The sequence below is a fragment of the Mytilus trossulus genome, chromosome 13, assembly GCF_036588685.1.
Source record: "Mytilus trossulus isolate FHL-02 chromosome 13, PNRI_Mtr1.1.1.hap1, whole genome shotgun sequence".
NCBI classification, from domain to species: domain Eukaryota; kingdom Metazoa; phylum Mollusca; class Bivalvia; order Mytilida; family Mytilidae; genus Mytilus; species Mytilus trossulus.
Genome location: NC_086385.1, coordinates 52358642 through 52430730, shown reverse-complemented (window position 1 = coordinate 52430730; position 72089 = coordinate 52358642). Strand labels below are relative to the sequence as shown.

General features: G+C 31.1%; 2 protein-coding genes across 2 annotated transcripts in view; both read right to left on the bottom strand.

The window, feature by feature from the left end:
• Nucleotides 1-6027, bottom strand: part of LOC134694463 (microfibril-associated glycoprotein 4-like) — an 8520-nt gene extending 2493 nt beyond the window's left edge. The window contains exons 1-4 of the mRNA XM_063555475.1: nt 5893-6027; nt 3212-3302; nt 2729-2911; nt 1308-1432 (exon numbers count right to left, since the gene is read on the bottom strand). Coding sequence (XP_063411545.1) covers nt 1308-1432; nt 2729-2911; nt 3212-3302; nt 5893-6027 — 534 coding nt within the window. The remainder of the gene's footprint in view (nt 1-1307; nt 1433-2728; nt 2912-3211; nt 3303-5892) is intronic.
• Nucleotides 6028-25153: 19126 nt separating this feature from the next.
• Nucleotides 25154-35065, bottom strand: LOC134694462 (microfibril-associated glycoprotein 4-like). Its single transcript, XM_063555474.1, has 7 exons — nt 34931-35065; nt 32257-32347; nt 31778-31960; nt 30360-30484; nt 27316-27412; nt 26652-26816; nt 25154-25416 (listed from the first exon to the last, which is right to left on the bottom strand). The coding sequence occupies exons 1-7, from the start codon at nt 35063-35065 to the stop codon at nt 25154-25156; spliced, it is 1059 nt and encodes a 352-aa protein (XP_063411544.1).
• Between the last annotated feature and the right edge of the window lie 37024 nt (nt 35066-72089).

The following is a 72089-nucleotide window of genomic DNA, read 5'->3' as shown; positions in this document are numbered from 1 at the left end:
CTTTCGATGAATAGTAAAATGCACACTTAATAGATATAGGAAGATGTGGTGTGAGTGATGTTTTTTTGGGCATGAGTAATTTATTTATATATTACAGGATTGATCGTTTATATAAATATACAGTGTAAATTTCCGTTGTTTAACGCAAGTGTACTTTTTAAATAAATAAATTGAATGAAAACTACGGTTCCTTATTTGTGCATTGTGATTAAAGTTCGTATGTATCATTACTTTCATTTTTTTACAACTCTGTCTTGTATTGTTCTGGTCGTACTCTTGCAAATAGCAATTTCATGACTGTTTCATGTGTTTCCATCAGTTTAACATAGTACTATAACATGGTTAGGTTAGAAATTAATGGTAAACCCTAGTTTCTAGTGTTTTAAAATGTCTAATCTAACAGTTTAAATTTATTGCAGTGTTGCGATTTATATATTATTTGTTTCTGTCTATGAAGACATAAAAAATGTGGTGCACACTGAATAACGCGCGTAGCGGGTTATTTTAAGTGTGCACCACATTTTTATATGACAAAATTATATCTATGGGCTGATAAACAAAACGACGTCAACCAATCAGAAGACACGTAACATCCAAAATCGAATTATTTGATAATAATTATAATAATAATAATAATAATAATAATAATAATAATAATAATAATGATAATAATAATAATAATAATAAAAATAATAATAATAATAATAATAATAATAATAATAATAATAATAATAATAATAATAATAATAATAATAATGACAAAAATGGATAATGATTATGATTATAAAAATAATTTTGATTTTGGTGACAATTTGAAATCTCCCGAATCACATGAACTTAAAACGAAATATGATCTATCCATGCGTGGACAATCCACAAATTATCTATTTCACGTATAATGCATTCAGTACTGTAACACGCTTTAAAAGTCAAATCAAAAGACGAATACAAATGAAGTAAACTTGCTGAAACGGATCACTGGAAGATATGTAGGATAAACAATATTTGTCATTAATAAGGGAGATAGTGCAACGCCAAGAAATATGTATCGACATAGCCATGAATATGAATATGTACATGTATGTAGAAATTATATTAAGTTTGATTTTAATTTTCTGATAACAAAACCAATAAGACTACCAATACAGCAGGTCTTTAAACCCAGACAAAGATTATTCCACTACATCAACCAACGGAACAAATGATGAAACATCTATTTCTGACTTGGTAAGGCGTGCTCAGGACATATATTAGTTTTCAAATGTTCTTGAACATAGGGAAAAGTATATAATTTTAACTACACTTACAGTCCATCCAAATCCGGCTGTGTCCATATCACAGTACACATCAAACTGTTGATCTTCTAGAGAAATTGTGTATACACCTGAGCCACATTCATGTGGTATGTCACTGCAGTCACGTGGTAGAATATCTGTTAAAAATTACACTTTTTATTTTTATACATTTCTCATACTTACTTATTTGTAATTGCATTTTTATTTCCTTTACTCTTTTTATTTTAAGACATAAAACTATTAGTCCAATTTCTAAATTGAAGCTCTTCTGTTGATTTTCTTATTAATACTTTTCAAAATTTGTCTATTTTTTTAAATTATTTTTGAATAAAATTTTTTAATTTTCATATACTGAGTTGTAATTTTCACGGTTTTTATTTTGATTCTATTGAAACTTTAAAAAATAGATTTTTTTTATTTTTTTTTTTTTATTATAAATATATATGCACTTGTATCATTGTTTTTATGCATTGTAAAGCACTTAGAATAAATATTTATTTAGATAAACGCTATATACATGATATCAGCACTGTAAATAATAATAATAATTAAAAATGTAAACAAAACAGGATTTTTTTGTCAACACTTTATTCTCTCTGCAATTCGTTTAGTGTTTGTAAAAGACAATACAACAATTCTATGGGTCATTTTTTAGATTGATTGATTGGTGTATTGATGTTTAACTACTTCGTCAAAACTATTTGCTATTTCATGGCTGTCAGTTGTTATTGGTAGAAAAGGCTGGAGTACCCGGAGTGAACAATCGACAGTCGGCAGGGAAACTTACAATCCTAGTAAATTGAAACTGTAGTCCTGCGCACCAACCACATGTGTGGTTCACCTTACAACCTCAGTGTTGGCAGGCTCGTGATACAGTTGAATTTCTTAACACACTTCATCGCCGATGCCTTTCTTGTTTGTAAATAATATTTCTAATGCATACATTTAAGTTTGTTATTCTATCTCGAATTCATCTGAAATATACCTTGTATACTAACAGTCAAATGCATTTTTAAGACATATGATTCAAATTGCAAACGATTTCAGTTGACGCCTTTTTTGTATTCAATTTGATTTAATCGGACACAAATTAACTAAAAAATGTAAGTCTAACACTCGTGTTCGCCAGATGCATGTTTCGTATACAAAGGACACATACGTGATGCTTCAATGAAAAAAAAATGCTAAACACAGCTAAGGAAATCGAATGTAATTCACAGTGGAACCGATCTTCTGTCTAGTTAACAATATAAATAATGTATTTTCAAATAAGATCTATTAAAAAAGAAAGGGGCGAAAGATACCGAAGGGATAGTCAAACTCATAGATTGAAAATAAACTGACAACGCCATGGCTAAAAAATAAAAAGATAAACAAACAAATAATAGTACACAAGACACATGATAGAAAATTTAAGACTATTATTAACTTACCCATATCTCTGCAGCAGAACATCTTATTCCATTCTCCATTCTCATTACATTTCAAGAAAGGAAGTCCTATCATCAAAAACCCTGCTTTACATTTGAATTGATTTCCAGCTTTCAGATTTTTATATAAGCCAAACGTTTCGATACAAGTAGCATTATACGCTTTTTGAAAAGGATCCTTACAATCTACAAATGATGAAGTGTAAAAAAACTGTAATTCTAAATGTGTAAACAGGAGCATTGGGATCCCTTGTTTTCCCTTTTAAATACATCCTTAAATTCCGTGATTTTTTGCCCATGAATTAATCCTATTTATTGTGTAAGGCAATTCATATTAATTGATATTATGAAAAAATATTTTCCTATTCAATATTCAATAGTTGCGTTTATAAATACTTTATCGTCATCTTTAAAACTGTCTATTTGATGAAAACGTTTGAGTTTAAAATATAAGTGTCTGAGAGTATCATATCTGTTATAACTTACAAACGTATGCAGAGCTAACCCCACCAGTTTCAAGTTCTACACATTTATCTCCGGCAAAACAGGTGTAGTCTGCACATGATCCAGCTAAAGTCTAAACAAAGATGTACATAAATATAAAAACATCCACATCCCAACAAAAACTATTATATAATTTTATATGAGAAAACAGATTCTGGAATGCAACTTGAAATTTGAAGGCCGAAACAATTGTATTTTAATTTATCAAGATGTTTGGAAATCGCTAAAAAGATTCAAATTATTTCGATAATTTTCAACCATATAACTGAATGTATATGATGTCAGCGATATGTTCGTTGTTTGTTTGTCATTCAGTTCTCTTTGCTAATAGTAATACAACATTTAAATATTCCATTATTGTCATATTTTAATTGGAGCTACAAAAGAAATCGATCACTACAACTCTTTTCATCGTTGTCTTCAAATTTTAATCCATATTTAAGTTAAAATTTTTCATGTAAAGTTTAAAGATTTTAGTCAATAAGATAAAAATGCAGGTTTACGTTTACTGTACTGTAATTCTAATATAAGAAAACAAAACGGATTTTCTAGTATCGATATATCTAAAGAAACATAAATAAATGGTTTTCCAATATTTAAAAGGTTAAAATACAACACTATAAAAACCTGTCACCAATATCATTTCATCTTCAATATATAACAAATGCACAGAGCAATTCCTTAACCAAGCAGATCTTTCAAAATCTTCAAAGAGATATATATATTGATAGTTTATAAATAGGTAAAAAAATGATATATAGAAGAATTTAATGAATTTGACAAGATCAGCTGAATCAATCCAACGCTCTCGACTCTGTTTCGATAATTTTCATATTTTGGTTAACAAAGTAATGTTTCAATCCCTGTGCATTTCGAAAATGAACATTTTTAGATATATATTTTTGTAAGCATCAATGTGTACGCTTAACATGAATGTATCAAAAATTATAAAGACATAAAAAAACCCAGACCAAACCTTACTGTTATTGGTATTCTGTTGCAATACGTGTTCATATCAAACTGGCACTTTAAGCTCTATAAATTGAAGTTCAACAATTACCACATGTTCCTTTTATTGCTGTCAGGTTTTACATATAAACTTACTCTGTTCTAAATGTCATGACTATTGAAAGATCAGGGATGCAAAGAAAACTCGTTCGACCCTTTTTCGTTGTTTTTCGATGATTGTCAGGTGAACAACGAATTCAAGTCTTCTATATATTTGTATGCAGACTTTTGAGATTATTAATATATATGCAAAATCTAATATCCGGTTAGGATTCATAGGTGGATTTAGAGGGTTTACAAGCCCCCACCCCCTCCCCTTTTTGGGGAAAATTTAATTATATAGGGAAGCACTGAAGCATGACAAGAGCGGTCCCCTTTTAGGCAATCAGTGGGCCCCCACTTATGAAAATTTCTAGATCCGCCACTGAAATTATTATTATATATATATGCAAAGCCTAACATCCTTTTGAGATTATTATTAGTAGTCAGCACTTATGTTTATAATTGTAAATTAACTGTTAACAAAACTTCGATTTTTATGAAATACTAAGTCTTTTAAACATCAGGAATAGATTACCTTAGCTGTGTTTGGCAAAACTTTTATGATTTCGTTGGTTCTCAATGCTCTTCAATTTCGTACTGTATTTGGCCTTTTCAATTTTTTTTATTCGAGCCTTACTGATGAGTATTTTGTAGACGAAACGCGCGTCTGGCGTAAATTTAAAAATTTAAATCATGGTATCTATAATGAGTTTATATATGAAAAGCCTAACATCCTTATGAGATAATAAATATATATGCAAAGACCAGAATTTAACTTTGAAACATCGGGAAAATCTTACCAGCACTTAAGCGGCCCCTGGTAGTCTTCTTTGTAAATGTCCATTCATGCTTTATAAAGTTAGATATATTCAACACGTTAATAAACTTTTCCTGTTTTTATCTTTAAAATTTTGGTATGGTGATGTAATAAAATGGTATTTCTATTTATTCTTACCGACTTATATTCATTAATTAAAAAGATAAAATCACGTCCCTTTTAAGGGGTTATAATCAATCGGCAATCATCGGGTGATTCCGCTACTCTCCTTCTAGATGAAGGCGAGGAATCTGCCGAGTTGTGACGAATTGGGTTATAATATGAAACAAGAACTAACGGTTATCTAGTGGCGTCAGAAAACTATGTTTCTCTAATTGTCTCTCTTTTCATATTTTCTCTATTAAACTGGTTATAATTTCCATACTTCTTTTCGTAATCCAATTTTGTTTATCACTTTTTATTGAGACATTTTGACTATCGAACGGTAGCTTGCTATTGATTTGATACTGAACAAGACATGAAAATTCGTCTTTTAAAATTAAGTAGTTGAACAAAATATGCACAAATGTCAAATTGGCGAATAAATTCAAGGTGGCCGCCGTGAAAAAATCAAAAATGTGTTTGCTACCCCTCTAGTACGTTAAAGTACATCCAAACATCCTATGCTAGTATCACCATTTGTATGATTTTGTAAAATTTCGATACTAAGCCGCCCCACTAGAAAGAAAGAATATACAAAACTCAGTATATGGCAATATAATCATTAAGACAAAAACTAGTAAACGAATGTACAGATTGCAAAGAAAAAGCATTTTCCAGATTAAGAGGTTATTACCTTAGACCAGATTGAATTTTTAGCATAGATACTTCCAGCCTCTACGTTCAGATTTTCTCCAACATCTAATTCGTCAAGTACATCGCATATTTTCAGATCCTTTCTATAATTCACAGCGACGCACCCGGCTATCATAAAACATTTCGTTACACATTCTATTAAACTGAGCTGTTTTAATCGACGGAGTATATTAGTTTGCTGAATCCTGTCATGGTGAAGATACCTAATACCATATATATTGTCAGGATGCTGGCACTCGATGTCATTTTTGTCACAAAATTCCTCCGATAAACATTTATTTAGCGTGTACAAAGTCAGGAAAAGTATGAACATCAAGCCTTTCTTCATAATTTCCATCGCCTCTTTTATGAAGACGAAACGCGCGTCTGGCGTATTAGATTATCAGCCTTGTACCTTTGATGATTATTATGACAGACAATTCTCCTATGAAATAGTAATATTTTTTATAATCATGCATGGTTTAAAACATTTTCAAATACATGCTTTTCGTTTTTAATAATCTAGATCCAATTATGTCAAGGCATTTGTTAATAGTAATGCGTAGTACTAAATTATCAATTGTTATATGCAGTATATGCATCGAGTTAGATATTCCCTTGCTTAAACTAAAAGTAAAAGGCTTATAACATAAGTTGATTGCCATTCAGCATGCATCTCCAACCACAAACAATTTGAAATTATAGCATAGATAATCAATTGTATCCTTTATCAATTCTGAAAACTTGACGACGAGAAAAGTATAATTTCGTTTTGTTGTTTATTATATTTTACAATGAACCAATTATAAGTTTTAATGAATATGTGAAATTCTGTGGGAGCAATTTAGGCTACACTATTTGTACATTTAGATTCATGCTTCCAAACTGGATTCTTGCATAAAATAAATAGAAACTAGGTGTCAGACAAGGTGAAATCTCCCGCCTTTTCTCTTTTCATTATTTATAAATAACATTGAAGAATATTTCGAAATTAACGGTATTGAACAGTTCGAAATGATTGACGATATTACAAATGATGCATTTGATACATACTTAATAATTGTTATGTTTTTGTAAAAATGACGACTGTCATAATATAAAAAAAAAATGCTTAAGGTTTGCAAAAACATTTTTTTTGGAATATACTTTAAACCCTGGAAGTAAGAAGTTAATATTGACTTTTTCAAAGTAAAGGCGTACAATGAATGGTGAATTCATGATGAACGGCAATGCGATCAATGTATGTGAATCATATAATTGTTTAAGTTCTATTTCAACAGCAGATTAGTTAATGCAAGGAAACTATAAAAAGAGCAAGCACAGAAGGCAGTATATTCTGTATATACAAAGACGAGAAACAAACACAGATTTGCCAGATTTACAATTCCGTAGAAGATTTTTGACACACTTGTCTCACATATTTTGCTTCGTACTTGTGAAATCATTGGTTTTGAGAAAAAAAGATAATAATGAAAAGGTGCATTTACGTTTCATAAAGAAAATACTTGAAATACGAAGCCCCTCACCAAATTATTTTGTTTATGAAAAAATTGGTAGTTTTTCCTTTGACAATTAACATGAAATATAGAATACTAACATACTAGTGATTTTGGTGACATTTGACACAAGCAAGATTTGATGAATAAATATTATTATGTTGTTAAAAAAAACACATACTGGAGTTTTTTATACAGTGAAAGAGCATACGGGAAATTCGTGTAATATTTAGTATTGTTTTAAATAACTAATAGCAAAATCAATATTTATACTATCAAAAAACAAAGGTTTCATTACAGTGTTGAATTGGTAACCTTATAATAAGTGTATTTTAAGAATAATTTATTGATAAGTTTATTCGTATTGTATCTAATTATTCGCTCTCAGTTAATAACATTGCCATAACACTTATGATGTCCAATTCCATTTCACAGCATCAATCCCCCCTCTTTGGCTGCCGTTTTCCATTTTTCAATGTTGATATTAATAGTTATGATTAAGTTTAAGATATCATGCATAAATACAGATTCCTGATTGAATTGTTTTGCACTAGCGAGTTTTAAGGCCCTTTATAGCATGCTGTTCTGTGTAAGTTAAGGCTCCGTGATGAGTCGTTTGTAGACGAAACGCATGTCTGGCGCAAATACAAAGTTTCAATCCTAGAATGTATGATGTTTATTTACAACCACTAGGTCGATGCCACTGCTAATTGAGTTTTATTACCGAGGGTTTGACCAGCCCAGTAGTCAGCACTTCTGTGTTGACATAAATTATCATAGATACGGTCGTAATTATAAACTTTGTATAGATAGACCAACCATTATCTCTCACGTTAAGCATTGTAAGGATGGAACACATTGTTTAAGGGACTTATTGGTGTATAAACTGGACCAAATCACTCACAAATATATATAAAAAAAAGTCCCCCTTCAAACGTGTTTGTGAGAGAATTTATCGATTTTTTACAACAATAAATTCCAGAGTAATTGTGACATCAGTTCTGCTTTTTAATAATGCAGCGTCTTCTTTGAAATAACGATCGACACATACATTGAGTTTGACTAAACGGCGTTTATAATTATTAAGTACATGTATATGTATAACAGACTATCAGTATCAGTTGAAACAGTTGTAATAAGAGTGAAGTAGAGCATGCAGTCAATGAACATGTTTATGTAAGATGGTTTTTGTTGTATGGATCGTTTTCTGCTTTTTTGTTCCTGAAAGTGGTACGTATTTTCTTTATTCAGTTCATGTTGTATTCTGGCTGTGTAAATACAAATGCATCATCTTGTTAATGGAAGAATATGAACTGTTTATTTTTGTTAAATTATGGTGAACTATGTCAAATATTAAGGACTTTCTATATATTTGTAAAACATTTATTGGCCACTAAATTTGAATTTTGACTGAATTGTGTAGTGTTGCAGTACTGAGAAAGCGATAAAAGACTAAGAAAGAAATTCAAATAATGTCATATAATTAGTTCATCATGTATGTTTTATAGATTCTGTAACATAAAAGTGTAACCACCCTGCATACTGACTGAGGGCAGCATATAGTGAAATTATTAACTTCCTTTTAGAAAGAAACCCTCTCTATATGTGTATTGTATACGGTGTTGGCCAGGTTCAACATGCTGTAATTGTACGAAGTATGATAAAATGAACTAACATTATTTTAAAAATAAATTCAACATGAGACACACAAAATATCGCAATATCGTTGCAGTAGCTAGATTGGGACAGTTGCTGAAAAAAGTGAACACTACTTTGTTTCAGGAAAGGTGCAATCAACCATGGAGCATGTAAGCATATTTATCATGCTAAGAAATACTTTCTCTCTTTTATTTTGTTTTAAAGAGAATGAAGAGTTCAGCGGACGGGTGTTTTTGAGCTATTTGTTCTCCATAAAATTCACTTGCCGTTCGGTATAATTTTGGAATCTTTTCTTTTTCCTGGATAGGCCAAACACTTTTGTATACGTCTTAAGTTTCGAACTTTTCCAGAAACAAAAACAGTTATCAACGAACGTCTCTATGTCGGAAATATATTTAAGACTGTTCGCCAAACTAAGTTGAAATGTAGGAATAGGTGTACTCAAATAATTAAAACTTGCTATCTATGTTTTTAACATCAACAAACAAAAAATGAAAAACGAGTTCCCAAATGTTTTTCTTTTATGTAATTATTATTATAGAGATCTTGGGATTCATTATGTATTGAAGTATTTTGTTTCGCGGTGTCAATAGTTATCCCTCATGAACATTGGTGGAACTGGTATGCTCGAAACATGAGCTTGTATCCGTGTTCCGAGACGTGAACTATTTGCATTGAATTGAAATATAGAGTGCACTGACGACGCAGGGGTCGATCCAGCCATTTTCAAAAGTGGATTCCAACCCAAGATTAAAAGATTCAGAAGCATTGATCGGCAAGAAAAGGGTAGTGCAACACCCGAAACAGCCCGTGATATTTCACTGCGACGTTTCAACACAAAGTGTATACGCAAATCTATGCAATTAATTGATAAGAAATTCAAAAGTGTAGCAGACGAGAAGAAATTGTTGAAAACATCACAATCTATTTGAGTCGGCAAGGCAACAGTTGCGGATACAAAGTTGTATTCGTGCATAAAGCTAGGTTCACACTGCCGATCAGATCAATTCAAATATCCCGATTGTCCAAATTTCAACGACCAAGCTCAACCAAATTTTTGATCGGGCTTGTTAAGACTTCTTATTAACCGCCATCCGACTTTACACGACCTTAACTCGACCATTCACGACTCCTTAATGACTCCATCACGACTCCATCTCGACAACAAAATGAATACTTGTTCGATAATTCCGATCAATTCACGATCTTTACACGATCTTTACTCGACTATGTAAACCAAATCAACTATTCACGATCTCAGCCTGATCTCGACCAGACCAGATCGACCTGGTCGTGTATGGGTCGTAGGGATAATCGGGAATTGGTCGGGTATGCACAATTTCATTATAAAAACGTCCGAAGTGTTCATTCCCCGCCGTATCGGTGTGGGCATTAAGTGTTACCCATGTCCGTCCGTCCGTCCCTACGAACGTACGTACGTCCCAACAATATTAGTTTCCGTTCTCTAATTTTATTTTGCCTCAACCAAATGTTATGAAACTCTGTATACACAATGTTTATTACAATAAAAGTCAGTCCAAATGCGAATGTGGGTGGTCGTTCTTGCGAAATGACCCTTTATACTGTTATATATGCTAGATGGAAACATTCTCCGTTTATTTGGTTACATTCAGTAGCAGGTCCGAGTAAAATCATACATTTAAAATATCTACATAGAAATTAAGCAGTTGGATTTGTGGGCAAGGTGGTAAGAGCTTAGAGAGACAGATTAATAGCTGTGACGGAGCATGAAGAGGGCATAGAAGATGGTGTTATAGACAACAACGGGCGCCCAGAAATCTAGGTGAGGCAGTAGCTGGCTGACACTGCGACCACTGTGTGGGCAGTATGATAGACTTGCACTTACTCAACAAAGAGGAACTCAATGCTTATAAAAACGTCCTCAGAGTGGACACTGATATCTAATGGCAGTTTTGTTGCTCTTTTTTTGGAAATGACACAACAAAATGAGATTTGTCACTGGATTAGTACTTATGTTAGATAGCAATATATATAAACTTTACCACCCCTTGTCCTTGCTATCTTAAAAATAAAGCGTACCGTTTGTGTCATATATGTACATGTGTTTGTACTAGTAATCAGTTTTTTTCATAGATTTGATATCCAGTAGTTGAAAGATAAAAGATATCGATTTTCTTTTTGCTGTATTGCAACAACCTGCATGTATTTGCTAAAAAATATTGCAAAAGAGGGCAAAGATGTCACATATTTCCCTAAAATTTGATCCAAAGTAGAATTGCAATCCCCTGGAGTGATACCTTTTCTGAAACTGTTTACAACTTAACATATATCTATCAAAAAGTAAAAACACAAAAATACCGAACTCCGAGGAAAATTCAAAAAGGAAAATCCAAAATCAAAAGGCAAAATCAAAAGTCCAAACACATCAAACGAATGGATAACAACTGTCATATTCCTGACTTGGTACAGGCATTTTCTAATGTAGAAAATGGTGGATTGAACCTGGTTTTATAGCTAGCTAAACCTCTCACTTGTATGACAGTCGCATCAAATTCCATTACATTGTCAACGATGTATGAACAAAACAAACATACTCAAAGAGTAAAAATGAGATCAAGAATGCATTTCTTTCTAACCAAAATTTGGTAAACGTTGTGTGACGTTTGTTTTAGTTTGTTAAACTTTACAGAAGTAGAAACTAATTCATCCTTTAATCACAGTTTGCTGAACCTGCTTGAACTGTCAGAAACGCTTGCACATTTTGTTGTTATTTGAACTTATTACGCGGGGAAAAAATGAAAGAAAGGAGGGTGATACCTAAATTGGAGTAATTTTAAACATTAAAATGATGTATGTTCTTGCTTGTCATAACTCAAAACATTGTCTAAAATTACTCAAATTTTCTTTCATAGCTGTTATTTATATAAAAGAAAGGAGGGTGATACCTACATTGGAGTAATTTTAAACATTGTTTTGAGTTATGACAAGCAAGAACACGTTTAGATCATTGATTTAATGTTAATGTTAGAAAGAAATGCATCGTTTAAACTAACAAATGCCGAATGAAAAACTGTAGACGCATTTGCAGCGAGTGTATAGTTTGCTTTCGTCTCAATTTTGTGTGAAATTACGTCAAAAAGTTCGAATGAAACAAAAATTGACTGTAGGGTGACCTTTAATTGTTATGAATAATTTCTGTGTTTTTTTGGTGTTTTGTAAAGAGCTGTCTCAGTGGCATTTGTACCACATCTTCTTTTTTTATATACTACAAACATTTCTGGACAAACGGCAAAATACTTTGAAAGATAACTTTGTCATTAGCAGTCTAATAATGAATGTTATTGCTTTCATATTTTGAAAAATTTGCCGGTGCCAAAATTGCAGGATTTTCTTCCTTTCTGGAACACCTGAGATCATCCCAGGTTTTGTTAAGTTACATTAGTTTTGTATGTTATGTGGACTGTCATTTGTCTGCTCGTTGGTTTTCGTTTTTCGCTAGGGGTGTGTCGGTTTGTTTTCGACCTTTGAGTTTGATTGGTTATTTGGTGTCTTTTGCCTCTCCTTTAAAATGTAACCTCTCCTTGCAAATTAAAAGTGAAGACACTTACAGTACATGGGGGAATTTTTGTACAGTTAACAAAAATGTTGCCAATATATTTTTGCGGAAGCAGAGTTATGAGAGTTAATCAGATCTGCACACACTTTTAGAGAATCGTGAAGCAATGATGTGTTCTCGTGTATAGCCGAGTAGAGATCGAAGATCGGTCGAATGTGGTCGCGAAGGGATCGGGTATTAGTTGAATTGGTCTTGAAATACATAAATATAGAAGTCGCAGTGATCTGGTAGCGATAGTGCATTGGTCGAGTTAATCTGGAAATGATCGGACATTAGTCGAACAAAGGTCGAGATGATCGATTACTGATCGGTAAAAATTTTGTATTCCAACCAAACTCGATCTCTTCACGATCCTTTCCCGATCAATACGATCGTTACTTGACGATTCCTCGATCTCTTCTCGAGTGAATTGGTTCTCGATCCCTACTCAACATGTCAAAAACTATCGGGTAGAAAGTCAGATCGATGAAGAGCAAGGTAGATTATCCCGAAGACTCTTGTCGATAGAGTCAGGCTAGTCTCCCGATCACGTAATTTGTCTCGATCGGGCTTGATCGAGTTGATCTGATCGGCAGTGTGAACCTAGCTTGACAAAAACGACACCAACATTACTATTTCAAATATAACAGTTTATAGAGTATCCTCTGAACAATGATTTTGCTGGTTTTCGTTTACTAACCAATGCATTAATAGTACCCTGTTTCACGGGGAAGTCTATTACTCCTGCTGATAATATATATCATACATCTATCTACACCTTCGGTCCTTATAAATCATTGTCTTCAACTATTTGGCTTTGTGCAGTCCTGATGGTAAATACACATGAAATTTTAACGTGATGCTTACATCTTTTTAAATAAGAAGACACCATTTGCTATTTTGTATCTGTTTTGTAGTATAGTTTGTTTTTGTCACCTGAAATTTAAGTCTAAAATGTAATTATAGGTATAGACCTATTTTCCATCAATGTCTAAAGAGAACTTCTGAGCGTCAGAAGGTAAACTGACAATATTAATTAAAATTAGAATCGAGTACATTTTACCCCTTATAAAACCCAAATTTGTTGCTGCAGATAGAATGTTGTTCATTTTGAGTTTTATAACAGAAAAAAGATGAAAGGGATACAATTAAAATCAAAAGCAAATAGCATTCCATTTTTTCGATTAATTTTGTAGAAAAGAAGATTGATGTTTCGCAAATTATAAATATCTGATCTAAACTGTTTCTCAAATCAAAGAAACAGTGATACTGTAGAAATGTCTGGCTTACTTTTTGATGTAATGATATAACGCTTAAGCCGCTGTCCCACCTTACCGTATAGCTCAAACGGTCACCGAACGGATAACTTTTTTCAAGACGTTCATGTTCGTTCGACATCCTTTTTTATCCGTGTATATCCGTTTCATGTCCGCTCAACGTCTACTATATCTGTCGACGTCCGTTTTGTCCGGTGAAAAATTTTGAGCATATTCAAAATATTTAGCGACGTTGAAGATCTGGTATTCGTCCGGTTTTTACGGTACTCGTCTGTTCCTTTATCGTTTTGTATCCGTTAATTGTCCGTTATACATCTGTTGTATACCAATTCAGCTACAGACTTATATCGGATGTAAAGCGGATAAAACGAATGATGAAATGGACATGAACTGAAGGATAACGGATGAAATTGATGAAACGGATACGTATCGAATATGAAAAAAATCAGATAAATGCCAATTGAAAATTGTGCGTCAGAAGTGCCAATGATTGGTATGTCAGATTTTGTTTATTATTCATGATGGATCTTGGAGTAAGAGCAAATCTTCTCTTGACGAAAAATTTTAGGTCATAGCAATGTCACGTGTATTTGATTAACATGTATTGTTTGTGCCAAACTTAATTTCCGCTTATCTTGTTTATCCATTTTTTTCGTTAAATGTCCGTTTAATGCGAGACGCGTCCGTTGTGTGTACGTTGGACATATGATCTGTTCGGTACGATACCGTTTCTCTTACCTTGCATATTCTGTGTGTGGTCGTTAGTCATTCATTACGCGTCCATTTCATTTGATCTATACACCATCGGATAACATTTGTGTCGACCATTGTCCACAAAAAACTTATTTTAATACGTTCGGCGTCAGTTCGAGCTCTCCGGAAAGTCGTGACCAAAGCTTCGACATGTTGATTTAATATTAATTTACCTGCAATTGATGCCGTCTTCTTTTCACCTGATACCAACATAACATGTTTAGTTGAACTGACTCTGTGAAAGCAGAATATTTTTATCTAGTTATTTTTTAAGTTTTGAATTTAAAGAAATAAATTACCTCGAGTTTACTCGAGTTTAGATGTGATAATAAATTCAATTATCACTCGCAGATGTCAATAGATATAAACAAAGAAAGGTTAGTAGTTTACCGAGTTGATGATGCAAAGGTGCAACCGATTTTAACTCCTTGAAGTTATTGTAGATCAACCTGAACTTCAGGAATAAAAAAAGAACTATTTGTTGAAAAAAACATGTTTCTGTATTATGCTGATTAACAACCTAATAGTACGTACATACAGTTTCCCTAAAGGTACTTTATCGATGAATAGTTAAAAATCATACAAATGGACTATCAAAATCAAAATTTAATTTAGAAAAATTCGGTAAATATTGCAATATATATTATAATATTTTAATTTGCGTATATACCAGTTGTGGGTAACTGGTATCCTTTTTAGTTAAGATTGATTGGACCAGCCACGCAGGTATTGAGATAAGACATGAATGTTGAAATTTGAATTCCTTTCTAAATGAGTTGATTGGCTATACTAAAACTTACTTATCCTTTCTTATTCTTAATATTTTGTTTGAACCTCGGTTCACCAATTTTTCAAGAAATTATTTATTTGCTTTCCATGCAGAGGATAATCTTAAATCAAGACATAATAACATTGGTAGATGTAAGTTCGTCCGAATAGCCGCTTTTCCGTCTAAAATTTGACCAATTGTGCTCCTAAACCGGTATTAGAAATATTCAAAATGTTATTGATATCATATATAAATAACATAACGGGATGGTATTTGTAAATATCTCATCCAAGTGGGAGGGTAATATAGCAATAAAACAATGTTTACTATGCCATTGTCTACGTTAAATACCTGTACACATTCAATTATTTGACAGTTGTTTACAATTTCTTCCAATGGTTCTTCCAATAAAGAATAACGTTTGATTTTTACATTTTGTATTGACGTTCTATTTTTAATCTACCATGGAGTGCGGTACTAATAATACCCAGTTTTAAAGTTAAATATAGAAAGGCGCCTCATCCGCATTTATTGAGATTTGATTTCACTTATCACAATGTTCTTTATTAAGAAAATGTTAACATAATTCGTTCCATTTATGTCAAATAAAATGTCTAATAATCACAGCTTCAATTAACACACAGAAAAAAAAATCGATTTCTTATTATCACCATTTCTGTCAACTGATATGGCTATTTGTTTGAAACTCTTACAAATATTTGTTAATTAAAGTTTTTAACATTAATACTTTAAATAGCTTAATACATCAAAATACAGCCTGATATTGTCTACGCCAGAAGAGCGTTTGCCCTACAAAAGACACGTAAGTAAGGATCGATTTCAACCCAGTTGAAAGGTCAAATAAAGTACGACGTTCAAGAGCAAGTGTTGTTATCTTCAAATACCTCTCCCTATATATATCCATCACAGCATGTATGCATAAATCCTGTGTAGTGCTATGCATTGATTTTAATAATTTATACAAATAATTAAATATTTCGAGATTGAAAGAATTATTCAAAGATCATACAAATCTAAAAGATTAAAGGTAAAAAACATGCAGAACACGATTCAAGATACAGGTATCTATCTCAACTTTTCAATGGCACGATTCTTCAGCTAATTTTTATTCGATTAAATAATCTAGGTTGTTCCATTCTAGGCAAAACATTTCGGAACTTTAGTACTTAATGCTCTTCAACTTTTTTCTTTTTTTTGCCTTTTTAACTTTTTCTGATTCGAGCGTCACTGATGAGACTTTTGTAAATGAAACGCGGTGTAAATACAAAATTTAATCCTGGTATCTATGATGAGTTTAATTGTTAGAAGTTTTATAGATGTATTTTTTTTCATATAGTATTGTTGATGAAATCCATTTTTAAAACAAACATCTGTATATTTACGATTCGCAATGCTCTTCGCCTTTTTATGTGATTGACCTACGTAAAACATACGTAGTCAATTTTGCGGTTTTCCCTTAAACTCTGTTTGATCACACCATTTTAATTCAAGTCCGCATCAAGTAACCATGCTAAAATATAGTGTACTAAATGATGACGGGGGTGAAAATATGATATTAAGTACTGCTGCATAATAGGAGGTATTTATATTTTGACATGTTTTTTAATCATTTCAGAACGTGATTTAAGCAAGACTAAAACGTCAGAAAAAAAACGTTTCTTAAGTATTCGCTTTTAGTTAGCGTCCTGAAGAAGATTAACCTAGTAAACTGCTTCGGACGCCAAAAAATTATTAACTATGCTTTTGAATTTTCCCACTTTCAAATTGTGTAATGAAAAAGCTCAGAATCAGGAAACAAAGTGGCCGATATTTCAATTCAACATGGGTATAAGATTAATATAGAATGTAGAGAAATGGAAGGTTTTGATATTACTGTTAAATTTCAAAATTTTACAAATTATCGTCTGATTTATCACTTCTTGTTGAATAAATTTCTACATATTTTTTGAAACCATCAGTACTGTAAACAAAAAGCAGTAAAACTTAAGAAAACAATTTACACTGATATTCTTCATAGAGATGTTTGTGAGGTTTAAATATTGAAATAAGGACGGGAGAACTCTATCGTCTTCTTCGTGTTTGGTATTGATAAAGAACAGAACAAAGATTTTGTGAATTTCCTTACCCTCCCCTTTTGTAATTTGATGAAGGGGTATTTGCAATGACTTCAAGGGTTCTGAGCATGGTGAGTAATCATAATGAATTATTTTGTGTATAATATATCTTTATTCTTACCAAGCCTGTGCATAACATCGGTACAGAGATAACAAATACAGCAATAGATATTTACAATTAGCACAAAACAAGCAAGATAGGTTATATTAGTTACAAGCCAGAAGCACAAACACAAGAATACATATTGTTATAAAAGAAACATAACTTAATGCTTTAGGCTTTGACTCACTAAACATTTGTATTGACAAGTAGTAACTGCCCTCTAAATAACATTGTTTTTGTAAACCTAGGGACGTATGAGGATTTCAATACAGTATGTTTCTTAATCTAACAAAACATTTCTTTAAAGTCTAAATATTGAGCAATACGAACCAAAAGAAAAAAACATGGGGTAAACTGAGGTTACCCATTCGTGGTATTTATCTTATTATCATGGTTCTTGTACAAACTTATTGAAAAGTCACGTTAGGTGATGTCTTTATCATAAATATACAAATATTAGTATTTTATTAATTTTTTTTATTTAACAATTCTCAGTTTGTATATCACCCCTCTCTTTTGGTAATGCTTTCTTTCATTTTAAGAATTCAGTAATCATATTTGTCATTTCATCTAGCTTTTGTCTTATAAAAATTTCAGTTATATCTTCAATTTCACCAATGATATCATCTCTGTATACTGCATGCCCACCTCCACCAATCCACAACAAACGCTAAGCTAAGCCATCTTTATTTGGTACGTAAGGAAATATGTTATTAAAGTAAGGCATAACAAACACATAATATGATATCGTGAAATTTTTACTGACAAAAAAAAATCGCCAAAACATGATTTTTTTTCACAACTTCACGCTATGTACAACATATAAAAGATAAATAAAAAATGTCATAAATCAACATAAGTAAGTTACTTGAAATTGTTACATAACATTATGAAATATAAAATCTTAGCCTAGAATGAGGTCACGTGTACCCTAGCCAAAGCAGAGTACTTGAAACGATTGGCTATATACATTTTTTTCTACATAAAACAAACACTGATACAATAAAGACATAAGAAAGCTACTATGGAAACGTATGCTAAGATTTAATGAAACTTTACACAATTTTATAAAAATAAGAACATTGATTCTTTACTAACTTTAACAATAGGTGATGATGGGGAGGAGGGCGAAAATATCGAAAAATCTAAAATATCTGAATGATATGGAGTGTCTTACATTTTCCGTTTTGTTATTCCTAACAAATTCATGAATTGTTTATGACTTTATTAAAAACACAACTCTATATCTTTGGTCGAGACAAACGGCAAAAATGTAATATAGAATGCATTTATAACTAAATAACTATCATGTTTTTTTGCAAGGACGTTTGTCTAGGTGATATATTCATATGTACATTTACAAGATTTGTTTTTTTTTTGTTTCCCAAGCTAAACGCCTTCAGTTTTAGCTCTGTTTCATTTAAATCCTGACAATGTTCTAAATGTTTTAAATGTATTAAGAGCGTTCAAAATAAATTGTTTTGTATTAGAAAAAAGAGTGATATCATCTGATTTGTGACTTCTTTTAAATGTATGAAATTGTCATCAAATTGAGGATTTTTGATGTTATGCTCTCGTCTGATCCTAGACGCCATAATTTCAATTGCAGTAACATATTGCACAAAGTACAATAAGAAAAATACGTTTCTGTCATATTTCTATTTCGTCAATGATAACTTTCTAGAAGTTTTGTATCCTCTCATGCTATTCAAAACATATCTAAACTTAACTACCTTCTTGAGTAATTAGGGAATTAAGTTATAAAAGTGAAGCATAACAAGCACATAATATAAAACTGTCAAAATATAGGGTATTACAAAACGTTACACTATGTACAATATTTAAAGGATAAGTGAAAAACGTTCTTAATTAACATAAGTGAATTACTAATCAATTAAACTATTACATACCATTATGTAACATAAACTCTTAGCTGAGAATGGGGTCACATATGCCCCAGCCAAGCATAGTAGGCGTACTAAATTATAATCCTGGTACCTTTGATGACTATTGCCATCAAGTTCCAACTTATTTTACTTATTCTTCTTGCTAATGACTGAGCTTCTATTTTTGTATCTACATGATTGTTTTTGAGTTCGTACTTCAGAATAGGATTAAAATCAAACTATTTATTGATGTTACATAAGTGGTTTTTTTTTCCGTCTCCAAATTAGTTTAACTTGTCTATCATGTAGTTCTCGCCATATATCAAATACATTAGGTAATTTTATTAATCTTTAAACTGGGGACAGATTTGTTTTGGTTAAAGAATAAAATATAATTCATTTTGGCTTTTTTTTAACTCAGATGGCACACTTTTATAAAATTCACTTCTTTTCTTTTGGATACTACAAACTTATTGCTGTTTGCTGCTACGTTATTTCGCGTTTAGCACTTACTAGCTCTCTTCGCTTCATTTCTCAAAGGAGGAGAAAAAAACCTTTTTGTCCCCAAAACATTGAAGTTTTACAAAATTGTTACAATGTAAACTTTCAGCTACTTAATTGAAAGTAAAATGCTTCCGGTACATAAATATGGCCAGTTGTGACAGTGCAATACACATGTATCAGATAATAGCATCATCAAGTCAAGTACAATTGCTGAAATCTTCACCATTGTATTATTTGAGCTAATTGTTAGGTTAGTCGGTTCCCGTCTGAAATGGAAGTGGCCGCATTTGTGTTCAATCTTAATATTTAAGTGTCTGTTGTATTTGATGATTATGCATACCATATATACATGTAAAGGTTTAAACAGATCACAAATTCGGCTTGTTTATTTTTTTACAAAATCCATCTGAAAAGTGACATTTGATGGCATGTTTAAAAGATTTTTCATACTTAAGCTTGAATTTGATGACTATATCAGTTCCAATCTTTCATGTTACCTACTTGACTGAATTAGACACTTAAGGGCATCCGATACAGTTTTTCGATATAATGTCATTTTTATAGTTTTGAAATATGTTGTAGGCCTTGGAGAGTTATAAAATAAAACACAAAATAAAACATAGTTCACCGTTATCGTTTTCGAGAAAATTGAGGCTGAAACTTGGGGATTTGAGCAATTTTGTAAGAATGGTAGGCAATGTTATAAAATTTTGGGAGCAAACATTCTTCGTCGTAAATTATTAAGATCGGGTTCAATTTGAAGCTGTGATAAGTGATAATCAGAGAAAAATAAAGCCATACACGAATGACTATTCAATTATATGAGCCTTGCTTGACATTACGTTCCAGATGCTCAAAGTGGTATTTTTTTTAATCCAGTAAATATCGAAATAAAGTGTTTCTGAAAATGTCAATTTTATAATTTTTCTGCATAATTATTTGAGCTAATTGTTAGGTTAGTCGGTTCCCGTCTGAAATGGAAGTGGCCGCATTTGTGTTCAATCTTAATATTTAAGTGTCTGTTGTATTTGATGATTATGCATACCATATATACATGTAAAGGTTTAAACAGATCACAAATTCGGCTTGTTTATTTTTTTACAAAATCCATCTGAAAAGTGACATTTGATGGCATGTTTAAAAGATTTTTCATACTTAAGCTTGAATTTGATGACTATATCAGTTCCAATCTTTCATGTTACCTACTTGACTGAATTAGACACTTAAGGGCATCCGATACAGTTTTTCGATATAATGTCATTTTTATAGTTTTGAAATATGTTGTAGGCCTTGGAGAGTTATAAAATAAAACACAAAATAAAACATAGTTCACCGTTATCGTTTTCGAGAAAATTGAGGCTGAAACTTGGGGATTTGAGCAATTTTGTAAGAATGGTAGGCAATGTTATAAAATTTTGGGAGCAAACATTCTTCGTCGTAAATTATTAAGATCGGGTTCAATTTGAAGCTGTGATAAGTGATAATCAGAGAAAAATAAAGCCATACACGAATGACTATTCAATTATATGAGCCTTGCTTGACATTACGTTCCAGATGCTCAAAGTGGTATTTTTTTTAATCCAGTAAATATCGAAATAAAGTGTTTCTGAAAATGTCAATTTTATAATTTTTCTGCATAAACTGCATTTTGTCATTCTTTCTCCAAATATCAAATAAAAAAGTATATGCCACAGTGCTATATTCTATGATAAACGCTGTAACCTCAACGTTAGAGCTAAAGTGCACGACGTCGCTAGCAGACTTTTTCGACGTTATCGGTGCAAATTACCGGCGACGTTTTTCAGATGCATAAATATTGCTTGTAAAGAGCTACCTAAAAATTGGTCATATTGTTTTCTGAAATAAAATCATGTAAATCATAAATACATCTATGTGTGGTCTAAGTGAGAAACATCTCAAAAAAAATGATTACGGACTAATGATAACTTTTACGGCTTTTAAAATTAAAGACTCGGCAATTTAGAACTTGACATTCAGGTACAGGTACTGTACACACTTATGTATTAACTTATGTATTAATTTGTACCATATGTTGACCGCTAGATGTTGTTTTTTTGCTTTTTTTTCAGTTTTGTTAGGTGGGCTACTGTTTTATTACAATACTCCTTTTAAAGTCATAAGAAACCCCAAATTTAAAACAAATATGCATATGTTTTTTATTACTAAATGGATAGTTTTCTTTATACAACTTTTTTTCTGAGGAAAATTCTTTAATTTGTCCATTTAGAAGAAGTTTATTTATTTTTAATTGCTTGCTTCCAGGAAGCAATTCGCCGACATATTTTCCGTATGCATAGTAACCTGAGCGTGACACTCCTCGTAAAAATCCGGTGATCGCAATACGCATGGATCTGTCATTAAAATAAACAATTATCTAATTATACATGTTAAACGCGTGCTAAATACCCATGCTTTTTGTTATTTGTTTACTATCAGGTGACAATCGGAAAACTTCGGCTTCAAACACGGCATTTAATAAGTAGCCATATTTGTTTAGTCATAACAGACAGAGAGAAAAAAAATTGACGATTAAACGATATATTTGCGTAAATAATGATAAAATCGTGCACAGAGGACTAAGTTTATGGTATATACATGAATTGGTTCAAGAATTGGATAAACATTATTTTTCACCACTCACTCGTTTCATATGACTTTAATCCATCTATTCACGTTTTAATCACTTTTTAGATTTTCACATTAATTCTTAAAATAAAACTTTTATTCGGGACAATGATTACAATTGAATAAAATTTGGAGGCTTCTTAACAGTTTTAAAATTCACAGCTTGTATAGCTGACTATGCGGTATTGGCTTTGCTCATTGTTGAAGACCGTACGGTGACCTATAGTGGTTTATTTCTGTGTCATGTTTGTCTCTTTTGAAGATTTGTCTCATTGGCGAATATACCACATCTTCTTTTTATGTTGACAGAAAACAAAAACAAATTCTTATAAAGGAGAATCTTCAATATGCTTAAGGATGTTCTTGTCCAGTCAGAGAAACTATACCATAATATTGAAATTTTTGATTTGGCAAAAACGATTGAATTAATAGCGAGAGTACTGGACATATAACCAAGCGTTATTTCATTGGTAAATAACTATATGTTGGGGTTTTTTTCACTACAGCGCGACGCATTGCGGGGTACATAAAATATCACACGTGCATTCCTCTGTCTTTCCTTCCAGGCCTTATGTTTAATTAGATTTTTCAAGTGTACAATTATTGCGAAACTATAAAACTGATATCGTTTGGACACGTTCGAAAATCAGAGCATATCAACTATTCTTTAAAAGAGTTATGCCATTCGGAAATATTTATTATATTTGAAATTGCATTGTATTTGCTGTCATTCCGTCATTTCCTTTATATATTTGTAAAAATAATAAAGAACAAAATAAACAGCTGCGCTACGCTCGCATATGATACGCCCGTCGTCTTATGAAAAAAACATAATACATGTTTTTAAAATAACACGGGGGTTGTACAGGAAGTCATGCTAAGTATATCCTGACTCATTCATTGTTCTTGCTTAAAAGGAAGTTTGTGTATCACAACATGTTTTCTATGATACCAAATTGAAACTCAATAAAAATTCACTGAGAACTCAAAAATGAATTAAAGAATAATCACGAAAAAAATTTACAGATCTTAAGAATGATTTAACTAACAAGTATGTAACATTTTTTTTATGCAAGAATTATCAAAAGTTTCTGAGATAGGGTGCGACATGTGAAAACTCCCTCTTTTTTTCATAAACTCAATAACTCTAAAATAAAATTTGAATCATCATCAAAAAGAATACAGATCTTCAGATTCATATAACTAAGAAGTGTGTAAAGTTTTAAGTAATAATCAGTAATCGTTTTTGAGATACAGCGCGGACTGTGAAAAAATACCCCTGTTTAAGTTACTCAAAAAATTAACCAAAAAGAAAACAGATCGGTTGACCATCATGAAAAGTTGTATCATTGTTGATATTAGTGGGATACCATTATTTATCTTAACATAAATAAATTGAATAAATTGTTCAGTAAGGAACTATACTTCTGCGTGTACCTTAATTTTCGGTATTAGCTTTAAAATATCATCATGATCATTGTTGGTTTTCTGTGTTGTAATAAAATGACAGAAGTTCGCATCTGGACTTAATCATGGATAATGAATGAAAAAAGATGTCCTCTGCTTGAACAGACTATTTTTTTACATCAATTTGGGAATCAGAATATGTTTTTACGACAAATACTACTAGTATTTCAAATAATTATGACAGTTAGGAAGGGAATATACAATTTTTGCATTGGCGGCCCGCCTTCCTGTGATGCGTGAAAGAAACAATTATATATAATAGCCTTTCAAGACGTTTGAACTAGAAAAAATACCATAACCCCTCAAGCCTTTTGAAATGCATTGATCGTTCCAAAACATTTTCCATCTGAATTTATCATTTTATTTTAGACAAAAACTATGTCATGATGTAGGGCAATTTCTTCCTGAACATGCATGAAATATTTGCCACTGGACGTTAACCAACAATCAATCAATGTATAGGACATAGTCTTGGTATAAAGCTGGCACTTAATGTAGCGCCTTTCTAATATCAAAAATGATAATTGACATGCATTATTTTAGTAACACCAAAAGGGTCAGTCATCTTGAGATTGCTGACTATACGAAATGTTGTTGAAGATCTCACAGATGCACTAATATAAATGGTTTAGAAATTAGATGCGGGAAAAACAGAAATTCGAGCATCGAAAAATCCACATAACGTCCTTATTACGTAAAATTACACACATTATTACCCGCAAAAAGTGACGTTTTGCGGGTATTCAAACGCTTAACGTCGCGCCAAGAGTTAACTCCCGTGAAACTGTATCGAAAGCCCTTAAGTGTTTAGAAAGCGTTCAAAATGCCTTAAGTTTTAGGCCAAAATTGGCCCTTATCGGACCGGACCTACTTCTTTGCTTGGAGTAGTGAATTTAGGAAAGATCCAATTTACTATGTATTCGCCACGATTTATAGTTGTGTTATTTTTTTCGCTCGCAAGATAAATTGTTTTGTAGTATGTAAACAATGTTAGTATCGTTTAATCATCATTTTAGTAGACTTCAATGAATAATCATATCCTTTCCATGTATACCATATAATACCATCAGCGTAAGAAGGAATTTGTCCACCCAAATATGCTCCATTTAAATTCGCCTTATGACATGCATGGTACCACCATGCTCCCTTGAACCTTTTTGCACAGTTATCTGGAGACTTGTCGTTATCCCTATCTATGGTAGAAAACATCATACCGTTGTGGTTATGTTTGCCAGAAATCATAAGGCTATCTCCTATAAAGAGGAAAATAACATACAAATTGGGAAGTGTCACAAAGTTTACCGAGGTGGCAAACACAAAGGAACTGATAAGCTATCTCGTTTAAGGAGAAAATATAATAACAATGGGAGTTGCTAAAAAGTGTACCGAGGTGTCAAACACAGGAGAAATGATCAGGCTAACTCTTACAAAGAGGAAAATAAAATAACAATAGGAAGTACCAAAAAGTGTAACAAGGTCATTAAAAAGTATAAAAGATAAGATCACGTGTTTGGTCATTCTATATTCAAAATAGCAAAGATGGTCAATCTTTAAAAAGCACTATCCGATTTTTTTTAATTTCAGATGCCAGTAATACTTTGCTTAATTAGGGCGTCAATATTTGCACCATGCTTTCCAACTTTCTTGCATTTCAGTAATAGAACAGTAACAGCCAAAATATCCTATTTTATAATCAAAGGGACTCATTAGTAGTATCCATAACAAACCTGATTTTTTTTTCTAAAATGGGTTTAATGATTAATTGTTAATGCAATGAATTCAAAGTCTTTTTTGACAATTGGTAACAGATTATAAATTAGGTAAAAATGTCAAAAATAGGAGAACATCAGTCAACATATAATTCCATCAGCGAAAGAAGAAAGTTGTCCTCCCTAATCATGCAAATATGCTCCATTTATATTAGCCTTATGACATGCATTGTGCCACCATGCTCCCTTAAACCTTTTTGCACAGTTGCGTGTTGTTTTGCTGTCGTTATCCCTATCTATAAAAATTAACAATGAAGCAACAATGAAGCAAAAAAAGACATGCAGACCAAGCTCATAATTCTTTGAGTGATTACAGGTTGGTATACAGTAAAAAAAAAAAAAAGAATGGTAACATATTTTGATGACACACAGATTCCAGGATTTTTTTTTAACATAATAAAAAAACACCAGTACCATTCCTATTCCTGATTTGGTTTTAATGCCACGCCTACGATATAAGAGGTGTATATTGGTTTTTTTTTTTGGTTTGAGGGTCCCTTTGTCCGTTCGCCCGTCTGTCCCGCCTAAGGTTATCGTTTTTGGTCAAGGTAGATTATATAAAGTTGACTTGACACTTTGTACACATGTTCCCTATGATGTGATCTTTCTAATTGTAATGCCAAATTAGAGATTTTACCCCTATTTCACGGTCCATTGAACATATGAGATAATTATGCGAGTAGGCCATTCGTGTACTATGAACATATTCTTTTTTATACCTGCATTCCCACTATATCCATCAACATTCAAAATATAATTTGTGGCAGCATCTCCAATACTGAATTCGATGTACTCTGCATATCTCGAATTCCCATCGAAATCTTCAAGATGAATGTAAAGCTTGTACCGGGCAGTTGATGTAAGGAGATGGATAAACTTGTTCCCTGTTCAAAAGAAAAGTTCTATTATACGAAATCCCAGACGATTAGATAGATATGCCCATTCTGACAAATTCATCTTGCTTGTACATGTTGTAACAAATAAAACAACAGGTAACAAATTTCATGCGACAGAGGCTCTTCTCTGGATTTACCTTCATCAGAGTCGAATATTTGAAAGGCAAGATGGTATGAAAACATATATAATCATATATATCTGAAGAGCCGCATCATCAAAATTAAATGACACAGTGCAAATGTGTCTATTCTTGATATTACAATTGATAGAATTGTGTATACCTTACCAATTTATAAAATATAAATACAAAAATCAGAAAGAATCTTCTTACCCTTCCGGTGCATTTTTTTCTTTGTATATATCTACATCTCCTATTAGTTAATTTGAAAAATTCTTTTACAAACAAATGTCAAACTCAGATATATAAACTTTTTAAAAGAATGTCTTGAATCATTATTGCATATTTTTTTTTAAATAAAAACCTACCTAACCAAAACTCATGTTTCAAATTTCCAAATCCAACCTCATAATCAGACCATCCTCTGTAAAAATTGATAGTTCCATCTGTCCTCGTTTGAAAAACCTGTTACATATATAAACATTGAATAATATAGGTACAAAAGAAGTGTATTTTAAATGACGGTGTTGGTGAAAGTAAATTCCTTGCAGTGCATTTTATAATCTGAAACATTACCAAAATAAACGGCTTAATTCGTAGAAATGAAACTATTATAACTTTCGATGAATAGTAAAATGCATACTTAATAGATATAGGAAGATGTGGTGTGAGTGATGTTTTTTTGGCATGAGTAATTTATTTGTATATTACAAGATTGATCGTTTATATAAATATACAGTGTAAATTTCCGTTGTTTAACGCAAGTGTACGTTTTAAATAAATAAATTGAATGAAAACTACGGTTCCTTATTTGTGCATTGTGATTAAAGTTCGTATGTATCATTACTTTCATTTGTTTACAACTCTGTCTTGTATTGTTCTGGTCGTACTATTGCAAATAGCAATTTCATGACTGTTTCATGTGTTTCCATCAGTTTAACATAGTACTATAACATGGTTAGGTTAGAAATTAATGGTAAACCCTAGTTTCTAGTGTTTTAAAATGTCTAATCTAACAGTTTAAATTTATTGACATAACTGCACGAATCGATTCTCAATTAACAGTGTTAAGAGAATCCTGCTCAAACTTTTGTAAAAGACGGTTTTAACTTTGCAGTGTTGCGATTTATATATTATTTGTTTCTGTCTATGAAGACATAACATAAAAAATGTGGTTCACACTGAATAACGCGCGTAGCGGGTTATTTTAAGTGTGCACCACATTTTTATATGACAAAATTATATCTATGGGCTGATAAACATAACGACGTCAACCAATCAGAAGACACGTAACATCCAAAATCGAATTATTTGATAATATTAATAATAATAATAATAATAATAATAATAATTAAAAACCAATTGTTCAGAGAACAATTGAAGGTCTTTCCATCAAAACAATGTATTTTGATATGAAAAGTTGTGAAACTAAGTTTAAAATGTCATTTCGATCGTCAAATGATAGCTCCTAGTAAGCCAAAAATATATTGTTTCCATACATTTTTTTTAAATAAGGGAGATAATTTGTTACTTCCGGTTTGAAAAATGTTACTTCCGATTATATTTGAATATTTACTTGACACTGATTCCAAAAATATCTGGTTCTATATTCTTTTATATTAATAAAGTACAAAAAATAGCTACTTCCGGTTTACAAAAGGTCACTTCAGGTTGTTTTTTTCAAGGTTAAATGGTTTGATACCTTTTTCTAAAAGTTGTATATCTTTATCATGTATACATATAGAATAAAAGCAAAGGTCAAAATCTAGAACGTCAAATTAAGCTATGACCTTGAGATCAATTTCAAGGTCATAAACTAAAGACCTCAAATCAAAAGACCATAGGTCTTAATTATATTTAGTTAATGAGTTAAATCACCAAACGCGTATTTTTAAATACAAGAGGGGAGAAAACTCCCTTTTACATTCAACGTACGCTTGCAATCAAAATTTACATCTTACGACATGTCGCAACTAACAATTTAGTAAAAATAATTTGTTGATATCTTATACAGTCTTTGGATATAAGTTAAAATAAGCCAAATTCAAATATTAGAATATGACCTTGACCTTTGACCTTGACCTATTTTCATTTTTTGGGACCAAGGACCTCAAATCAAAAGATCCTAGGTCTCTATCACTTATGGTTTATAAGATAGAAATTCATATCACTTATATCAGATGCATAAGGGGAAATAACTCTCATATGGAGCGGTCATATCGCTTCGGTCAAAATAGGACAAATCATGCGAAGGATATAACGAGCAATTTTGTAAAATAAATTTGTCATAATCTTTTACGGTTGCGAAGGAGATACGCTAACAAGGAAAACAGTGTTTGGGGAGATAACTCCTACAAAGAAAAATATTCGTTTACGCAGGGTAAATTTCAAAAGCGCATAAACTGTTCGATATCTTATACAAAATATCTAAGCGACATATTGCGAAACAAATGTTTATCGCAAGAACAAAATTAGGCGGAAGAAAAAAAAAAAAAAAAAAATAATCAGAAGAAAAACAATAGGTCTTTCCACAGAAAAGTGGAAAGACCTAATAATAATAATAATAATAATAATAATAATAATAATAATAATAATAATAATAATATTAATAATAATAACAATAACAATAATAATAATAATAATAATAATAATAATAATAATAATAATAATAATGATAATAATAATAATGATAAAAATAATAATAATAATACTTATAATAATAATAATAATAATAACCATGATAACAATAATAGTAATAATAATAATAAAAATAATAATAATAATAATAATAATAATAATAATAATAATAATAATAATAATAATAATAATAATAATAATAATAATAATAATATTAATAATAATGACAAAAATGGATAATGATTATGATTATAAAAATAATTTTGATTTTGGTGACAATTTGAAATCTCCCGAATCACATGAACTTAAAACGAAATATGATATATCCATGCTTGGACAATCCACGAATTATCTATTTCACGTATAATGCATTCAGTACTGTAACACGCTTTAAAAGTCAAATCAAAAGACGAATACAAATGAAGTAAACTTGCTGAAACGGATCACTGGAAGATATGTAGGATGAACAATATTTGTCATTAATAAGGGAGATAGTGCAACGTCAAGAAATATGTATCGACAGAACCATGAATATGCATGTGTACATGTATGTAGAAATTATATTAAGTTTGATTTTAATTTTCTGATAACAAAACCAATATGAATACCAATACAGCAGGTCTTTAAACTTAGACAAAGATTATTCCACTACATCAACCAACGGAACAAATGATGAAAAATCTATTTCTGTCTTGGTAAGGCGTGTTCAGGACATATATTAGTTTTCAAATGTTCTTGAACATAGGGAAAAGTATATAATTTTAACTACACTTACAGTCCATCCAAATCCGGCTGTGTCCATATCACAGTACACATCAAACTGTTGATCTTCTAGAGAAATTGTGTATACACCTGAGCCACATTCATGTGGTATGTCACTGCAGTCACGTGGTAGAATATCTGTTAAAAATTACACTTTTTATTTTTATACATTTCTCATACTTACTTATTTGTAATTGCATTTTTATTTCCTTTACTCTTTTTATTTTAAGACATAAAACTATTAGTCCAATTTCTAAATTGAAGCTCTTCTGTTGATTTTCTTTTTAATACTTTTCAAAATTTGTCTATTTTTTGTAATTATTATTGAATAAAAATTTTTAATTTTCATATACTGAGTTGTAATTTTCACGGTTTTTATTTTGATTCTATTGAAACTTTGAAAAATATATTTTTTTAATTTTTTTTTTATTATATATATATATGCACTTGTATCATTGTTTTTATGCATTGTAAAGCGCTTAGAATAAATGTTTATTTAGATAAGCACTATATACATGATATAAGCACTGTAAATAATAATAATAATTAAAAATGTAAACAAAACAGGATTATTTTTGTTAACACTTTATTCTCTCTGCAATTCGTTTAGTGTTTTTAAAAGACAATACAACAATTCTGTGGGTAATTTTTTAGATTGATTGATTGGTGTATTGATGTTTAACTACTTTGTCAAAACTATTTGCTATTTCATGGCTGTCAGTTGTTATTGGTAGAAAAGCTGGAGTACCCGGAGTGAACAATCGACAGTCGGCAGGGAAACTTACAATCCTAGTAAATTGAAACTGTAGTCCTGCGCACCAACCACATGTGTGGTTCACCTCACAACCTCAGTGTTGGCAGGCTCGTGATACAGTTGAATTTCTTAACACACTTCATCGCCGATGCCTTTCTTTTTTGTAAATAATATTTCTAATGCATACATTTAAATTTGTTATTCTATCTCGATTTCATCTGAAATATACCTTGTATACTAACAGTCAAATGCATTTTTAAGACATATGATTCAAATTGCAAACGATTTCAGTTGACGCCTTTTTTGTATTCAATTTGATTTAATCTGACACAAAATAACTAAAAGATGTAAGTCTAACACTCGTGTTCGCCAGATGCATGTTTCGTATACAAAGGACACATACGTGATGCTTCAATGAAAAAAAAATGCTAAACACAGCTAAGGAAATCAAATGTAATTCACAGTGGAACCGATCTTATGTCTAGTTAACAATATAAATGATGTATTTTCAAATAAGATCTATTAAAAAAGAAAGGGGCGAAAGATACCGAAGGGATAGTCAAACTCATAGATTGAAAATAAACTGACAACGCCATGGCTAAAAAATAAAAAGATAAACAGACAAATAATAGTACACAAGACACATGATAGAAAATTTAAGACTATTATTAACTTACCCATATCTCTGCAGCAGAACATCTTATTCCATTCTCCATTATCATTACATTTCAAGAAAGGAAGTCCTATCATCAAAAACCCTGCTTTACATTTGAATTGATTTCCAGCTTTCAGATTTTTATATAAGCCAAACGTTTCGATACAAGTAGCATTATACGCTTTTTGAACAGGATCCTTACAATCTACAAATGATGAAGTGTAAAACAACTGTAATTCTAAATGTGTAAACAGGAGCATTGGGATCCCTTGTTTTCCCTTTTAAATACATCCTTAAATTCCGTGATTTTTTGCCCATGAATTAATCCTATTTATTGTGTAATGCAATTCATATTGATATTATGAAAAAATATTTTCCTATTCAATATTCAAAAGTTGCGTTTATAAATACTTTATCGTCATCTTTAAAACTGTCTATTTGATGAAAACGTTTGAGTTTAAAATATAAGTGTCTGAGAGTATCATATCTGTTATAACTTACAAACGTATGCAGAGCTAACCCCACCAGTTTCAAGTTCTACACATTTATCTCCGGCAAAACAGGTGTAGTCTGCACATGATCCAGCTAAAGTCTAAACAAAGATGTACATAAATATAAAAACATCCACATCCCAACAAAAACTATTATATAATTTTATATGAGAAAACAGATTCTGGAATGCAACTTGAAATTTGAAGGCCGAAACAATTGTATTTTAATTTATCAAGATGTTTGGAAATCGCTAAAAAGATTCAAATTATTTCGATAATTTTCAACCATATAACTGAATGTATATGATGTCAGCGATATGTTCGTTGTTTGTTTGTCATTCAGTTCTCTTTGCTAATAGTAATACAACATTTAAATATTCCATTATTGTCATATTTTAATTGGAGCTACAAAAGAAATCGATCACTACAACTCTTTTCATCGTTGTCTTCAAATTTTAATCCATATTTAAGTTAAAATTGTTCATGTAAAGTTTAAAGATTTTAGTCAATAAGATAAAAATGCAGGTTTACGTTTACTGTACTGTAATTCTAATATAAGAAAACAAAACGGATTTTCTAGTATCGATATATCTAAAGAAACATAAATAAATGGTTTTCCAATATTTAAAAGGTTAAAATACAACACTATAAAAACCTGTCACCAATATCATTTCATCTTCAATATATAACAAATGCACAGAGCAATTCCTTAACCAAGCAGATCTTTCAAAATCTTCAAAGAGTTATATATATAGATAGTTTATAAATAGGTAAAAAATGATATATAGAAGAATTTAATGAATTTGACAAGATCAGCTGAATCAATCCAACGCTCTCGACTCTGTTTCGATAATTTTCATATTTTGGTTAACAAAGTAATGTTTCAATCCCTGTGCATTTCGAAAATGAACATTTTTAGATATATATTTTTGTAAGCATCAATGTGTACGCTTAACATGAATGTATCAAAAATTATAAAGACATAAAAAAACCCAGACCAAACCTTACTGTTATTGGTATTCTGTTGCAATACGTGTTCATATCAAACTGGCACTTTAAGCTCTATAAATTGAAGTTCAACAATTACCACATGTTCCTTTTATTGCTGTCAGGTTTTACATATAAACTTACTCTGTTCTAAATGTCATGACTATTGAAAGATCAGGGATGCAAAGAAAACTCGTTCGACCCTTTTTCGTTGTTTTTCGATGATTGTCAGGTGAACAACGAATTCAAGTCTTCTATATATTTGTATGCAGACTTTTGAGATTATTAATATATATGCAAAATCTAATATCCGGTTAGGATTCATAGGTGGATTTAGAGGGTTTACAAGCCCCCACCCCCTCCCCTTTTTGGGGAAAATTTAATTATATAGGGAATCACTGAAGCATGACAAGAGCGGTCCCCTTTTAGGCAATCAGTGGGCCCCCACTTATGAAAATTTCTAGATCCGCCACTGAAATTATTATTATATATATATGCAAAGCCTAACATCCTTTTGAGATTATTATTAGTAGTCAGCACTTATGTTTATAATTGTAAATTAACTGTTAACAAAACTTCGATTTTTATGAAATACTAAGTCTTTTAAACATCAGGAATAGATTACCTTAGCTGTGTTTGGCAAAACTTTTATGATTTCGTTGGTTCTCAATGCTCTTCAATTTCGTACTGTATTTGGCCTTTTCAATTTTTTTTATTCGAGCCTTACTGATGAGTATTTTGTAGACGAAACGCGCGTCTGGCGTACATTCAAAAATTTAAATCATGGTATCTATAATGAGTTTATATATGAAAAGCCTAACGTCCTTATGAGATAATAAATATATATGCAAAGACCAGAATTTAACTTTGAAACATCGGGAAAATCTTACAGCACTTAAGCGGCCCCTGGTAGTCTTCTTTGTAAATGTCCATTCATGCTTTATAAAGTTAGATATATTCAACACGTTAATAAACTTTTCCTGTTTTTATCTTTAAAGTTTTGGTATGGTGATGTAATAAAATGGTATTTCTATTTATTCTTACCGACTTATATTCATTAATTAAAAAGATAAAATCACGTCCCTTTTAAGGGGTTATAATCAATCGGCAATCATCGGGTGATTCCGCTACTCTCCTTCTAGATGAAGGCGAGGAATCTGCCGAGTTGTGACGAATTGGGTTATAATATGAAACAAGAACTAACAGTTATCTATTGGCGTCAGAAAACTATGTTTCTCTTATTGTCTCTCTCTTCATATTTTCTCTATTAAACTGGTTATTATTTCCATACTTCTTTTCGTAATCCAATTTTTTTATCACTTTTTATTGAGACATTTTGACTATCGAACGGTAGCTAGCTATTGATTTGATACTGAACAAGACATGAAAATTCGTCTTTTAAAATTAAGTAGTTGAACAAAATATGCACAAATGTCAAATTGGCGAATAAATTCAAGGTGGCCGCCGTGAAAAAATCAAAAATGTGTTTGCTACCCCTCTAGTACGTTAAAGTACATCCAAACATCCTATGCTAGTATCACCATTTGTATGATTTTGTAAAATTTCGATACTAAGCCGCCCCACTAGAAAGAATATACAAAACTCAGTATATGGCAATATAATCATTAAGACAAAAACTAGTAAACGAATGTACAGATTGCAAAGAAAAAGCATTTTCCAGATTAAGAGGTTATTACCTTAGACCAGATTGAATTTTTAGCATAGATACTTCCAGCCTCTACGTTCAGATTTTCTCCAACATCTAATTCGTCAAGTACATCGCATATTTTCAGATCCTTTCTATAATTCACAGCGACGCACCCGGCTATCATAAAACATTTCGTTACACATTCTATTAAACTGAGCTGTTGTAATCGACGGAGTATGTTAGTTTGCTGAATCCTGTCATGGTGAAGATACCTAATACCATATATATTGTCAGGATGCTGGCACTCGATGTCATTTTTGTCACAAAATTCCTCCGATAAACATTTATTTAGCGTGTACAAAGTCAGGAAAAGTATGAACACCAAGCCTTTCTTCATAATTTCCATCGCCTCTTTTATGAAGACGAAACGCGCGTCTGGCGTATTAGATTATCAGCCTTGTACCTTTGATAACTATTATGACAGACAATTTTCCTATGAAATAGTCATATTTTTTATAATCATGCATGGTTTAAAACATTTTCAAATACATGCTTTTCGTTTTTGATAATTTAGATCCAATTATGTCAAGGCATTTGTTAATAGTACTGCGTAGTACTAAATTATCAATATGCATCGAGTTAGATATTCCCTTGCTTAAACTAAAAGTAAAATGCTTATAACCAAAGTTGATTGCCATTCAGCATGCATTTCCAACCACAAACAATTTGAAATTATAGCATAGATAATCAATTGTATCCTTTATCAATTCTGAAAACTTGACGACGAGAAAAGTATAATTTCGTTTTGTTGTTTATTATATTTTACAATGAACCAATGATAAGTTTTAATGAATATGTGAAATTCTGTGGGAGCAATTTAGGCTACACTATTTGTACATTTAGATTCAAGCTTCCAAACTGGATTCTTGCATAAAATATATAAAAAATAGGTGTCAGACAAGGTTAAATCTCCCGCCTTTTCTCTTTTCATTATTTATAAATAACATTGAAGAATATTTCGAAATTAACGGTATTGAACAGTTCGAAATGATTGACGATATTACAAATGATGCATTTGATACATACTTAATAATTGTTATGTTTTTGTAAAAATGACGACTGTCATAATATAAAAAAAAAACTGCTTAAGATTTGCAAAAACATTTTTTTTGGAATATACTTTAAACCCTGGAGGTAAGAAGTTAATATTGACTTTTTCAAAGTAAAGGCATACAATGAATGGTGAATTCATGTTGAACGGCAATGAGATCAATGTATGTGAATCATATAATTGTTTAAGTTCTATTTCAACAGCAGATTAGTTAATGCAAGGAAACTATAAAAAGAGCAAGCACAGAAGGCAGTATATTCTGTATATACAAAAACGAGAAACAAACACCGATTTGCCAGATTTACAATTCCGTAGAAGATTGTTGACACACTTGTCTCACATATTTTGCTTCGTACTTGTGAAATCATTGGTTTTGAGAAAAAAAGATAATAATGAAAAGGTGCATTTACGTTTCATAAAGAAAATACTTGAAATACGAAGCCCCTCACCAAATTATTTTGTTTATGAAAAAATTGGTAGTTTTTCCTTTGACAATTAACATGAAATATAGAATACTAACATACTAGTGATTTTGGTGACATTTGACACAAGCAAGATTTGTTGAATAAATATTATTATGTTGTTAAAAAAAAACACATACTGGAGTTTTTTATACCGTGAAAGAGCATACGGGAAATTCGTGTAATATTTAGTATTGTTTTAAATAACTGATAGCAAAATCAATATTTATACTATCAAAAAACAAAGATTGCATTACAGTGTTGAATTGGTAACCTTAGAATAAGTGTATTTTAAGAATAATTTATTGATAAATTTATTCGTATTTTATTTAATTATTCGCTCTCAGTTAATAACATTGCCATAACACTTATGATGTCCAATTCCATTTCACAGCATCAATCCCCCCTCTTTGGCTGCCGTTTTCCATTTTTCAATGTTGATATTAATAGTTATGATTAAGTTTAAGATATCATGCATAAATACAGATTCCTGATTGAATTGTTTTGCACTAGCGAGTTTTAAGACCCTTTATAGCATGCTGTTCTGTGTAAGTTAAGGCTCCGTGATGAAAGCCGGACTTTGACATATAATTTTTACCTTTGATACAATGTGACTTGGATGGAGTTTTGTCTCATTGAAACTCATACCACGTCTTCTTATTTATATCAAATCAGTTGAATTGTTCACTAATGAGTCGTTTGTAGACGAAACGCATGTCTGGCGCAAATACAAAGTTTCTATCCTGGAATGTATGATGAGTACAACCACTAGCTCGATGCCACTTGAGTTTTATTACCCGAGGGTTTCAATAGCCCAGTAGTCAGCACTTCTGTGTTGACATAAATTATCATGAATACGGTAATAATTATAAATTATGGATAGATAGAGCAACCCTTGTCTCTCATTTTAAGAATTATAAGGATTGAACACATTGTTTAAGGGACTTATTGGTGGACTAAATCACTCCCAAATATATATAAAAAAGTACTTCTTCAAACGTGTTTGTGAGAGAATTTATCGATTGTTTACAACAATAAATTCCAGAGTAATTGTGACATCAGCTCTGCTTTTTAATAATGCAACGTCTTCTTAGAAATAACAAACGACACCTGTATTGGTTTTGACTAAACGGCGTTTATAATTATTTAGTATATTTATAACAGACTATCAGTATCAGTTGAAACAATTGTAATAAGAGACTAGTAGAGCATGAAGACAATGAACATGTTATGTAAAATGTTTTTTGTCGTTTGGGTCGTTTTCTGCTTTTTGTTTGCTGAAAGTGGTACGTATTTTCTTTATTCAGTTTATATGTATTCTGTCTGTGTAGATACAAATGCATCATAACGTTTGTTTTCAATGGGTTTTTTTTTTTATCGGATACGAGTGAATAGTAAATTTGTAATCAAGCTTAGATCAGTAACTTATTTATAATCTTAAATTAGATGAAGCAGTTTCCATGTAGGTAAAGGTCTTCATTAAAGGTAGACTAGGATGAACTGCATTAGACTGCCAATGGAAAATAATGGAGACTAGACAGAGACAAAAAATGCATATAACGTTAACATTATACAATTCAAGAATTGTTTTATAGATTCTGCCCGACAAGAGCATTTGGTGACATAATTAACTTCCTTTTAAGAATTAGCCCTCTCTTTATATATATGTAAAACAATTTTTGTTGGCCACTAAATCGGAATTTTGACTGAATTATGCGGTGTTGGAGTATTGAGAAAGCAGAAAAAGATTTAGAAAGAAATTCAAATAATGTCATATAATTAGTTGATCATTCTTATATTTTACTTGTATATAAACCAATAAATCAAGAAGAGTATAAAGACAAAAATCAAAACTTTTTATCTGTTTCTGCATATTCAACTTAATACTCTTCCAATAGTTATAAAAGGTACCAGGATTATAATTTAGTAGGTCAGACGCGCGTTTCGTGTACATTAAACTCATCAGTGACGCTAATATCAAAATAGTTATAAAGCCAAACAAATACAAAGTGGAAGAGCATTGAGGATCCAAAATTCCAAAAAGTTGTGCCAAATACGGCTAAGGTAATCTATGCCTGGGATATGAAAATCCTAAGTTTTTCCAAAATTTCAAAGTTTTGTAAACAGGAAATTAATAAAAAAAAAAAAAAAAAAAAAAACATGACTATATAATTGATATACATGTCAACACCGAATATTCATTATATTTTTTTACACTATAAGTGTTCATAAAAGAACAAAAATATTCTATTCTTCATAGAATCAAAATAACACACTTAATGCTTCCTAGAAAATATTTTACTTCTGCATATCTTTGTTAAGTGTCTTGTCTCAAAAAATTATAAATTATTGGAATTTCTTATTCTATTTGTAGTTGCACGTATGAGAACAAATAGTTCTTAGTTCTATTTTAGAAAAAAGTCAATGTAATGTAAAATCGTTAATATGCAATTAGTATAAAATTTGTCAAAGAAAGATTTTTTTGTATTCGTCTTTTAACTTATCTATATTGGAATGTCTTAGTACATAGTATGCAACGTGGAACATTGACGTGATTGTTCTTTTATGCATTTGACACGGTGCATGTATTATGGATGTATGTTAGACTCCATTTATGAAAATCTATAGATCTAAGAATTTAATCGTAAAACTTGTTAAGAAATTCTTGATGAAGTATAGGGTAGTGCATATAAAAAAAGCCAAGTAAGATTGTTAAAAGCTTCTTTACAAATACGATTTCAATTGAATGTCGATATTTATCATGTATATAATATTACTGAAGTTGTCTTTCGAATAATGACATTTTAGCTCAACAAGCCTGGAAATATCATGGCAATTCACATATTTGCATTGGTTTAATTTTGATGTCAAATTACAGGACAATAAATCAAGAATTTGCTTGTATTTTGTCCTGTTACATTGTTACGGGCTATTCAAATCTAATATGAAAAGAAAAATATGTGTTATGGGATAAAATATTTTACCATATTTCGTGGCGAAAATAAACGAATCCTATATCTGTCATAAGAAACCCCTTAACTGCACTTACATTAATTCTGGCTATATATGACAGTCAGTTTATAATTGTGGAGAAAGAACCACCAATAATTAGCAGGAAAACTCAGGCAATCCTTTAGACTATTGTCAAAAACATAATGATCAAGCCAGATCATTCAATTTCCTATTCAGATATATTGATGATAGTATTTCCATTAACAATTCTAACTTTTCTGATTGAGTACCATTAGTATACCCTCCAGAACTAGAAATTAAAGAAATATCTTTCATTTGTAGACTTACATCACGAATGTGTCATCTCAGTATTCGAATCAATGATAAGTTTTAAGGATACGATCTAAATTATGAAATATGAATTTCCACATAATTAGGAGCAATATACCCTCTTCCCCTGCATATACACCTCCCCATTCATTTTGGTATTCAAAGTCATACAGCTGCATCTAAGGCTTTGTTTAACGTCCAAAGTGTCTGAGCAAAAAGTAGATGAACCAGGGATAATTCAAAGAACGTCTCGCCCTTTTCCTAACAAAGTTCATTGGAAGATACCAGACATGGTTGATAAATATGCCGTATCAACTTCAAAAACACTACCAACTGCTCAGAGTCTGAATTGACCACTTTTTGGGCTTGACAAGTAAAATCGAGCACACATTTTACTCGACTAGTCTCGACATTGTCTCGACTGTACTTAACTGTACTTAAGTGTACTCGACTAGGTCTCGACTTTACTTAATTAGTCTGATTCAGTTATTGATGATCTTTGTGTAGTCTGAAATGGTCTTGACCAAGGCTTGACCTGTCTTGACTAGTCTCGACCTGTCTCGACCTGTCTCGACTAGTCTCGACTCAGTCTCAACCTGTCTCGACTAGTCTTGACCTTCAAATTTAGTTTTGACTGGTGTAAATCAGCCCATCTAACTAAATCAAATATTGATCTTACAAAATTCAAGCTTATTAGGTAGTTTGATTTATTGCTGTCAAACGAAAGAATTTAATTTTACAATAGGTAAAAATAAAAATTATTATATAAATTCAGATAGGCATCTTTAATTTTTTTTTTTTTCCTTTTTCAAATCATCTTGGATTTTCATCAAACTATGCAGCTATTTCAGGCATATATTAGGCTTACTGAATCCCATGTCATTTACTTTTTTGTTGTATTGCTGTAAAATTTAAGAATTAAAGTAATCTTGGTAAAAAAAGCTAGGATTTGCAATTCGGACAAAATAGAGATAGTACACTTTAATTTTTTAAATAACTTTTTCAAATCAACTTGGATTTTCATCAAACTATGTAGCTATCTTAGATATATATTAAGCTTACTAAATCCCTGGTCATTTTTTTTTTGTATTGCTGTCAAATTCAAGAATTAAATTATTCTAGGTAAAAAAAAAAGTAGAATTTGCAGTTCGGACAAAATAGAGATAGTACACTTTAATTTTTTTAATAACTTTTTCAAATCAACTTGGATTTTCATCAATATACTATTTAAAATAATTATTCTAATAGAATATACAATTTCCAGCAAAATTGTTAGTCTCAATGTCGAAAAGTATAAAAACAAATAAACCAAACATGCACGTTCCTTTTGTTTGAAACCAATGACATTCAGGAGAATCTCATCTGCATACTGTCATTTATATTACAATAGGCCAAAGTAAAACAAAGAAAAGAAATTATTTCATTGAAATGAAACATTGATTTTCGTTCATAACAATGTGTAGCTGAACAACAGATAAAAAGATGACTTGATTTCAGCATTGCACTGAACACCAATTTTAATTTGAGCTGATATATAGAAAAAAAATACGTTACGCAATAATGTTTCCAATACCTATCGTTACTGTTCAAATGAAAACATACGTATTGTATTTTTTGTAATAGTTAATGAACTACAGATTTATGTTTAAAGTCTAACTAATAAAATCCATATTCCAATATCCCATCATAGAAATTCGCCGATGATTAAAAAAACATATTATAATTTTCTATCCTCAAATTTCACAATCTTCGTACGTTTTTAAAACCCAAACAGGTACGGAAATATAACTGTTCATGTAAAGACTTTGATGATAGTAGTACAATATTCCTCACCTGTGTTTGAACTGATTTATTAATGATAGGTATACATCTGCGTCATTATGAATAGCTAGTTATATATTTTATAATGTTACTTTAAACCATGGCTAAAATCCTATCGAAATAGAGTTTTTTTTTAAACTTTTTTCATCTAAATATATTTGTGTTTGTGTTTGTGTCTCAATTTCAAAGGTTCTCATTTCAATGAACCTAAGTTTCTTATGGTATGTATGGTAAAGTTATAATACTACCAATCTGTTAGTTTTTAATATTTTAAAGGAGGAAAATGTTCGCTATTTTGTTTATATCCAATCTTTAAGGTTAGAGCTCGGAAACTAATTTTTGTTAACCACTGTGTCATTTTGTCTCTGGTGGAGGGTTGACTCATTGTCAATTACACCACAGCTTCTTATATTCATGATATTCAGCAGAAAATGTAAAGAAAAGAGCAGCATGGCATTCAACAATAAAGAATATTAATTTAAAAGACCCACCATTCAGACCATCAAAAGTCGGATACATTAGTTGAGTTTTGCTTAATTCTTATTGAAGGGAATATGTTATAATGTTTTAATCGGTGTCAATATAATTGAATTTGGTGCAACTGTGAGAGGTTAAGCTAGCTATAAAAACAGGTTCAATTCACAATTTTCTACATAAGAAAATGCGTCAACCAAATTAGTTATACGACCGTTTTTATCCATTCATTAAATTTGTTTGTGCTTTTGATTTTGCCATTTGATTGGGAACTTTCCGTTTTGAATTTTCCTCGGAGTTCAGTATTTTTATGATTTTCCTTTTTAATCAGTAAATGCTTCTGAATATTAGTGTTGCTAATGGATTTTATTTTATATACACACTGTAGATACAATGGAAGTTGCTAGGAATAAACCAACGAAACAGTCAAGTAATTCGGAACCATTTTACAGATTTTCTTCAAAAGCTGTAGATGGAGATTACTCACAGCAGATGACATCGTCATTCGAATTCTGTTCAGAAACAAATGTTGGTAATGAACCTGCATGGTGGGCAGTAGATCTTGGTGCAATTTATGAAATCAGCAACGTTGTTATCTATGGCAAAAATGACTGTTGTGGTATGTTTTAATATCTTAGGATGCAGTAGCGCCAAAAAAAACCTACCTTTATATACAGATATGGACATAGGCATTTGAAAATAAGATAGCGTTACTATAGTTGATTGATTGTTCTATCGTAAATAGGTCAATCATGGTCCTCCAACTTCGCATAAGGGTCACTCCTCCATGCATATAACATTTAGAGCATACACAAAAAGTATAAGTAGAATGAAAAGAACTAATAGACATTTGTAAAACAAATAACTTTGACAATACATTCTTTTGTGTAAAGATTATAAATACATGTACTACTTTATAAAGCAATTATAGAGTGATTTACCTCAATATTGTCTTTTATAAATAAACAGATCCAATCACTTTAAACCAAAAATTGTATAAAATGATATGAAGATTTTGAATGTTGTTGAATGGACATGTTGTATAAGAGTTTTCTGTAAAGATTGTTATAATTTACTTTATTTTGTTTTTCTCGTCTTCGTTTCTGATTCAATTCTAATTCAATTTAGAGGAAAGACTGTCGAATTTCATCATTGAGATAATTCGACCGTGCAGAGACAACATCGATTGGTTTGAAGACAGTCGAATTGACGTCTGTTATCACCAACATTTACCAACAACATTTCTGAAAGCATCATGCCATAACAAGATGATTGGCAAGTTTGTCCGCATACGGCTCAGCAATCTAAATGATCGTTAAGCACTGTGTGAGGTTGAAGTGCATGGTATATTCATTGGTTTTCTAAAAACAGGTAAGTGTTCATGCAAAACAATTATTTCAGTCATTTTGGATAATATGTGCATGTGCCAACTTAAATTGGTATTCAATTCAATTTGTACATTGTACATTTTCATTGACGAATTCAAGTTTAAACTTTTAGAAGCTCGAGTCATCTTCATGTTGAAAATATGCCGCAGAGTCCTAGAACTTTGAATAAAATAGAAGTGCATATCAACTTTTCATTCTGTGATCTATAATCTTTGTAACAAACTTTATTGTAAAAGTGGGACTGTTTTAGGTGTAAAATTGCATTATGTATGTATATGCCTGTCCCAAGTCAGAAACCTGTAATGCAGTGGTTGTTGTTTGTTGATTTGTTACATATTTGCTTTTCGTTCATTTTTTTTACATAAAATAGGGCGTTAGTTTCCTCGTTTGAATTGTTTCACATTTGTCATTTCAGAGCCTTTTATAACTGATTATGCGGTATGGGCTTTTATCATTGTCGAAGGCCGTACGGTGACCAATAGTTGTTAATTTCTGTGTCATTTCGTCTCTTGTGTCATCGTACTACAACCTCTTTTTTATATTGTCAATATTTCCAGAAGGGCAATCTATAAATCACCTGAAATTATATTTGTGTTGCTTTGACAGTTGGAAAGTTTCTGTTACCACAAAAAGAAGCTTATAATTGGTGTATCGCTATCATGGCTATATTCATTTATTCTAATTTTTCTTCCTTTTAACAAAAGTTTTGAAATGGGAGAAAACGAAGCAAAACTGTGGCTGCTGTTGACATAGGATATCTTGTTTTCACGGATTTTTTAACTGTCATATCATTAAGAAAAGCTAAGTTATTACAAGTTTGCAGTACTTCTTTTATAAATTTATTCATTGAAGTTTTCTTTAAATGATTTATACTAACCAGAATTTGCGTCTGGCGTATTAGATTATCAGCCTTGTACCTTTGATAACTATTATTACAGACAATTCTCCTATGAAATAGTTATATTTGTTATAATCATGCATGGTTTATAAATGACATTGAAGAATATTTCGAAATTCACGGTATTGAATAATTCGAAATAATTGACGATATTACAAATGATGCATTTGATACATACTTAATAATTGTTATGTTTTTATATGATGACGACTGTCATAATATAAAAAAAAAACCTGCTTAAGGTTTGCAAAGAATGTTAGACATTTTTTCTGGGAAAATACTGTTAACCCTGGAGGTTAGAAGTTAATATTGACTTTGGCAAAGTAAAGGCATACACGAATGGTGGATTCATGTTGAACGGCAAAGAGATCAATGTATGTGAATCATATAATTGTGTCAGAGTTCTGTTCTATTTCAACAGCAGATTCGTTAATGCAAGGAAACTATAAGAAGAGGAAGTATTATATTCTGTATATACAAAGACGGGAAACGGACATAAATTTGCCAGATTTAGAATACAGTAGAAGATGTTTGACACACTTGTCCCAACTATTATGCTTCATAATTGTAAAATCATTGATTTTGAGAAAAAAGATAATTATAATGAAAAAATGCATTTACGTTTCATAAAGAAAATACTTGAAATACGAAGCACCTAACCAAACTTGTGAAGTTTGTCCTTTGACATTTAAAGTAGAATAGTAACCTTCTGGGGTAGTTCTGTATGTCGTGAAAGTGCATACATGTTTGTGTAGTATTTAGTATTGTTTGAATATGTGTCATACATAGTATTGGTTTAATTAAGGTTGTACCCAACACTTTAACTAAAATTAATTTGGCTCGTATAATTTTCTTGATATTTTGACAAAGTATTTACTTTGACCATTTGACAAAAATATCAAAATTCTATAAAAATTGAACCAAACGTTTTATCAGAAAAATTACACTGGTTATATAGCAGTTTGACAATATTTATTTTGATCATCGAGAAGCTTAATATTTCCTTGAGGTGGTACCGAACACTTTCCCTAAAATTAATTTGGCTCGTTTAATTTTCATAAAATTTTGACAAAGTATTGACGTTGACCCTTTTACAAAAATATAAAAAATTCAAAAAATTTGAACCAAGCGTTTTATCAAAAAAATACAGCAGTTTAAAAAACACTAATTTTGATCATTAAGATGCTTTACATTGCCTTCATAATACAACGTAATTAAAACGTTTAGCTGATATTACAGAGTTATCTCCCTGTAGTGTTAGGTACCACCTTAACAAAACAACGTAATTAAAAAGTTTAGCTAATTTTACAGAAATTTCTCCCTGTAGTGTTAGGTACCACCTCATCTGATTGCAAATCAATAGTTATACTATAAAAAAAAACAATATTCAAAGATTAAATTACAGTGTTGTTTTGGAAGCCTTTTATAATAAGTGTATTGTAACAATTGATAAGTTTACCCGGTTTGTATCTCATTTTTGGCATCCGTTAACAGCATTACCAAATATCTTATGATGTCCTATTCCATTTATTTTTACATGAACAGCCAAACATGCAGACCAAATCATTGTATATATGGAAGAATTTGGTAAAGGTTTAAATATGTTCTCAGGTAAGGTTTGGGATTTTTTGTCAAATGTTAGGATTCCTTAATGTTTTTACTTCGTTTTCATTATTAACAAAACAATAAAATATTAAAGCAGATTGTTAATAGTTTTGTTTCGATTTGAGACCCACATAATACCAAGGCAAATATTAAGTAAAAGTCCAAGTTAGCTTTAACCAGCCGTTATTAGAAAAAAATAAATATCTCGAAAATGAGTTCCATAACTACAATGTGATTTGGATAGAGTTTTGTCACATTGAAACTCATATCACATCTTCTTAATGATAACTATTGAGTTGAGTTACAAAATTAATGATCCTCAAAAAGATAAAACGCGCGTCTGTCGCAAATACAAAGTTTCAATCCTGGAATATATAATGAGCCTAATTACATCCACTGGGACAATGCTACTGCTGTTTGAGTTTTATTCCCCGAGGGTTTTACCAGCCCAGTAGTCAGCACTTCTGTGTTGACATAAATTATTATGGACACGGTATTAATTATAAATTTTGTATAGATATACAAAACCCTGTCTCTCATTTTAAGAAGTATTAGGATAAACAACATTGTGTATCGGACTTACTGGTTTATTCACTGTACCACATCACTCACAAAAACAAAATGTATATAAAAAAGTTGTCCATGACCATACTTATTTGTGAGGGAATTTGTCGATTTTAAACAACATTAAATTCCAGATTAAGTCAATAACAATCAAAACCAAAACCAAAATTATGACACAAAATAACGAACGACAATTATATTGATTTTGAGTAAAAGGCGTTTATAATTATTAAGTATATGTATAACAGACTATCAGTATCGTATCAGTTGAAACAGTAGAGTGGAGTAGAGCATGCACTCAAAGAACATGTCATGTAAAATGGTTTTTATTGTATGGAACTTTTTTTGCTTATTTGTTGCTGAAATTGGTACGTATTTTCTTTATTCAGTTCTTGATGTATTCTGTCTGTGTAAATACAAATACATCATCTTGTTAATAAAAGAATATGAACTGTTTACTTTTGTTAAACTAAAGTGAACTACTAGTATGTCAAATATCATTGACTTTAATTGTTGAAAATCCAAGGAATACAATTACCGTGATGAAATGGTAAAATTTATTGCCGACTTTATTACATCAGACACTTGCTTCTTAGAGAAGAAACAAAAAAATTAAGAACCTCGAAAGTTCAATTATAAATATTTCAAACCATCATGACAAGAGTATCCTTATGTTAGCAATAAAACCGCAAAGCGGGTTATATCCGCGGGTGTAAAAATCGCGATTTTCATTGAATAAGATATACGAAATATTTTCTCGGTTTTTATTTTTTGGCGAATTGAAGACTTTTATCAATACCTTTGACTTTTATCAATACTTTTAAATTGGCGGAATTTATATTGGCAATTTTGTTTTATCCGTATGTATTAGCGAAACTAACCAACTAAACGGTTTGTTTAAGTACCATACATTTTTCATATACTAATTGTTTGATATAAGATTTGTCATGTCAATTTTTCTTTGCTTAAATTGCATTATGACCTTTTATGAAACACTTTATGTTATTCAATCTTTAGGACTAAAACACTATAATTCGTATGTCCATAACGTTTTCAATACCTTTCAAATTGGACATGAGTCAATAGTACATTTGTTATAAAGCTTAGATCAGTAACTCGGGTTTATCAATCAAAATTTGCTCAGAATTTGTTACAAAACAGAAAGTCCCTTAGCAAATAGAAAATCAATAGATAAAACACATAAAACGAACGAAATGTCATATTCCTGCCTTAATTAAGGCAGTTTCTTATTTAGAAACTGGTGGATTGAACCTGCTTTTATAGATAGCTAAACCTCTCATTTGTATGACAGTCGCAAATATATTATGCATGTGATAAAGAATTCAAGTAATACTATACAAATATGGCCTTTGTATGAGGACGATACACGAATATATTGACCTGAAGGAAGTGTATTGACAGAGGACGAAGTCCGAGGTCATATACTTCTTTGTGTCGATATATCCTGTATTGACCTCTTTAAGAGCTTTACTTGTTATATTATTAAATTCTGACCATATTTGTATCGAAATCGTCATTTGATTTTGTTGGAATTTAATATATGTCATATTGTCTCCTTGACAATAACAAAATATCTGTTTTTACTTCATTTACTTTTTTTGTTTGTTTGACATCTTATGACAAAATAATGTATTTGAATATTTTTTTCGTCATATAATCGATCAACAATGATCAAAGATATCATTTGTTTCAAAATGTTTAAAAATATCCTGAAATTTACTTCATGACGTAACAAAGTATATAATTATATAGATATATATGGTTTTTATATATTTTGAAAATAGCCGTGCATTATGCTTTTGCTATCCGCCGTTTTCTCTCACTTCGAAAATATAGTTTAACATGTGACTATCCCTAAACGCATCAAATCTGTTAAAATATACGAATTAATAATATTATCAAATATCTTATATAACTCCTGTAAACCAATTTTCTAGAAAACTTGCAATGTATTTTAGTCCCTATGATCTTTTTATTTGACCTGGTTACCTTAAGATCAATAGAGATCATACTGTCATTATATGTAACATACCCTCCTATAAGGTAAGTAACGTTGGTTATCGTTTGGGTTGTTAAAAATGTCATTTCGGGGCCTTTTATAGCTGTCTACACCTTATTTGTTTTGCCATTATTGGAGGCATACAGCCACCAATAGTTGTGAATTTCTGTGTCATTTGGTCTCTTGCTGGGGGTTGTCTTCTCTTTTTAAATTGGTATATGATTTAAAGATTTGATTATATATGAGTATTTGGATAAGAAAACAATAAACAGACAAACGAATGAAATGAGAGACAGGAAAATACCTTCATAACATATTATACGTATACTGTAAATTCAGAAATGATTGTATTATAGCAATTTTGTCATATTGGACTAAAACACCAATTTTTTTTTGCGATTTGAAAAAAAAACTGTTTAATTCAGATCAAATATATTCCAAATTTGAGTTAGAATTATAACGATTATAACCCTGTTGATTTTCTTGAAATAATTTTTTTTACAAATAAAATTATTAACAGAAGTAGGTCAAAGTCTTCATGGTGGTAGACTAGGATGAACGGCATGGGACTGCCAATGGAAAATAATTGATACTAGATAGAGACAAAAAATGCCCCTAACGTTAATCTTATCCAATTAAAAAACTGTTTTATAGATTCTGTAACATAACAGGAACTTTCTTATTCTATTTGTAGTTGCACAAATGAGAACACCACAAAACAAATAGTTATTAGTTCTATTTGAAAAAAAATCAATTTAATGTAAAATCATTAATATTTTTTCTATTAGTCTTTGCAATTAACTATATTATGAATGTCTTTGTACATAGTATGCGACGTGGAACAACGGAAAGTGTGTGTTCTCATATGCATTTGACACGGTGCATACATTATGAATATATGTTAGACGCCATTTAGGAAAATCTATAGATCTAAGAAATATATCGTAAAACGTGTTAAGAAATTATTGATGATATATTTTGCAGCGCCAACAAAAAAAGCCAAGTGAGATAGTTAATTGCTTCATTACAAATACGATCTAATTGAATCTCGATATTGATAATGTTTATAATATTAATGAAGTCGTCTTTCGAATTCTGATGTTCTACCTCAACAAGCCTGGATATATCAATGAAAGTCACATATTAGCCTTGGTTTAATTTGGATCACAAATTCAAAGAAAAGAAATCAAGAATTTGCTTGAATTATGTCAAATGACCAACATCCCCTGCATATACACCTCCATATTCATTGTGGTACTCAAAGTCATACAGCTGCATCTCCGACTTTGTTAAACGTCAAAAGTTTCTGAGCAGAAAAAAGATGAACCAGGGATATGTAAAGAACGTCTCGTCCTTTTTCTTGTAAAAGTTCATTGGAAAATACCAGAACTTGGTTGATAAATATTCTCGATCAACTTCACAAATATATACAATGGTCTTGAAGTAAAGATTAAAGGTACTGACATTATTGATAATTTTCATATTTGTCGTGCTAAATTTTCACTTTTAATGTTTAGTCAATTTTAGAACTGTCCATTTGACGTATCTCAGTACTAAAGCATACCGTCCTTACGTTATTGTGCTATGGTAAATTGTGGTATTTTTGTACATGTGTTTTGTTTTATCTCATGTTATTTTTCTATGTGCCTTTTTTGTTTATCTTTTCTAATATATTTGCATGTTGGTATAGTGATTGAGATTATCCCACAATGCTCTACTTCTATTTTCAAATTTATACTTTTATTATTCTGTTTGTTTTATTCATACATCATTGTAACTATAATATAATTTTGTGCAACTGTCATACAAGTGAAAGATTTAACTGCATATAAAACCAGGATTAGCACCATTCTCTAAATATGAATATATCTGGACCAAGTCAGGAATAAGGCTGTTGTTATCTTTTCGTTTGATTTGTTTCAGGGTTTTGATTTTGACATTGTTTAAAGACTTTCCTTTTAGAGTTTTTGTAAGAGTTTGTTATTATATTTTTTCTGTGCGCAGTTGACAGCAGAAACGTGGGAATGATTACATAATATATGAACAACTGCACAAATGCATATTATATTTGATAATACTGTCCATTTTATAGGGCAAACAAAAATCCTTACCAAATTTAAAATATTTTTCGTGTTTCAATAGTTATCAAAGGTACCAGGATTATAATTTAATACGCCAGACGCGCGTTTCGCCTACATAAGACTCATCAGTGACGCTCAGATCAAAACAGTTAAAATTCCAAACAAATACAAAGTTGAAGAGCATTGAGGACCCAAAAATTCCTATAAGTTGTGCCAAATACGGCTAAGGTAATCTACTCCTGGGCGTAAGAAAATCCTTAGTTTGTCGAAAAATTAAAAGTTTTGTAAACAGAAAATTTATAGAAATGACCATATAATTGATATTCATGTCAACACCGCAGTGCTGACTACTGGGCTGGTGATACCCTCGGGGACGAAACGTCTACCAGCAGTGGCATCGACCCAGTGGTGTAAATAGTTATCAAATGTACCAGGATTATGATTTAATAAGCCAGACGCGCGTTTCGTCTACATAAGACTCATCAGTGACGCTCAGATCAAAACAGTTAAAATTCCAAACAAATACAAAGTTGAAGAGTCATTTTTTTATGGAATGTACGTTTACCTGCAAAATTGTATGTCGCAATGCCAAAAAGTAAATAAACAAACATGCAAGTTCCATTTGTGACACACCAATGACCTTCGGAAGCCCATATGCCTACTGTCATGATTATAACAATATACCAAAGTAAAACAAACAAATGAAATTACTTCCGTTGAAATCATACACTGTCGTTCAAAGCAATATGTAGCTTACCAAAAAAAATGAGAAAAAAAAAATAACTTGATATAAGCATTGCACTTAACACTAAATTTCATATGAGCTTTTATACGATTGCGCAATTATTTCCCCAAAAAGTAAGCTATTGTTACTGTTTACATACGTATTGTATGTTTTAAAATAGTCAATAAATTACAAATATATGACTAATAAAATATTATACAATTACCGTCTTTAGATGAGGTTAATTTGTGGTTTGTATTACTTTTGAACAGCTTATATCTTCTAAGCACAACTGCCGAAGCGAATATCAGTTTTTCAAAAGTCAATAAAATCACATATTTACCGAAACAAAAGACAATCATTCTTTTATTCCGTATTCCGAGAGGGATGTGTGTAATGGAAAAACTTATCGAAACCAATTTGACATTTTTTTTACCAAAATTATACATGTTATACACGTAATAGCGCACTACGTTATCCGGGGTGAATATATTTTTTCCTCTGGTGAATATGCTTATTTATTCAAAATCCCATTCATATAGAAAAACCTACTAAAGTTTTAGAAAAATGGAATAAATTCCAATATCTCTCATAGAAATTCGCCAATGAATAAAAAAAACATATTATAATTTTCCATCCTAATATTTCACATTATTCGTATACACATACATGTTTGCAATATACGTACTTTTGGGTACCCAATCAGGTACGGAAATATAACTGTTTATATAAAAACTTTGATGATAGCAGAATAATAGTCTTCTTCTCGGTTTGAAAGGCAACTTAACTGATTTATTAATGAGCGGTAAACATCTGCACCATTATCAATATTGTGTTCGATCTTGATATCCATTTCAAAGGTTTTCATAACAAAGAACATCAGTCATTTATATGTATGGTAAAGTTATCATATTATCGATCTGTTAGTGTTAAATAGTTAAAAGGAGATAAAATATACACTATTTCTTTTTCATTTTCAAATAAGTTATATTGTGCAGTCAAAATTTTGAAAATGACGATTTTACATCTTCTACTGATAAAAAAGAAGATCAACATTATTCCAACATACTTCAAGGTTATCAGGTGACTTTAGTACGCAATATAGACGTTGTAGTATCTCCATTTACAAATGAACTACTTTTCTTATTTTCGCTTCTTTTATGATACCGTATAGTAAGATATAGCACTTAATATTTTTCGTACTTTTGGTTACTACTCAGAAAGATCACTTGTATGGTCCCGAGCTTTGCGGTTATCTGAAATAAGATTCATTTCCCTATTTGTTTGAAATAGACATCATGATAGGTCAATATATCTTATAGACCGTTAGACATAAAGACTGTTGATGTAACCTACGATCCTCGCATTTAATTGTCAAAGATCAAGGTAAAGTCGTAAAGTTTGAACTTTGATAGAAGTTGCAACTTTTAAGAAAACAGTAGTTTTTAGATTTTAATAAAGAGGAACGAAATATTCCAGAGGAACAGTCAAAATAATAGATAAAAATAAAGGCAGTAACCAGATTCTATACTTCAGGACTATCGTGTATTATTTGTAAAGTTGATATGGAATATGCATATGACACTTCGAATCTTTATCATGACGAGGACCAGGAAGGTCTATTTAGTATTTTTCAATCATATTTTCCGATGAAAGGTGTTCTATCAGTTACAGAAATACAAAGTTGTACATGTACATGTCACGCCAGGTTTGCAGAACTTGCATCAACCAGAACATTTTTTGTTCGTGCACTTTCGGTCTCATTAATCTATCCCAAATCGTCCAGACTAGATATTCGTTGTTTATGTACGACTGTCTGTCTCTATTATTGACCACCTTGATAAGCAGTTCGTTAGGTGTGTTCAAGCAGTGCAGCTCTGACGAGCGAACATTTTTTTTTTTCAAATCCGTCTTCTTTCGAGTACAAGCAATTTAAGCATTGATTTATTGTTTGGGGTCTGTCAAACATAGACATACAAGAAATCAGTCTGTTCCTATTGTATCCTACAGTTACACCAAAACCATTGCACCCAAAATATTTAACTATAAACAAGCATTACAGAACCTTGATTTAGAACAATACCTAAAAAACCCTCTGACATGTGACTGTTCCCATTCGCCTTACAATTACAGTCCCTCTGGCCATGTTATTACTGGGGATCTAAACATAATTCAACATGAAAATCTCCGAAAGGTGATTTCTCGTGGTCCCAAGTTTAGAGAACCTCAACACATCAATTGGAACCATAACTTCAAAATAATTATGGATTCCATTGAGAAATATGCCAGAGCATGGGCTAAACGAGAAGAAGTTCAACTGGACACATTGTCAGAATGGGTCAAAACAATCAGGTCTCTGATAAAACGTCGCATTCATAAGTTGAAGAACTGTGTGAATGATCGACCCAAGTCCATTTTTAGTGACAAAGAGGCTGTAAAATGTCTATCATCTCTTCAGGATAAGTATGTTGTTGTTCCTGCGGACAAAGCTTCAAATAATATTGTCTTTGTATGTAAATCGTATTACTACGAATGTCTTATAAAAGAATTAGGAATAAATGAGCACGCAGGTAATCCCACATACAAAAACATATCATTTGACAAGGATGAGATTTTAGCGAATCATAAGTCCTTCATGGCTTCTATGAACATTACATTGAACAACAAATCGGAGGACTTACCTTGTTTGTATTGGATACCTAAACTTCACAAAATTCCGTACAAACAACGATACATTGCTGGCTCATCTGCTTGTTCTACTAAAGAATTGTCCATTAGATTAACTAAAATTCTGTCAGCAGTTAAAGAGGGACTTCAGATATACTGTGAAACTGTTTACTCACGCAGTGGTATTAATCATATGTTGATTCTTAAAAACTCTAAAGAACTTCTGGAGAATTTTAAATCTCGATCTTTTTCTGAAATAAGTTCTATTAAAACTTTTGATTTTTCAACCTTGTATACTACCATTCCCCATGTGAAATTGAAAAATCGTCTAAAAGAAATTATCCACAATGCTTTTCATCATAAAAATGGTAGCATACGCTATAAATTTATCACGTTGGGATACCATAAGGCATATTTTGTTAATAAGGAACAAAAGGGTAAAACATACTACACAGAGGAACAAGTGATCAGTATGCTAGAGTTTCTTATTGACAATATATTTGTTGAATTTGGAGGTAGACTTTTTCAACAAATTGTCGGCATTCCTATGGGAACGAATTGTGCGCCTCTCCTTGCCGATCTCTTCTTATTTTCATATGAATCGGAGTTCCTTCAGACACTTGTTAAAAACAAGAAGATCAAAGAAGCCAGGTTATTTAATTTCACTTTCAGATATATTGATGATGTTCTTTCCATTAACAATCCGAACTTTTCTGATTGGGTTCCATTAATATACCCACCAGAACTAGAAATTAAAGAGACCACAGACACGGCTTCCTCCGCCTCATTTTTAGACTTATACCTCGAATTTGACATACACAGTCATCTCAGTACCAGAATCTATGACAAACGAGACGATTTCAATTTTGAAATTATCAATTTCCCCCACCTTAGTAGTAATATACCAACTTCACCTGCATATGGAATATACATTTCCCAACTTATTAGGTATTCAAGAGCTTGCAGCTCCTATTCAGACTTTGTACAACGTCACCAGTGTCTGAGCAGAAAGTTGATGAACCAGGGGTATGTCAAAGAACGTCTCGTCCTTTTTCTAAAAAAGTTCATCGGAAGATACCCAGAACTTGTTGATAAATATTCCGTATCAACTTCACAAATAATACAAGATGGTCTTGAAGTATAGATTTTGCGTACTGACGTTGGTTATCATCTTAATAACGCGTTATAGTGTTATTTTATTAGTCTTTATTAATATCGCTTGTACATTTTTGAGATATTCTTTTGAATTGACTCTGTGGTTATATAAAAACATCATGCTTTGAACGACAAAATTATTTAATTTACTTAAATTACTCTTACTTATGGATTTTTACATACTATGAATGATAAAATTATTCATTAAAATACTTTAAACTTCTGTTAAGTCTGTTTTTTATTTTATACATTTGACGTGATACTGTACGTATGTATCCCATCATACTTTGAACCACACCTTATTTATTTATTTTTATTACATTTACTGTTGAGTCTGTTGTTTGTTATATCAACTTGACTATGCATGTATGTATACCTTCATACTTTGAACGACAAATTTATTTTTATGTCTACCTGTGCGAATTTCAAACGCGCAATTTTACACCAGCAATGAAAACCTTCTATTCTTTCCGGGTAGACTTTATATAGATAAATTAAGTGGTATAAGAAAAGCAAAATGAGTATATTAAATTTGATGTATCCCTTTTTGTGCTTCTTCGTTACATTTGTTGTTTTTATAGTGATGCAAGTATGTTTGTTTTGTTCAAACGTTTAACGACAAAATTATTTTTATGTCTACCTGTACGAATTTCAAACGCGCATTTTTACACCAGCAATGAAAACCTTCTTTCCTTTACGGGTAGACTTTATATACATAAATTAAGTGGTACAAGAAAAGCAAAATGAGTATGGTAAATTTGATGTATGCCTTTTTGTGATTCTTCGTTACATTTGTTGTTTTTATAGTGATGCAAGTATGTTTGTTTTGTTCATACTTTTAACGACAAAATTATTTTTATGTCTACCTGTACGAATTTCAAACGCGCATTTTTACACCAGCAATGACAACCTTCTTTCCTTGACGGGTAGACTTTATATACATAAATTAAGTGGTACAAGAAAAGCAAAATGAGTATGTTAATTTTGATGTATGCCTTTTTGTGATTCTTCGTTACATTTGTTGTTTTATAGTGATATTAAGATGATAACACAATAATGACTGCTGTACCCCTATTTTTGACATTTTTACTCTTTGAGTATGTTTGTTTTGTTCATACATCGTTGACAATGTAATGGAATTTGATGCGACTGTCATACAAGTGAGAGGTTTAGCTAGCTATAAAACCAGGTTCAATCCACCATTTTCTACATTAGAAAATGCCTGTACCAAGTCAGGAATATGACAGTTGTTATCCATTCGTTTGATGTGTTTGGACTTTTGATTTTGCCTTTTGATTTTGGATTTTCCTTTTGAATTTTCCTCGGAGTTCGGTATTTTTGTGTTTTTACTTTTTTCCATATAAGTTTCACTGGTCAATTCATGTTTCTTACTCAATCGTCAAAACACAAAAGTGACATAAGTTAATGTTTCTTTCTCATGTCTGTCATATCGATTTATTTCCCTTTCCACTAAAAGTGGAAACAATGTCTCATCTTAAAAATTTCAAAACCTCTGTAATAGGACCAGGAATATGATCAATTTCGTAAATCTGGAGCCATCTCGCAGGTCTTGTCCTTTTCAATATGCAATGCAAAGAACAAATATCCGTGTTTCTGACAAGAATCACTCAAAATCATTCAGTAAACTCATGTATAGATAGTCGTAGTTAAGAATGGCAGTCCACGGACAAACTAAGTGGATTTTTTTAATTAAAGACATACCGGTTTCTTATTCATGTAAGCAACAGGGATTTCAGGTAACTTTTAAATTTCCACTTGTTTCTAATATTATCTGATCTAACGCCAACATTTTATTTCATTAGATGCTTATTCCAGTTCAATAAATTATGATTTTGATATTTTTGAGCTGGAGTTATGATCTATGTTGTCAACTGCAGTTGTTTGTTTTAAACACTTTTCAATTAAGTAATTTTGGACAAACCACACTCTCATTCAAATTACCTTCAACTCCAATTTCCTTTTTTGTTTTTACAATGAGTAATAGTAAGATACACACAAAATGGTGCCATAGAATCAGATTAATGTCTGTGTTTGTCATTTGTAAAGGGGTATAATTCTAGAACGGTGAATTGGCGCCAACCAAATTCGAACTGCATTTGAGTTTTGTGATAAAGATCTCTGTGTATACGTTTCATAATATTTTATTGATGCAAATTGAAGCTACAAACTAATTATTGTTAACCTCTTTCATTTTGTCTCTGTGGAGGAGGGTTGGCTCATTGTATATACCACATGTTCTTATTTATATTATATATTCTGCAAGAAGTACGAAGAAAAGAGAAACATGGTATTAAACAAAAAAATATATTGAAATAAAGGAACTCCTCCTCCCCCATCTAGACCCTTAAAAGTCTGATATATTTTATTAATCATAATATGGATTCATTTTTTGTCAGGGGTAACAATTTTCGTGCATTGAGGACACTTTCGTGTATATTTGTTTCTAGGTTTTGCAAAACTCTGCATACGTTCTTATAGAAAGTTTGTAATTCGTAGGACATTAAAATTCGTGGTTCATCAGGTAACTATGACATCTACGAAAATTGGTATCCAACGAATAAAAATTAATCCCCAGTAATTGAACAGAACTTGCTATAATTTTTTTAATCAGTGAATTTTATTTTTGAATACACACTGTAGATTCACTGGAAGTTGCTAGATATAAACTAACGAAACAGTCAAGTAACTCGGGCCCATTATACAGACTTTCTCCGAAAGCGGTGGACGGAGATTACTCACAGCACATGGCATCGTCAAATGAATTCTGTTCAGAAACAAGTGTTGGTAATGAACCTTCGTGGTGGGCAGTAGATCTTGGTGCACTTTATGAAATCAGCAACGTTGTTATCTATGGCAGAAATGACTGTTGCGGTATGTTTTAATATATCTAAGAATGCAGTCAGGCCAAAAACAAATCTACCTTTATTTACAGATTTGGACATAGGCATTTGAAAATAAGATAGCGTTACTATAGTTGATTGATTGTTATATCGAATATAGGTCAATCATGGTCTTCCAACTTCGCATAAGGGTCACTCCTCCATGCATATAACATTTAGAGCATACACAAAAAGTATGATTAGAATGAAAAGAAATTATAGACATTTGTAAATAAATAACTTTGACAATTCATTCTTTTTTGTAAAGATTCTAAATACATGTACTACTTTATAACGCAAATAAAGAGTGATTTACCTCAATATTGTCTTTTATATAAACAGAACCAACCATTATAACCCAAAATTGTGTAAAAATGCTATGACGATTTTGAGTGCTGTTGAATGGACATGTTGTATTTGGCACACATTTTTGGAAATTTTGGACCTTGAATGCTCTTTACTTTGAAATTGTTTGGCTTTATAAATATTTTGATATGAGCGAGACTGATGAGTCTTACGTACTAAATTATAATCCTGATACCTTTGATAACTATTGTATAATGGTTTTGTGTAAATATTGTTATAACTTACTTTATTTTTTTTTCTCGTCTTCATTTCTGATTTAATTCTAATTCAATTTAGAGGAGAGATTGTCGAATTTCACCATTGAGATAATTCTACCGTGCAGAGACAACATCGATTGGTTTGAAGACTGTCGAATTGACGTCTGTTATCACCAACAAGAACCAACAACATTTCTGAATGCATCATGTCATAACAAGATGATTGGCAAGTTTGTCCGTATACGGCTCAGTAATCTATATGATCGTTTAGCACTGTGTGAGGTTGAAGTGCATGGTATATTCATTGGTTTTCTACAAACAGGTAAGTCTTCATGCAAAACAATTATTTCAGTCATTTTGAATAATATATCCATGTGCCAATTTAAATTGGTATAAATTTCAATTTGTACATTGCACATTTTCATTGAAGAATACAAGTTTAAACTATTAGAAGCTCGAGTCATCCACATGTTGAAAATATGACGCAGAGTCCTAGAACTTTGAATAAATTACCTTTTTAACTTTTTTGGATTTGAGCGTCACTGATAAGTCTTTTTTAGACGAAACGCGCGTCTGGCGTATACACAAAATTTAGTCATGGTATCTATGGTGAGTTTATTTAGAGGTGCATATCAACTTTTCATTCTGTGATATATATATACTTTTTAAAAAACTTCATTGTAAAATGGGGAATGTTTGAGCTGTAAAGGGATTTTCTATTGAAGTTTGCATTTTGTATGTATGTGCCTGTCTCAAGTCAAGAGCCTGTAATTCAGTGGTTGATGTTTGTTGATGTGTTACATATTTGATTTTCCGGTTTTTTTGTACATAAATTAGGGCGTTAGTTTTTGTTTGAATTGTTTAACATTTGTCAATTCAGTGGCTTTTATAACTGATTATGCGGTATGGGCTTTAATCATTGTTGAAGGCCGTACGGTGACCTATAGCTGTTAATTTCTGTATCATTTCGTCTCTTGTGTCATCATACGACAACCTCTTTTTTATATTGTCAATAATTCCAGAGGGTCAATTTATAAATCACCTGAATTTATATCTGTGTGGCTTTGACAGTTGGAAAGATTCTGTTACCACTAAAAGAAGCTTTTTTAATTGGTGTACCGCTATCATGGCTATATTCATTTATTCTACTTAATTTTCCATTTAACAAAAGTATAGGAATTGGAAAAAAATGAAACAAAACTGCTGTCGACATAGGATATCTTGTTTCCACTTATATGAAAACTGTTATACGATTACAAAAAATGTAGGAAAAGCTAAGTTATTACAAGTTTGCAGTACTTCTTTTATATATTTACTCATTGAAGTTTTCTTTAAATGATTTATAATAACAATAATTTGCGTCATGATATGTAAAGATAAAAAATAATCAGATATGTTACTTGTTGAGTTAATTGACATAAATAGATTCACACAGATAACTTAAATTTTGTATTTACGCTAGAAGTACGTTTTGTTTAGAAAATACTCATCAGTGACACTCGATCACAAAAAGTTGAAGAGCAATGAGGACAACATGTATTCGTCATTTGAAGAAATGGAGATGTACTTCATGGTAATCTAAATATAATGGTTTACTTTTTAAATTGTTACTTGGATGGAGAGTTGTCTCATTGGCACTCACACCACATCTTCCTATATCTATAGCATACTCTGTGTTTTGTTACTTTGATTTTGTTAATGGTTTTTTCTGTTACCTGAATCATGGCGACCAGTTTGTAAAACTGGTGAAAACTTGAGTACCCGGAGAAACCGATTGAATTGCGGCAGGAAAACTGTAAATTAAATTGGAAACAAACACTTCGTAACGAGTGATGTTTGACCTCTAAACCCCAAGAATAATTCCTTAGATTTGAATATAAACTTATCATAGATATTAAGATTGAAATTTTATATTTAGGTCAGAGTTGCGTCTCGTGTCATATGTCACGCTCGAATACCGTATAGCGGGTTATTTTCGCGGGGTGTAAATTTTCGCTTATTTTCGCGGATAGAACAAAATCGCCAAAATAAATTCCGCCAATTTAAAAATGTACATGCAAAGGTAATGTTAAAAATGTTGAATCCGCCAAAATAATAACCGCTAAATTTTTTCGTATACCCTTTTCAATGAAAATTTATTTGTTTTAAAAAGACCAAAAAAAAGAACGAAGTTGAAGCGCAACGGGAACCAAAATTCCCAAAACTTTTGCCAAATACATCTAAGGTAATATATTCCTTAGAAAAAAAGCCTTAGTATTTCAAAATAATTTTTTTAGCAAAACTTATTTTTATAACTGTACAACAACTACATATTGCATATTTTAAATGTACTAAATGTACTAATGAACTCTTTCAAAATGATGACACCATGAACAATACTTTGAAATATAGATAAGCATCTACCAATATATTAACATATTGATATAGGAAGATGATGAGGTATGAGTGTCAATGAGACACCTCTCCAACCATGACACAAAGTGTAAAAAGTAAACAATCATAGGTCAACGTACGGCCTGCAACACAAAGCCTTGGTTCACACTGAACATCAATCTATAGAGGACCCCAAAACATTACTAGTGTCAAACTATATAAACGGGAAAACCAAGTCTAATCTATAAAAAAAACTAAGAGTTGTCTCATTGGCACTCACACCATATCTTTTTAGAAACGAGAAAAAGTTATGAACCACATACACAAACGACATCTACTGTACATTTAGACTTCTAACTTAGTACTGGTGCAAACAATTGCAGTGAAATTATTTAAATGGTACCAACCTTCTCCCTTATCTAAAACAATAGTGTAACATCACAACATAGAAAGACACACTATAAAATATAAATTGGAATGAATTAACTCAATAAAAAAACTTAGTAACACAAATAAACACACAATGAACAACATTATAGTTGATGTCTTTATTTGGATTTGGTATTTGTTTATACTTTGATAAAATGTTTAGCATAAACTATGCATTATACATGTATTTTTTCCAATAGCAACTTTTCCGTATGTCTGTGGATTTCAAGGTCACAGTAGTGATGAACATGACGAGATCCTAAGTCGCGTCATTGTTCACAGCGACATTCAATGTACCTTTATCTGTTCTTATATGAAATACTGTCACGTGGCCGACTTCAACAAAATGACCTCAACTTGTATCCTGATGAAAAAGAAAAGTGGATCCACTGTTGTGACCAATTCTGACCACAACGTTTTTATCGTCAATTGAACATATTAATCTGCAAGATAATATTGTTTTTCTTTCAATTTGAAAAAAATCCAAACATGCTAGACCTAAAAGAGTTCTTTCGTACAGGAAATAAGTTTCAATTCTGCAAAATCTAATTACTTTGAGTTGAACATTTTTGTTCTAGTCAATCAAAAATTAGTTTTATTTAAGAATTGAATGCTTCTTTTTGTAAATTTATTGGGTGGTAAAAGCGTTGACCGAAGTACATTTTGAATGTACTTATAATTACATTTTTTTAACTAGGAACATGAAAACACGTGTCTTATCCAGTTTTATTTAATTCAACTGTGCACTTTATTGTGGGACCTCGTGTCATCATGCATGATAAATGTTATTGTCTGATGCAATTGTTTACGGAATAACATGTGATGTGCAGTTAGCCAATCAGAATATCGTATTATAATGAAACTTACATCTAATGTAATTATTTAGCAATACAAGTAATATATTTTATATTTTCAAAATAATTTGTTTTTACCTGACAGAGAAAGAGGCATATATTGTTAAAATAAAGCTTTACAAATTATTATAATATTTGATTTATACTGATGTACAACGTTTTCTTATGTTATTTTGACTGTTGTACTAGACCTTTGTTTAAAAGATTACAAATAATCATGTGTCGACTGAGCTAAGCAAAAACAATCATTTATGAAGTAACAATTCGCAAGGATTTGTATCACCCAAGTGGTAGTAAATAATAATGATACTGTATTATTTCCGTACGTTACATTTGTTGTACAACTATTAATACCATATGAAACACATAGAAATACAAAAGTAGAAGTTATAGAAGGGAAAACAAAAGATACTATATGAGGACATTAGATATCCAAAAGACAAACACTGCCATACTCGGATAAACATAATGTCAAAGATAAAATCTTTAAAAAAATTACACATCTAGACAAAAAGAGCACTATTAAAACAAATGTTTGTAGTAAGCTACAATTATCAATGATCCGATATTTCTTTTTTTATACATGCTTCTTCCTTTGCAAGACCAAAATGTTTATTTTATGTTTATCTAGTTTACTTAACGTGTGTTTACATTTAAATAATATTTTTTGCAATTATGGAATTTCAACCCTAACCAACATTCAATACAACGCCTGTTAGACAATAGCAACTTTAAGAAGTTGAGGTGAATGTTATGTTTTGTCAGTTTGTCACATGCTTTATTACTTTTAATTTTATAGCTGTATATGTTGACTAATATACTAGTAGATTCACATAAATAATGAACTCCATGGAAAAATCAAAACGAAAATTCACTAATTAAATGTCAAACTCAACTGATAAAACACATCAAACGAATGAACAACATGTGTCATATTCCTGACCTGTAACACACATTTTCATATGTAGAAAATGGTGGTTTGAAGCTGGTTTAATAGCGTTAAACCTCTCAATTGTATGACATTCAATTAAATTTCATTATATTTACAACGATGCGTGAACAAAGCAGAAACAATAGGTATAATTGTCAAAACAGCAGTCATCCCTGTGTCACAATCGTAATAAGTGTGTGACCTTTTTATCTGATAATGCACCAATGCAGAAATTTTTCAACGCTTGGTAACAAAAAAAAACATTTATTTGTATACTTTGTATTTGTACAACTAATTTTGATTGAATTGGACCACTCTTGTTTGCTGAATCAATTAAAAAATGTAGCATTACAATGAATACTATATTGTATTGATTATTCAATAAATAGATTAAAACAACTTATTATAAAAAGTTAAAGACATTATTTTAAACAACATGGTTCAATGATAAAGATAATGTTACTGGAAAGCCAGATATATATTATTCTCATAAAAGTAATTTCCAAAAGAAAAAATATCTTAAAATTCAAAGTTTTCAAATATAATGTAAATTTCGCATACGTGTCCATATTGACATATAAAAATGCACACAGAAGCTATCAGAAGTGAAAATATGTTTCCTTTTGCTCATTTCTATGCTAAGGATTTATGATTCAAGAAGTCTAAAGGACTCTTGCATTTAAATTTTTTGAAAGAAAATATGGTTTGACGGCCAGTTTTTTTCACTTTTCAAAGGAAAACTTGCATTTAGTTTTAGTCTCAACAGGCATAAATTTGGACCACTTACTATCATACAGGGAAAAAATATAAGGTAGCCTTTAAAGGAGAAAGTGTACTGAATATAGTAAAGTGTTTTTTTTTTCAGATAAAGTGAAATATTTGTGATGGACTACAGATTTGATGTACAAAGCGCTTCACATTTTAGATACATCAACTAGGCCGTTTAACCAGGGCCATGAATACAAAATATGCTTCACTTTTTTTCTGTGATAATCTACTTTTCCCAATATTCAGAGTTCACAAATGGTTAATTAAATTTGATTTAAGCATAAAAACACAAATATCAGGAACAAAAAAAATGTCAGAATTTCTGTCAACCAAAGATGTAAATCCTTTACCTTTAGAGTTTGACATATTGAAACCAGCAAATCATTCAAGAAAGTTCCCAAAGTACAGAATCTAGTTTTCAGGAATCAATCTCTTATGCCCGAGAACACAGTTATTTCGTAGTGCATTTCTTTTAGACAATAAATTCAAATTAAAAAAATCGCACTGCTCTTTCTCAAAAGATTTTTACAGTGTAGTGTACTCCCAGAGAGACAAATAATATCAACATTATAGAAACTTCTGCCAGCTCTAACCCAAAATATTGATAATTCTGTGTTAAGGGGGTGTAAAAGTCACTTTGACAGCTTCAGACGTGATAAAATTTGACCTTTTAGAACTGGGCCAATTTACTACTTAACATAAAGATTAAGCACCCAATTTTTTTTGACATTTAATAACATCCCCCTTCTTAATTTTTCATGCATTTAATATGAAGAAATAAATTGGGAAAATGTATCAAATAAAACATGCAAGTTATACACTGTTTACACTAGGGACTATATTCGTAGACAACGAAAACCAAAGGACGATAACTGTTTCCTTGGACCTAATGTATTATATTTTTTCAGCAACTTACTTACCTAAAGAAACTTTAAACCACAAAAAGAAGAACACATGCTTAATTATTTTGATTAAATTTGAGATTCTTTATTTTGACATGTTGAAAAAATCATAAATGGTCAACTAATGAATTACGAAATCTAGATTATAACCTGATAAAAGATATAAAACACCTTAAGAGTTGTTTGTTATACTCTGAGGACCGCTAAAAAGTCAAGAATCAATACATTCTGATGAACGGAAGCGGTCAAATTATAATATTGTATCAATTTTTATTGATATTTCTGCCTTTTTGCAAGAGTGACCTCCCTTTCAATGCAAATCTCCATAGAAATTGAAAATGGTGATTTTTTTAGTTTTCCTCAAGTTAGATTTAATGGGAGTTTTTTTCTGTGTATATTTGGGGTATAAAGTAAAATCACAAAAATACTGAACTCAGAGGAAAATCAATTTGGAAAGTCCATAATCACATGGCAAAATCAAAAAAACATAACGCATCAGAAACGAATGGACAAGAACTGTCATATTCCTGACTTGGTACAGGCATTTTCAAATGTAGAAAATGGTGGATAATGCTAAAGATAAACATTTTAAAATCTTCTGTTGCGATTACTTTCGGGTTAGGGTAAAATTTATGCTAGATTGACTGGACAATTATATAAACAAACGAGTTAAGTATTTATCGATTTTCATTAATGTTCTTTAGGAGTCATATTATAGGAAAGTCCAAACAAAGCACATAGCTCGTATACAATAATTTCATAAAACAATAACAATTACATTTTTTTCTCAAAATCAAGGAATACAAACAATATGATTTGTAAATATACACGTTCTTCGGTTGAACTCGACAATCAAGGACACTAGGTTACTGACCTCGATTCATTTGAGAATGATGATCAGTAGAGTATAAATAATAAGTCACCAATAAGATGGTAAATGAGGTTCATCGATATGATATACAAAACAAATGCACAATAAGCAGAAATGATAACGATTGTATTTCTCCCCGCATTGAGACTCGCATGCATGACTGACATACAGCCAATAACAATGTATTGGCGATGAAATTACAATAAAATTTCAAACAAACACGTTGACACATATATGACAATAATCTAGTGTGTTTAAAATACTTTTAATTAGGTTTAAAATTTACGACAGTTTAAACATACATTTTTCGAATATAAAGGAAATTAATATTTAAAAACGAAAGATGAAAAACGATCCCCTGTTTTTACACGGTCATCCATCACTGAGAACACAAATCGTATAGTTGAGATGTCAAAAGTAAAAGTTGTAATGATCTGTTTTATACACACTGCATCTGCAGCCGGAGTGTGTAATAGCCCATGTGGTGCTATTACAAGAAGTAAGTAGCAGAGTCTACCAATCTGGCTCTGCCATAAATTTGATTAAACTTTTCCCAAAATGCTGGGGATGAATGAAATTTTAGAAATGACCAGTAATAAAATTCCATCAAGATCCAAAAACTCAGTTGATAATAGATAAGTGCCCCCAAATATTTTGGATAATTATACCTTTAATAATGTCATGAGAGTAAATCAAAATATTAAAACCAGATTAAAAAGATGATATACATGTACACAATAAGATATCCTAATTACTATATAGTGTAAATGAGATGCCATAAAAAAATATGATATTCAAATTTCAATGTTTCAAATATGATAATATATTTTGTACAATAAAAATGATATTCAATTTTCAAAGTTCTAACATGAGAATGCTATAAAAAGATATTCAGTAACTAAATGATGAGATTACAATAAAAATTATTTCAGTAATTCAATGATGAGAATGCTGTAAAAATTGTATTCAATATCAAAGAACTGGGCGGTACTGTAGATTGATTCATATAGATTTTGAACATCATGAGTTTTGTATTCAGTTTTTTTAATTCAGAGGGCAATAAACTGCCAATTGAGGAATGTGGAGCGCGGGGTCTCTACAGGGGGCAGATACTTGATGTTTCATCTGTAGCTGTTAGTGTGATAGGTCTGTATGGGGATAGCCCATGTGCTAGTAGATTAACAAAGGTCTAGCATAACTGGTGCTGATATACAGGTATGATAATGCTAAATAAACTTTATAAAGTATTCATTATGACAAAAAAAATCTAAAAAGATGTATTGAAGAAAATACCATTGTTTAGTTATGCAGTTGATAGATAATTCTTTCGAATGCCTGAAGCTCTTCATCACTAGAAAAGTATATATGCAGTTAAATATTAAATAACTCTTTCGACGTGTTTGGCTACAGTTTAAAGTACACAGTTAAAAGAAATGTTAGATTCCGGAGTGGTATTGACTGTTTGTACTGCTGTCTCCAATGTTATGAAAAAAGTCAAATCACAAAACTACTGAACTCCGAGGAAAATTCAAAACGGAAAGACCCTTTTTAAATGGCAAAATCAAATGATCAAACATATCAATCGAATGGACAACAAATGTCATATTCTTGACTTGGTAGAGGCATTTTTGAATGTATTGGATGATGAATGTTTACATTTTGTGTTTAAAAATGAAAAATTGAAATTCATATATACTTTACAGTAAACATCGCTGTTTTTCCAAAATAAAAATAATTTTAAAATAGTAATATTCAAAAGTAAATTTTCCCACTGTGTATAAAGCAATAATACCTATGTTTATACTAACATTTTAGTCTGCGTAAAACATTAAGCTGCTTCGTAGATTTCACAATCAGTTTATCAATATGTGTATTCCATTTACAGTTATTTTTAAATGAGACACATGACTAGTGTTATTGTAGCACCAACAAAATTTAAAGTAATATCACTGTCTATTTTTTTCAAACTGAATATCATAATCATGATAATATTAGTTTTATTAAAAATAAATTTCACTTGCCAATTTTCTTACTTCTAACTTAAAAAACAAGATCTCTACTAATCGATTTTTTTAAAATAAATTCATTAGGTGCAGTATGGCCTTTTTCTAAAAAAAAGTATCATCTTCAAAAGGCTTCCGAATCCAGACAAACCATCATTCATATCCACAATCTATAGTAAAAACAACAAAGGTTCTTATACCGACCCATGAGGCACACCAGCTCTTAGTTTCCCAAACTTTGATAATGAATCTGTTAAGACAACACTCTGAGATCGTCTACAAAATTCCAGTTAAAAGTAGACATAATGGTTTGACAAATTCATTTCTGTCAGCAAGTAACATTCTGTTGCTGACGGTATCTGGTCCAACAGCTTTATTAACATTGAGCATTACAACAATGTCAACAACATCTTGTTTACTAACTACAATTTGCGAAAGAATCTCAAGACATCGGTTTTCAAATTCCAGCAACTCTTTACTAGCGTGATCTTAATAAGAAATTTAACAAAAAAATATATTCAAAATGTCGAACTTTTTGGTACCCTCGTTTACAATTTGATGTTATTACCAGGGAACGTCATTGGTGTTAAATCCTGAGACGGTGAATCTTTTTTAATAAACATGTAAACAGTGTTATAATTTTTAGCTCATCTAACTGTTCATTAAAACTGGTAAAATATAGTTTTATAGCTTGCTTTTTAAAGGTATTTACATTGTTTCTGAGTTGTTTATATTTCTTTTCTGTGGATACAATATTCGATTGAATATATAAAAAAAGGCCTTGTTGCATTTTCTCGTTTCACGCCTCAAAATCGGTTGATAACAATTTTTTTTGTTACATTTCATAGTGACTTCCCTTGCAAGTACTGGAAGCTATATGAAAGAATGAGTTGGTGAAATTAGTAGCAACAACAAGAACGGCACTTGCACAGAGACTAACTATTTCTAATTTGTTTCAACTGCTGTATTTTTCATTTAGTCATAATCCTTTATTTAGATAATCACATATCAATTTATTATAAGTCCGTCTTTTACTAAAACCGCAATCTATTGTGAAGTGAGTATGTCCAATCGTGATCACTAATACCTCTTTAAAAAAGTATTGTGTCTTTATGTAAAACTGGTATTAAATCAGTGACTAATATAGGATCTTATAAAGACGTTCTATAGCGTTCGTGTGTCAAAATGAGAAGCTTTGTCAATTGTGTTAACATGGCCATTGATGAAAAAATATATCTTATATTTGACGGAAGTTCAAGATCTGGCATGATATTTTTATTATCTAATTATGCAATTATTTTTATCCACTGCACTTTACAACATTAGATCAAACTACTGGCACGACATTTAATTGATGTTTATCAATAGAGATTGGATTTTAGTTTTTAGCTTAAACCACATACTCTCAAGTTGGTTCTTTTCTAAATCATGTTGACAAATAATGCGAACATAACTTTTCTGATACAAATAATGCCAGCCAATGGGAATTTCTATCTTTTCGAACTTTTATTTCTCATCCGGATAGATAATCATCAGAATCAAATATATTGGAGTCTAAATGTGTTTCTGTTTAAAACAAAAACGACATCGTTATCTTCGATAATATCGATAATGCAATTCAGTTTATTTCTAAGGCCTTATATATGGAAAATTGACAATGTATTCTCAGATATTTCAGGTTGTGCGCCCAGGAATTAGATCGGTGTGATGTCACCACATATAAGCAACAATCACAATATCAACGTTTAATGAAATCTTCTTCGCACTGAATCTGTACAAATGAAAAAAAAACATCGTTAGAGTCTTGAAACATTTATAAATAAGACTGCAAGTAATTCATTCACCAAGAAGGATACAACTGTTTTTTTCTTAAGCAACCAAGACTTATCTTATGATAAAACAGTCCTATTTTGTCATTCTCTATACTACGATGTTATTACCCATTGTCAAATTCAAAACCATACATAAAGATGTCAACAACAAAATAGGACTGCTTTGCAATGCACGATTTAAACACATATAATTCAAATGATCATTCATTACATTCAGGGGAATAAAAGATCAGGGAAAAGTTTATGTACAAAAGGCAAAATTGGAACATGATTAAAATGTTTGCAGCCGTTTAAGTGTAATCAGATCGATAAATTTGTCACGATGAAATTAGTTCAGATTTCATTTTAGAGGGAAATATAATATATGAATCAAATAAATCAGAAAACAAGATGTGAAGTTTTGATACATAACTATACTCAAAAAGTAGAAGTTTTTCAGAATGTAATAAACAGGAAATAAAGTAATCTATCTGTTCTGTAAATCAATACAGGTAAACTATAAAAACGTTTGAAGACCAATGCATATGGTTACAAGAATGAAACAAGTGCAGGTGGATGTAATTTAAGTGGTTAATCACTCAGGTGTAAAGAGTTGAGTTAAAATTTCAGTTATAAAAGGTCTGTTTTAAAATGTTTTCCTTCAATTTACGATTAAACGACACGACAGGAGACGTACAATGATGGAAAAGTTCTAGTCATAAATCTCACCTATGGAATGGGATCTGCCAATTTCTCGCGTGTCTTAATGCAATTTCAAATGCTTATGACAGATATCAAGATAAGTTATTATGTGTCTAGAGGCTTTATGATATTGCCTTTGTCCTCAGTTGGTGCAGTGACATTATTGAATCGTAAACTGGTTCTCGGTTCTGTCTTCGAGATTTTCTTATTTGATGTTTAATTTCCACTTCAATTGTAAATTTCAATATCTTTTAAAACAAGTGCTTTTTTTCATGTTAGTTGGTAAGTAAGTGAGGCTGAAAACATTCATCAACGATTAGTGCGATTTAGGTTTGACCATTTCAATTACTTTTGAGTAATGAGAGGAATGATGGAGTCGAAAAACTCTTGATTGTATTAGAGTAGCACAAACCCAATCAAATAATCTAAATACAACTTCATTTTCAATGAATGATATCATCTGTTCAGAACTGTCAAGATCAGAAACAACACAGCCACTTAAAAATGATCAAACGTTGGCTATTCTTGCTACCTTTTTAACTAGTGCATAAATTGAGATATGTTATCGGGACTACTGCATGATTGAATTCGTTGACCACTATGGTTGGTGTGTTTTTTAAAGTAACTATCTAAGTTTTATTGTTGTTGTTTATTTGTCTTTATTTATTTGGTCAGCCATGTTGTGTGTTGTTAACTCAAGTTCAAAATCAATGTCGAAAATTTTTACACAATTCACTTACCGATCTTCAGGTATTCGTTTATACTAAAGCAGCTTCACACATAACGTCTATTGTGATACAAAAACAAAATCCCAATACAATACATTGGAAATATATATTTACATTTACTCTCTTTTTTTTTTAATTACCAAATATGTTCACACCTTCGTACTTAAAACACAACACGTCATTCATTAGTTTGTTATAAATAGAATAAAAGAGTCAAACCGGTGAGCCAGAAGTTGACAGCTAGAGCCCCTTTAAGGTAGATAGGGTGTCTTCCTCCATCTTGGATTTTGAAAAACCAGAAAACTAGGTCCAGAATTTTAATAAAATGTGCAAATTTTGAGACTAGTAGGTAATTAATGTGTAAGTTCATTATGATATAGAAAATGACATGGTTTATTATATTTATGGTTGTATTTTAAAAAAAAACGAATAATTTTGTTTGATAATTTTTTTTCCAACTTTCCAAAATAAGGGCCGACAACTCATACGCAAAGGCAGATAATTCAGATAGTGTTAATTTCACAATAGAATGTGTTAGGATTTACCAATTTGACTATGTAGCAAGAAAACGAGTCCCGTGACCCCATTTCTTCTTTTTCTTATCTGAAAGCATAATATTGGAGCTATCTTCTCATATTTTATCTCAAAATTCTATGGTGTAGTTTTCGTTTTATGGCAAAAAATTGGGTTTTCCATTCAATATCTATACAAAATCGGACAATTTTCCACAACCTGTAGTGTGAGAATAAGTCTGGTGACCCATTCTTTTCATAAACAAGCAGGATACGAACTACATTTTGGCAAATTATTACAAAATTCTATGGATTATAATTTAGACACCCCATCTACCTTAAGATGACAAAGCGAAATTATGTTTTGAATGGTAAGAAATAGATCTGATGTAAATGATAGGGACGATTTATCGATGCTTAACATCGAGAGTATACTATTTCGTATTTAAAAATTCTTATGAAGGATATAAAATGTTGAAAAACTGTATTCATAAAATGATGACACGTTGAATAAATAACACAATACACATAAACGAGGTAAGCAGAATATCTTATAATTTGTTTTTAAGTTTTTAAGGTATTTGTTATTATTTGTATAATAATACCTTTT

What these genes read in the sequence shown, in the direction of transcription:
- LOC134694462 (XM_063555474.1), bottom strand. Translation starts at nt 35,065, where the DNA reads ATGATAGCCGGGTGCGTCGCTGTGAATTATAGAAAGGATCTGAAAATA. An exon ending in GTTCTGCTGCAGAGATATGG is followed by an intron (nt 30,485 to 31,777) that starts GTAAGTTAATAA and finishes AATTTTTAACAG; the next exon opens with ATATTCTACCACGTGACTGC. An exon ending in GAAACATGAGTTTTGGTTAG is followed by an intron (nt 26,817 to 27,315) that starts GTAGGTTTTTAT and finishes TCTTTTGAACAG; the next exon opens with GGAACAAGTTTATCCATCTC.